Raw genomic sequence first — 72,089 nt, 5'->3', positions numbered from 1 at the left:
TGAACACATGCTCTCTTGGCCCTTCTCTCCTGCTCTCTCTTGGTTCCTCTCTCCAGCCTCCTCCTCTGGTCTCTTGGCTCTCGGTTCTTCTCTCTTAGCTCCCCTCTCCTGCTCTCTGCTCTCTTCTGTCCTCGCTAGCTCCTCTCCTCTGGCTCTCTTTCTTATACTTTTGCTCTTTTTCCTTCGCCGCCCCTCACTCCGGTCTGTAGGGTGTTCCCCAATAAACCCTTTCCCTTACTCCGGTGTCCAGTGTGCTTTGCGATGGCTAACATTAAGATATAACACGGGCCTTCTAGATATTCTTCTGCGAGGATCACTGTTGAGCTAACTTGCAACCATTTGCCTTTTTCTTTCTTGCACGGCCACTCTGCACAAGCAGCATTGATGACTTTACCAGAGCAGCTTTAGCCGTGGATAAGACACAGCAAAGCAGAGGGAACTGAGAACGCTGAGCCGTCAGCGAGACTCACGTCCCAGCCACGTAACTCCCCTTGCATCACCCTCACTTGGCAGCTCACCAACAGTCCTCAGCAGGAGTGGAGTCGGGCAATGCCCTGAGTTTGCCGAGTCTGACTGGCTACCTGGTGTGGAGGACAGTGGCCCCAAGGCATGTTGGGAGGTTCGCAGAATTACTCATCACTTACCTCTTACATTTATTTAACTGTTCTTATAGGAAACATTTAAAGATACATGCAGTTCAATCTATACTTTTTGCTCAGTGGTTTCCTTAGGAGCTCTTCATTTGCTTATTCTTCAGTATTTACTGTCAAAAGTCCTTTTGTAGCCAGAAAAGCGTCCCTGTATGTTCCTCCATCTGCCTCGTGGTTTCCGTTCCGGCTTAGAGGGTCAGAGGCCATTCTGAGTCCAGGGAAGCTTCTGCCCTTTGCTGCCTGTAACACTTCCCTTCCCTTCTGCTTCCTCCCAGGCACCCAGCAACCCAGTGAGAGATTCACATCCCCACTATGTAGAGGGGAGCACTGGTCTTCCCAGAGGGGAACTCGGGGAGGTGTGAGATTGTGGGCCTGTCTGCAGAGCCCACATTCTCACCAATCCCACGCCCATGGCACTGATCACACGGGGCCTTGCCTGTCCTGTAGAGTGTGTTTTGCCGGCATTTTCCTGGGGACGCTTGCATCTGTAGCCAAAAGGGAGGTTGCAGGGCTCTGGGCCTCACAGAATCATTTTCCAACCTTGGTGTTCAAATTGCCTCATGGCTCTGGCTGCCGTTCAGTCCCTCTGAAGTCATATGAGGCCTCAGTTATCGAATTTGGCCTGTCTTGAAGGCCACGCTGGTCTCAATGCCCGGGCTTGGCACACAGGCCCCTGGCAAGACGTTCAGAGGACGGCGCTGGGCAGGGAACAGAGCAGATGGGGATCGTCAGCAGCACCGAGGACTTTGCAGTGCTGGGAATGGCAGGTCTGCCGTGTAAACAGGAATCAGAGCAACAGCAAGGCCTGGCGGGAGACAGTGCGGGGTCCATGCAGCGCGTGTCCCCGAGCTGTCATCCAGCTCGATTAGAAACAGCTGGGAAGTCAGAAGCTTGATTCATCTCTCCCCGATGACATAGAAGGAAAGAATGTTCACCACGTCGGAACCAGGAGTTAGCATCCCAGCTTGTGTCCGCCAGGACTCCCTTGTGCTAATCCAGCGAGACGCCTCCCACGTACGGGCCTTTTGCTGCCTAGATAGTATTGTCCCCTTGCTGTTGACTACGCAAAATACTCCACAGCCCACAATCCTTTGTGTAGTTACCAACGGATTCAAAAAGGTATTCCTATCCATGTAAGGTCCCGAGCAATCAAAAGCAGCTCTTTTTACTAGTAAGTCATGGGCAGGCAGATGGAGGGAAATTTCTCTAGATTTCTCTAGAGAGATGGAAGAGGCCAACGTTGACCCAGTCCTGCAGATGTGGTGAGAAACATGCATCTGTGGAGTGGGAGCCCGGCCCAACGCTGCTGTCCCCAGGCCAGCGCCACCTGTGCCCCGCAGCCCCTTCTCCCAGGCCTGCTGGGCAGATGTCCCCACTGTGGCCTCAGCTCCTGGGCTGGGTCTAGTACTAGTTTCATAGAGAATTAGATAAAGTCGTATTTATTGTATTTGAAAGGCAGAATTAGAGAGAGAGAGAGAGAGAGAGACAGAGAGAGAGAGATCTCATTCCCAAATGGCTCCAACAGCCAGGGCTAGACCAGGTCAAACCAGGAACCATAAACTCCATTGAGTCTCCTATGTGGGTGCAGGGGCCCAAGCACTGCAATCATCTCCCTCTGCTTTCCCACGTGCATTAGTAGGAAGCTGGATCCGAAGCAGAACAGCCGGGGCTTGAACCGGCGCTCATATGGGATGCTGGCATTGCAGGCAGTGGCTTAACCCACTATGCCACAACCTCAACCCCAGAGACTTAAGAGCTAAACTTCTGATTTATGCCTCAAAGAAAACAAGTTGCCTTTACGTGATAAAACTCATGCTGCTTAATTTTCAAACACAACAAATGCAGAAGAGAAGAGAGGAGGGAAAGCGAGGCCAGAGGTAATGCCAGGCCCCCTGCCTCCATAGCACCACAGTCCACCCGCACCGCGATTTACCTAGGCTGGCTCACGCGGCCTCTGTCCAGCACAGGTCCCCTGGCTGCTTTTCCTTCTCAGGTCAGGAAGGTGAAACGGGAAGGGAGTGCCCTCCAGGGAAGTCGCCGAGCTGACCTTGCCTTGGCCTTGGCACCCTACACTGAGCCTCCCCATCCCCACCAGACCTGGCATCTTCATCAGCTCACTTTTTAATGATCACAACTCGAACACAGGTGAGTTGACAATCACCCATGAGCAGCAAGGAGAGCAAGAGAAGCAACACGTGGAAAGACATTTTTACCAAGGTCACTGAATTTTCCATGGTTGTGGGTGTGGAGCCTGACCCCTTTCCACGAGCCCAGGGCTCTTCCGCTGCCCACAACTTTACGGTTCAGTGTCTGCTGACACGGCAGAGACCCTCGGGGCTCACCAGGCTGTTCAGTGCTGTCCTGCTTTTCTGCGGTTGGTCAAGGCCCACCTTGTCCCTTGTGGGTGAGAGACCTGCGTTCCATCCAGATGGTACAGCCACAAGAAAGGGACCCAGTGCTGACTCACATGGGACAGGGAGTGTGAGGGAGAAACAAGCAAGCCTTACGCTTTCCAGGTTTGGGCTTTGTTTATTACTGCAGCATGATGTAGCAAATGCTCAGTTAATGCAACTGAAGAGTCTCTCGGTCACCACTATATACTGATCTTTTTCTACCCTTAACTAAAGGATTGGATCACATTATTTCCTGGTTCAAAAACCATCAAGGTGGGGTGGACCCTTGGCCTAGCAGTTACATACCCACTTCCCATGTAAGAGTACCTGGGTTCAAGTCCCAGCTCTGGCTCCTGAGTACAGCTTCCTACTAATGCAGACCCCAGGAGGCAGCAAATGATGGCTCAGGTTGATGAGTTCCTGACATGCACATGGGAGACCTGGACTGAGTTCCTGGATCTTGGCTTTGATGTGGTCCAGCTGCAGCAGTGAAGGGCTCCGAATACCTTGCAGACAATCTGGTCCAGTCTACCACTCTGGGTTGATCTCCTGGTGATCTGCCCTTAACCTACAGCCTGCGGTGCAGCTGCATGGACTCCTGGGCATTCCCCTCAATATCGCCTGAATATCCTAGGCCTTTCGATGCTCCCAGGCCTTGTTCCGGCTGTTCTCTCTGCTGAGATGGGCCCTGGCTGTGTTCCTCTGCCTGACAAGAGTCTTACATACCCAACAAGACCCAGCTCACAGGTGGTGTCTGTGACGTCATGCCCAATCCACAACGAGACACTAGCTCTGTCTTGTGTGTTACCACGTGCTAAGTAATGTCTCTGTTAGAGATATTTATTTACCTGTCCACCTTTCCAACTATGTGGTTGCTTTCTAAAGGGTGGGGCCATGCAGATCCTTTTCAACCACAGTGCTTGGCATCTCAAACATACAGGTATTCCCCAGAGAGCCCACACCTGCAGCCAAGGGGTGGTTTAGACGGGGTCCTGGTCCCTCTGTGGTTCCCATCAGGCTGCCCTCACTAGTCTTTGGGACACACAGCTGATGTCACTCAAGTAGAATGTCACGAGTCCTCTGCCTGCTCTTGTCCCCACCACCAAAATGTTAATCTTGAATCTTTCCTGTATCAAAATTTCAGAGTTGACACTGCGTGCCAGTAACAATGCCAGACATGAAAGGTACTCAACAGAAGTGTGTTAATAATAAAAATAATAATAGTCAATGGCTACAGAGCCAGAAATCAATGAAGCATTTATATCCACTATTTTATTGAGTTTATGAAAACCCTGTGAAGTGGATATTATTAAAACACTCATTCTATGGCTGAAAAACTAAGGCTCAGGACGGTTGAATAGACTTAGGTTGGTGTGGTTGGTAAATGACACAGTTAAGAATGATGTCAGGGGGCTGGCACTGTGGAGTAGCTGCTTAAGCCATATGGGTGCTGGTGCATGTCCCAGCTGCTCCACTTCTGATCCAGCTCCCTGCTAATGGCCCAAGAAAAGCAGCAGAAGATGACCCAGGTGTTTGGACCCCTTGCCACCCAGGTGAGAGAGTGGGATGGAGCTCCTGGCTCCTGGCTTTGCTCTGGCTACTAGTCCTTGTGGCCATCTGGGGAGTGACCCAGCATATGGACGATCTGTCTGTCTTTCTCTCCCTCTCTCTCTGTTACTCTGCCTTTCTTTCCTTTTTTTTTCAAGATTTTATTTATTTATTTGAGAGGTGGAGTTGCAGACAGTGAGAGAGAGAGAGAGAGACAGGGAGAAAGGTCTCCCAACTGCTGGTTCGCTCTGCAAATGGACCCAATGGCCAGAGCTGGGATGATCCCAAGCTAGGAGCCAGAAGCTTCTTCTGGGTCTCCCACGTGGGTGCAGGGGCCCAAGGACTTGGGCCATCTTTCCCTGCTTTCCCAGGCTATAGCAGAGAGCTGGGTCAGAAGAGGAACTGGCGCCACAGGCGGAGGATTAACCTACTGTACCACAGTGCCTGCACTATTCTGCCTTTCAAAATAAATAAATACATGCATCTTAAAAAAAAAAAAAAAGAATGGAAGCCAGGCTCTCCAGCTCCAGAGCTGTTATACTGAACAAGGAATGCTCCAAATTGATTCTTATTATCCCAAACAGTAACACTCACCTCCTAGGGAAAAAAAATTCTTCTTGTGAGGCAGGTGTCCAAAGATGGTAGGATGGGCCTGAGACAGGTAGTTTTCTTTAATATACACAGTTGTCATTTTTTTTTGACAGGCAGAGTGGACAGTGAGAGAGAGAGAGACAGAGAGAAAGGTCTTCCTTTTGCCGTTGGTTCACCCTCCAATGGCCACCGCGGCCGGCACGCTGCAGCCGGCACACCGCACTGATCCAATGGCAGGAGCCAGGTGCTTCTCCTGGTCTCCCATGGGGTGCAGGGCCCAAGCACTTGGGCCATCCTCCACTGCACTCCCTGGCTACAGCAGAGAGCTGGCCTGGAAGAGGGGCAACCGGGAAAGAATCCAGTGCCCCGACCAGGGCTAGAACCTTGTGTGCCGGCGCCGCAAGGCGGAGGATTAGCCTAGTGAGCCGCAGAACCAGCCTACAGTTGTCATTTTGAAATGACACAGACGTGTCACTGTGTGCTTGCCTATGCTCTCATTGGAACCACACAGCGGTTAAAGCTTCCTTATCCACAGGAGTGGATATGGGCCCACTTCCGCTACCCAGCAGTTGAGTTCACTCGGCTGAGTTGTTCGGCCTTTCTCTCCCCCACATCCTGGAGACCTGGAGCAAAGGGTGTGTGTGAGGATGGAGTGGGACTCCTCCTGGGGCCTGGAGCCCTGTTACTGCTCAGTAAAAGTGGACTCTGCTCACCACCACCATCGTCACGACAGGGCGAACTCCTGCCCTGCAATCAGCCATGCTCACTGAGCCCTGTGAGCCCAGCGTTCCCAAGAATCCTGCCATGCTGGGTGGCAGCCACTCACATTAGGAGTAAAAGCCGAGTCAGCACAAGCCTGGGCTGGTAGATCAGGAGAGGCCGTGAGCACAGCAGCAGTGACGTCAGCACCAGCTTGGTGGCCAAGCTAGCAAGGTCTGGCTTCATTTTTAAATCAGATGTATAAAAAACACAGGGGCGGGAGCTGTTTGCTTACGTGCAATTTGGGAGGCAGAGGAAAAGCGTCACCATGTGGAGTCTATTGAGCAAAATTAACCATGAGTGAGCTTCCTTCAGAAAGTTCGTGGGGAGGCCTTGGCTAAGTCACCAGTTAGGACACTCCCATTCCACACTGAGGCACCTGGGCTCAATTCCTGGATCCGGCTCCTGAGTCCAGCTTCCTGCTGGTGCAGACCCTTGGAGGCAGCAGTGGTGGCTCAAGCAGTCAAGTTCCTGCCATTCACATGGGAGAGCCGGATCGAGTACCTGACTTCTGGGTTGGACACCCCCTCCCAATCTGTTGCTGGCATTCGAGGGGGAACAAGCAGATGGGAGCTCTCTGTAGGTGGTCTGCTTCTGCCTCTGTCATCTATTCCTCTGTGTGTGTGTGTGTGTGTGTGTGCCTCAAATAAATAATTTTCTAAGTCAGTGAAAAAATGGAATTAAAGATCATTTTATTTGGGTGCAGAAAGTTTTGAAATCCATGCATAGCTTTTTTTTCACAATGTGCATTTTCCATGAACTTTCTGAAATCCCCTTGTATGGACAGATTTCATATTTTTGCATCAAAATAAGTTGTCTTCTAATTCAGTTTCCACAAACTTTGGGCTACAATGATAAATTATAATGATGTTCCAAGAAACACCAATGTTTAATATTGATTAAATATCAATGAATAATATTACATATGTTATAACAGATGATATAATAATATGAATATTAACAATAAGGAAAATGCTTAAACTCCTGAGAAACTGAAATGCCTGGAGGAGACAATCAGCTTTGACTTGGAGGCTGTCGGTTCAAGGGTTCAAGATCAGGTTCCGATTCAGGTTCATCTGCTTTTTTTTTTTTTTTTTTTTTTTTTTTTTTTACAGGCAGAGTGGACAGTGAGAGAGAGAGAGAGACAGAGAGAAAGGTCTTCCTTTTTCCCGTTGGTTCACCCAATAATGGCCATCGCGGCCGGTGCACTGCGGCTGGCGCCCTGCGTGCTGATCCGAAGCCAGGAGCCAGGTGCTTCTCCTGGTCTCCCATGGGGTGCAGGGCCCAAGCACTTGGGCCATCCTCCACTGTACTCCCGGGCCACAGCAGAGAGCTGGCCTGGAAGAGGGGCAACCGGGACAGAATCCGGCGCCCCGACCAGGACTAGAACCTGGTGTGCTGGGGCCATAGCACCGGCTATCTGCTTTCAATCTCTCTTCTCTAGGAGCATTTTCCAGTGTAAGGGTCGTCCCCGGAGAGGAAGAAGAAAGGTGAGACGATGCACCAGCCACATGATTTTTCAGAAGAGCTCTCCAAAACAGAGTGTGAGGGGAGCAAGAGTCATACCAGCTCAAAGAGAATTAGAAATACTGCCCAGTGTAGGTGGTCCCCGCCCTTGTGACGCGACATGTTTCTAGAAACCAGATTGTGGGAGGGGTTGTCCTTCTCTGTACCTGGCCATGATCAAGAGCACAGGAGTAACAAAAACAAGACCCTCACTTTCCAGGCAAAGCCAGATTTGGGGACATGCCGATCTGGGCACGGGAGTGACGGTCATGTTTTTGATCGGCACCCTCGATGGGAAACCATTCTCGCTGAAAGGGCCAACAGGGCACAGCGTGTGGCACATGCAGGCTCCGCGATAACACAGCCCTTGCCTGATTCCGGGCCCACTCCTTACAGCGAAAGGTTGGCCGGCTGCTCGCCTCTGGCAGCCGCACCACAAGTGAGGGTGCTGACCCTGACCTGTGGCTGGCTCGGAGGCTCCAGGAGCCCTTGCGACTGAGCAGGGCATCCAGTGGGCCCTGGAGCACCCCTGTGGGCATGCAGTGAAGTTACAGGTTTCCCAGCAGCCCCTCTCTCCCCTGACCTGCCCGCATCTCCCCAGTGGCCCTGAGACTTTGATGCAGGATACCCCCTTGGACACCTGTGGCTCAGCTGCTGGGTCACCAGCTGTCACTGGTGTCCCCTGTGTGGCTGTCCTTGTGCCAGCACTCCTTCAGGGACACCACTGACCTTTCACTTGAGGCTTCTCAAGCGACCTGGGAGAGGCTCAGGCCCAGGCCTCTTGGTCGGCCTTTGCAGTGAGTTTAGCTCACTACTTGCTCGAACCCCTGCTGCAAGGTTTGGTCAGCTTGGCAATGGGCAAAGTGTTTCATGGCACCCACATGCATTCCAGAAAAACCAAGTTGGAATGGGTACTTAAACCCCACTGCCTTCTAGTCCCTGCACTCTGCACTCTGGTGACCACTGGCCACATGTGAATGCTGAACTCTTAAGATACCTGGAACCCATATTGGAGTGCCTGGGGTCAAATTCTCGCTCTGCTTCCCATTCTTGCTTCCTGCTAATGCACGCCCCAAAAGCACCAGACGACAGCTCTGGCAACTGGGGCCCTGCCACCCACATGGGAGACCCGAATTGAGTGTTCCTGGCTCCTGGTTTCATCTCTATCTCTCAAATAAAATTTTTACATATTTTTAAAAACCCAAAATATCGTCAGTGAGAATTGATGTGCATGAAGCAAAATGCATGCTTTTTTTTAAATATTTAAATATCTTTTTCTTGATAACATAAAATTTCACATTAATTTCAACAGTTCTTTTTCCCTGCTCTAACGTGACTACCGAAGATTTTGGCGAGGTCCAAAGTAGAAAAGCAAACGCATTCAGAAATACCGTGGTGACTGACAGTGTCAGCCCTGGCCCTGGAAGAGACTGGGCGATGTCATTACTCATGTTCAGAAAGAGCGCTTGCAAACTTCGTACTCTCTTCTCCTAACAGCTGTGTGGCCATATGATTGGCTACTTGCTTCACTTCGTTGAATAAAGTCACACATAGATGGCTTTCAGTTGGCAAAAGAGTTTTAAAAAAAGTCACACCCGGAATGTTTTGTTGTGAGTACTGCAGAATAATCACTCACTTTTGGGTGTTTGTTGCATCCAAGTTAGAATTTACAGTGATGGATCAGTTTCAGATTTACACATTCGATGGTCTAACACATTGGTGTACTTCTCCCAATTACTTGGGTTCTCTGTTATAAGGTATTATTTTAATTTATAAAATAAGGAAGTCACTTCATTTCAGAATTCAAAAACGAATCAAATTCAGCAAGTAGCTCAATGATTCCCATGAAATTTCTGTTGTTGGAAAAAAGCCACTCGTCACTGTGACATTGGGAAGATAAATATTCCAGTAAAACAGATTAATAAACGCAATTCTTTTAGCAATCAACACTCCTTTGGTTTTCAGACATTTTAATTTGATCACCATGAGGTCTTCCAAGGATGTGGGCGTGATCAGCTGACCTAAAAGCTGACCCGACAGAAGGAACGGCTGCCTCCCAGAGAACAGCTTCGAAACAAGACCATGCGGACAGAACAGGCATGGGCCAGCTGGAACCTCATGACCATTAAATTTTTTGTCCAGAATATATACTTTTAAAACATCTAAAAAATGGCTGTATTATGTCTTATTTTTTATAAATGTTTTTGGGATAATAGTCTTGGGAAAATCCCCAGTACGGGTTCATTGATGCAAAACCCTGTAAGGAGAGACCACAGCATATCCAGGACAGGGAAGCCCCCGCTGGCCTCTGTGCACAGCCAGCTGCACAAACTGTGCTTCTTTGTTTTATTTTAAGATTTCTGTATTTATTTTGAAAGTCAAAGTTCCAGAGAGAGAAGGAGAGACAGAGACAGAGAGATCTTGAAACTTGGAACTCCACCCCGGTCTCCCACGCGGGTGCAGGGGCCCAAGCACTTGGGCCTTCTTCCACTGCCTCCCCAGGCCACAGCAGGAGCTGGATGGGAAACTTCATCTTCATTTACTACTCCTTCCGCTTTTCTTCCTTTCCCTTTCCAGAGTGCCCTGATCTTCATTATCTTTTTAAATTCTGTGTCATTTTCATCATTTATGATTTTTTGGCACTCTTAATGTCTTCCCCATACCTTCATGAATTTTAACCATCAGGGCTGTTTTTTTTTTTCTTTTTTGGTAAGTTTCTGCTGTGATATACAAAGAGATGATTTTTTTGACATTTTAAGCTCTGCCAATCTTCTTCCTTTCCGCTTAGAGCTTGGGCTTCCACAAGACTACTTAACCCTTGCTGGGTGTGAATTTTTCTATAGGCAATAACTTTTTCATTTTCTAAAGTTTATTTTATTTTATTTGAAAGTCAGAGTTAACAGGAGAGGAGAGAGAGACAGAGAGAGAGAGATCTTCCATCTGCTGGTTCACTCCCCAAATGTCCACAACAGCCAGGGTTGGGCCAGGCCAAAGCCAGAAGCCAGGAGCCTCCTCTGGGTCTCCTACATGGGTGCAGGGGCCCAAGCACTTGGTCCATCTTCTGCTGCTTTCCCAGGCCCATTAGCAGGGACCTGGGTGGGAAGTAGAACAGCCAAGATTCGAACTGGTGTCATAGGCAGCGGCTTTACCCGATACACCACATCATTGGCACCATGAACAATAACTCTTTTTTTTTTTTAATTTTTTAATTTTTATTTTCTGACAGGCAGGATGGACAGTGAGAGAGAGAGACAGAGAGAAAGGTCTTCCTTTGCCATTGGTTCACCCTCCAATGGCCGCCGCGGCTGGCGTGCTGCGGCCGGCACACAGCGCTGATCCGAAGCCAGGAGCCAGGTGCTTCTCCTGGTCTCCCATGGGGTGCAGGGCCCAAGGACTTGGGCCATCCTCCACTGCACTCCCTGGCCACAGGCAGAGAGCTGACCTGGAAGAGGGGCAACCGGGACAGAATCCGGTGCCCCGACCGGGACTAGAACCCCGTGTGCCGGCGCCGCAAGGCGGAGGATTAGCCTATTGAGCTGAAGAGCCGGCGAGCAATAACTCTTAAGAAATACACAAAATGAATTAAAATTATGGTGTTCATGGGAGCCATTTGTATACATTTTGTGAATGGTCGCAATACTGCTTTGTTATACTTGACTGCATTTTTTTAAAGATTTATTTTTTATTTATTTGCATGTCAGAGTTACACAGAGAGAGGAGAGGCAGAGAGAGAGAGAGAGAGAGATCCTCCATCCGATGGTTTACTCCCCAATCAGCTGCAAAGGCTGGAGCTGCGCCAGTCCGAGGCTAGGAGCTTCCTCAGGGTCTCCCACGAGGGCACAGGGGCCCAAGGACCCGGGCCATCTTCCACTGTCTTCCCAGGCCACAGCAGAGAGCTGGAGCAGCTGGGTCTCGAACCAGTGCCCACATGGGATGCCGGTTCCAGGCCCGGGTGTTAACCCGTTGTGCCACAGCGCTGGCCCCTTGACTGCATATTTTAAAAGATTTATTTTATTTATAGGATAGACAGAATTACAGAGAGAGAGGGAGAGACAGAGAGATCTTCCATCTACTGGTTCACTCCCCTCCCCCCCAGTGGCCACAACAGTCAGGGCTGGGCCAGGCTGAAACCAGGAGCCTGGAACTCCATCCAGATCTCCTACACACGTGGTAGGAACCCAAGGACTTGGGCCATCTTCTGCTGCCTCCCAGGTGCATTAACAGGGAGCTGGATCAGAAGTGAAGCAGCTGGGTCTTTAACTGGTGCTCATATCAGATGCCGATGTTGTAGGCGGTGGCTTAACCTGATATACTACAATGCTACTCTTCTTCTTTTTCTTCGTTAAAAAAATAATTACTTATTTATTTTCATTTTTTTTTTAAGGTTGAGAGACAGAAACACATAGTCCACCTGCTGAGTCACTCCCCAAATGCCTACAACAGTCAGGGCAGGCTGGGCCAGGCAGAAGCCAGTAGCCCAGGAGTCCATCCAGGACTCCTATGTGGGTTTCAGGGACCCAAGAACTTGAATCATCACCTGCTGCCTTCCAGGGTATCCATTGGCAGGAAGCTGGAATAGGAAGCAGGGCCAGGACTCGACACCAGGTGCTGCCACACAATATGCAATGGAGCAGCCTCTTAACCACTGCACCAGAGACCCGCCCTACATTACTGTGCAATCAATCACTCTGCTGCTGCATTCACTGGCTAGTGATTAACGACTGAGCCCAGGGGTCTCAGTTACTGCATCTCTTCTGTGAGTGGCTATTTTGTACTTTGTCTCCTCGGAACCACCAGACTGTGTTAGGATGAGATACACGAAGCTCTTCTGAGACACAGGGCACACTCGTGTGGCTTCACACAGACACTCCATGCTTGTGCTACTGCTGGTATAGCTCTGTGCCTTGCACACACAAGAAGCCTGACCAGTTCACTCCACGGATATCCATCAACAGAAGACTATTCCATGCAACTTGTATTTATTTTGTACACGGAACTATTTACGCTGCTCCTGACAGAAGAGCATTTCCGGTTGGACCAGATGTCACTGAAAATAGAATCCTTTACCTCCCATTCTGCCTGCCTGGTAGTAGGATGGATCGTCCAGAGCCGGGTTTCTGGCTGCGCATGCCTCCAGCACCCACCTGTACCTGTGCTGGTCTACAGGATACTCCCTCTGCCACATGACTGTGGCCCTGCTCTGTGATGTCACAGTAAGGCACATTGGCTCCACGGGACCTGGAACCATCCCTAGAATCTACCTCCACACTGGACAGACTCACTATCAATCACTCTACACAAAAGTGACTGAACCTCATACATACATCTCCCCCCATCCCAACTCCCACTTGGATGGAGCCTCCAAATTCCTGTGGGTGCCTGGAACACAGTGGTGGGGGGGAGGGGAGTTGGGCAGGCAGGAGGAAGTTGGCAGAGACAGAGAGCCTGACCCATCGTGCTCAAAATATCTTTAAATATGTCTTCATATTTTCTAAGAACATCTGACCACGTGAAGTGCTGCTGTGGCCCCTCCCAGAGTGTGAAGGACCCCAGGTACCTCAGTTCTCTCCCAGGGCAAGGCACGTCCCATGCCCACTCACAGGGCTCCTGGCCCACAGGTGCGCACCTGTACCTCCCCTTGTTCAGGAGCGCTCTTCTGACCTCTGTGGCCGTGTGATCAGGTCCTTTTGCAGTGCAGTTTCTCCCAGGTGGTCTGCTCCACCCTACAGAAGGTGCGCCCCCTCCTGACCTGTTCTGACAACCCAGCCTGCGTCCTCTGCGCCCCCTGCTTCAGCCCTGCTCTGACAAGGCTGGGAACGAACACCTTACAGCATGAACGACCTCAGAGTGGACAGAACCACAAAACATTAAACACTAGTTTTATCAAGCAAGATTTAGAGTGAAAAAGAAAGGAACTGAAGAACCCACACACACTGTTGGAGGGAATGCAACTTGGGACATTATGGAGATTCCTCAGAAGATCACAAATGGATTTGTCATACGACCCACCTATCCCACTCTAGGGAATATAGGAAGTCAAGTCAGCATATGAAAGAGTTACACAGGGCCAGTGTTGTGATGTAGAACATAAAGCCTTGGCCTGAGGCTCCAGCATCTCATACGTGTGCTGCTTCAAGTCCCCACTGCTCCACTTCCAATTCAGCTCCCTGCTAATGGCCTAGGAAAAGCAGAGGAAGATGGCCCAAGTGTTTGGGCCCCTGCACCCACATGGGAGACCCAGATGAAGCTTCTGGCTCCTAGATTCAGCCTGGTCCAGCCCTGGCTGCTATAGCCATCTGGGGAGTGAACCAGCGGGTGGAAGATCTGTGTGTGTGTGTGTGTGTGTGCATGTGTCTCCCTCTTTCTGTAACTCTTTCAAAATAAATAAATTAATTAAAAAATAGATACCTGCACTCCCATATTTATAACAACCCAACTCACAATAGCAAAGATATGGAATCAAACTAGATGTCCATCATTGATGATTAGATAAAGAAAATGTGTTATATATCCACGATAGGATATTACTCAGCCATCAGAAAAGACGAAGTCCTGACATTTACATTGAAATAGATGGAAGAGTAGATCACTATGATAAGTGAAATAAACCAGGCCCAGAAAGACAAATTTCATGTTTTCTCTTATTTTGGAAGTTAATATAGAGCATAATTGTGGGGCTGTCATATCATTAGGTATATAGCTATAAATATTGCTTCACTGAATTATATCATATAGATGACAGTATATCCTTCTTTCCCCATGGTATGATCATTGTCATAGGTCCTTCATTTTGTGACACTAGCATCCTACTTTCAAGAAAAAGTATGTGTATGTAAATAATATCTACATATGAAGTGCATGTGGCAAAATATTAAAAATTGCTGGGTTTTAATCGTGGAAAAGTAAAATTGAAAAAAATCCCTATACAAATTTATATGTTGACAAGGACCAAAAAAAGTCCACCAGTATGGAGACTTATGGTTCGTGTAGTGTAGGTAACTTGGAAACAAATCTGGGAAGGATGTGGCGATATCAGAGTAGATGACATGATGCAAGCCCAGAAGAATTCTCAGCCCAGCTTGGGAGGGGCCATGACAGCTACCTTTTAATAACTGCCCTGGGTACTTACAAGGAAGAGGGGAAACAACTAGGCTTGGTGCCAAGCCATCTCAATCAAACTAGATGAGTTAGATGAAGTAAGGATAATTCAGTTCAAATGCTGTAAAATTCCATGATACTACGGAGCTCTTCCAAAGGAGTGATGGGTGACACCACTGTTCAGTATTCTCCTGCCCATGCTCTGAGCACCGTGCTGTGTCTGCTCAGGGGACCCAGGGATGCCCACACACAAGTCCCTGGCTCTTCTCTCCCAACTCCAAGACTCTGTGGCAACTGCATCTTTGTTTATCCAGGGCTACATTTTGAAAAAAAAATTCATTAAAATAATATTCAATGTAATACTTAAATGCCTAAAGAGCTCAATTACTTAAAGCCCTCATTAAAGTATGGTCATCTCATTTTATATAATAGCTGAATTACAAAGCAAATTAATTTTGATGCTATGTGATGAAGAATGTCAAACTGGAAAGAGAGAGTTGAGAGCACGGATGCCTTTCATCCACTCTAATTTATTAACAGAGGTTTCTTGGAGCTCATGGTGGAAGAGGTTTTTGAGAAAAATTGTGTCATGATCCATTAGTGATGTCTGCCATGGTATGGGATAAGCCAGCACTGCTTGTCCGTCATCTGTCAGAGGTCAACTCTCCACAGCCTTCTCAGAACCGAGATGGCACAGGCTCTCTGTTCCTCCCTTAAAAGATGCCACCATCAGCAGCAGCAGCAAGACAGGGACCCTTGCTTTAGGTGCCACTACCTTAGGCTCTGGGGCCGATGACTGCACAATCGAGCTGTGCTTCTAAGGCTGGCTTCAGGGAATGTCCTCAGAGGTCATTTTTGCGCACCGGCGTGATTTTCATTTTGATGACGCTGAGACCAAAGTTCCTTCTCCTGTGCCCATAAGAAAGCTTAAGTGGCTGAGTTAGGAACAGAACCCAGGTTGCCTGGCACCAGACCGTGACCTGAAGTTCAGCGGGAAGTGAAGGTTCCATTCACGGGGGCCAGCCCCAGGGCCTAGGCAGCCAGGTGGCATGAGTCTTAAGTCCTTCAATCTGTGACTGCTGGCCTGTTGCATTTGCAGACCTGCTCTTGCCTCCTTGTGGAACTGCAGGTCAACCTTCTGTTCTTCAGGATCCACTGGCTCCCCCAACCCTTGATTCAGTGGCGACGACAATAACCTTGGCTCCCACATGCCCCATCTAACGCTTAGGCTGCAAAGAGGTGTCCTTCATATGCAAGCCAGGGAACTGGGTGTCCTTGCCCCTTGTAGAGAACCCTGGGCAAGCGGTATCATGGCTCTCAGGTCTGCTAATCGTGAGAGCCGGCCAAGGGGCAGGCAGCACTGACTCAGACTCTGGTGTCAGGCTACACCGCAGACTGACCTTGAACCTGCCCTGCCTGGCAGAGGCCAGAGTCGGCCAGGAGACACGGCCCCTGTCCTGCTGCAGGCATTGCCACTTTGCTGAGGATATTCCAACCCATTTCAACTTGACTCCTTTTCCTTCGCACTTTCTTTTTTCCTCTTGCTGTCAAGGCGCCCAGTGAGATCTGACACCCAAAGGCTCGGCAAGACACAGACGGGACAGGGAGAGACAGCACTGTCTGGCCACAGAGAGTTGGCCACTTTCTGCCTCCTCCTCTCCAGGACCGACTTGGGTTCCTTCACTTGCCCCTCTCAGCTGTCTTTTCTGTTTGCCTTACTTCCCAGGCATGTCCCTGAGCCATGGACAGGGGACAGCGTGGGCAGGCTGCCAGGTGTGTGTGTGTGTGTGTGTATGGGGTGGAGCTTGCCATCCTGGGTGCTGGACTTCCGGCAGGAGTCTCCTTTACGCATGAGATGGCTTTGGCTTGTTCACAAAGCAGGCATTGCTCCGGCCCGGGTGGCTGGGATTGTGTTGGGTGCGTGTGAAATTCCATACGGCAGCATCACCTCCTACATCCTCAGACCTTCTTCTTTTCCAAGGCCCTGAGCAGACAGCCTCTGGGCTGGGTGTAGACACCCACTCAGGTCTCTGTGAGGGACTCCATGTTTTGGTGTCACCACCCAAAATTATAGAGGCAGGATCTGATTCCTTATGCAAAGCGTGAACAAACAGACGTGGACACAGAGTGCTTACTTAGCACAGATAACTGTTAATATGATTTGATTGCGCCAGGCTGTAGTATTGAAAATGGCATGTCTTAATAAGAACTGGCATTTACAGCTTTCCAATAACTTTCAGCCATAATTTCATTTGAAACACAGAAAAGCAGCTTAAACTCCACTTCCACACACACTGTTCTCCATTGGTTTCGATCTCGCCCTGCTCATTGTCCCCTGCCCTCCTCAACACACACACGGCCTTGGGGGACCACATATGTCCTCCTCTGCACTGTCCTGGGCCCCAGAGGTGGCCTCACCAGGGCTCCCCTGCTGGCTGGGCTGTGTTGAGCTGGGCTGGGAGGGGCCAACAGGAGATCAGAGGGTATGGTAGTCCGGGTTCTCCAGAGAAACAGAACTGATCCCATCTGAGGGCCAGCAGGCTAAAGACAGGGGAAACGCTGATATTCCAGTTCAAGTCCAAAGACAAGAAAAAGAGGAAAAAGTTCCAGTATGAAGGCCAACAGGCAAGAGGACTATCACCTGGGGAGGATCGGATTTTTTTTTCTCAGTTCCTCAACTGATTGGAGGAAGCCCAAGCACATCAAGAAGCGAGTTTACCCGGTTTTACTCTGTTACTTAGATAAATGGTGACTGCACGTTATAATACCTAGGTTTGAGTCCTGATTCCATCTTCCTGCTGGTGTGCACTCTGGGAGGCAGCAGGTAATCCCAGTATTTGGGTCCCTGCCACCCACGTGGGACACCAGATTGAGTTCCAGGTTGCTAACATCAGCTTGATCCAGCCCCCGGCTGTGGTGGGCATTTGGGGAGTGAACCAGTTGGATAGGGGAGTTCTCTCTGTCTGTGTCTCTGCCTTTCAAATAAAATTTTTAAAAAATAATAATTTTAAAAATAGGGCCGGAGCCGCGGCTCACTAGGCTAATCCTCTGCCTTGCGGCGCCGGCATACCGGGTTCTATTCCCGGTCAGGGCGCTGGATTCTGTCCTGGTTGCCCCTCTTCCAGGCCAGCTCTCTGCTGTGGCCCGGGAAGGCAGTGGAGGATGGCCCAAGTCCTTGGGCCCTGCACCCCATGGGAGACCAGGAGAAGCACCTGACTCCTGCCTTTGGATCAGCGCGGTGCGCTGGCCACAGTGCACTGGCTGCGGCGGCCATTGGAGGGTGAACCAACGGCAAAGGAAGACCTTTCTCTCTGTCTCTCTCTCTCACTGTCCACTCTGCCTGTCAAAAAAAAAATAATAATTTTAAAAATATTAATCACATCCAACACACTCTCACAGAAGTATCCCGAGTATTTGACTAAACACCCAGGTACTCCATGGCCCGAGCTGACACATAAACTTCAGGATCACAGAAGGTAGAGGAGGGATGCCAGAGCGTGTGCCCCGTCCTGTCTCTGAGAGCAGCTGTGGTTCTCTGACCACCGCGCCCGTGCTCGAGGCCCCCTCCAGGACCCAACTATCTCCTCTGCTGACCTGGACCTCCACTGAAGATGCTAATGGCTCCTCTGTCTGTCTGGGATCAGATCATTTTGGGTTTCGGAATATTTGCACGTATGCGACATAGATTGCGGAGGGCATCCAGGTTTAAACACAAAATTCATTTGTGTTTCATAAGCACTTCGTACACACAGCCTGAAGATAACTGCACACAATGGTTTGCGGGCACCTGTGTTTTGATTAGGACCTGTTAGGAGAATGTGGAATTCTCCATTCGTAGGGTCATGTTGGCATTCCAGAAGTTTCCGACTTTGGATGTGTGGATTAGGATTCTCAACCTCTATATGTTGCTGTGAGAGTTTGAGGAAATATGGTACATGGAAAGAAAAAAGTAAGAGCCAACCAGAATCCCACGGAAAGAGATAAAGAGCTACATCATTAATGTCTCCTAGTGAGGTATAGCTCCTGTTGTAGCGCGTGTCCTGTTGGTGTTTACGAGGAGAGGAGCATTTTTCAAACAGTTTGCTGATTCTGGAAGTTTCCTGTTCTCTAAACACTCCTCAAGAATGTAATTTTAAATAGGATTTTCTGATCTCCTTTTAAAAGTGTTTAATTTACTCATTTGATGGGGAGTGGGGTGGGGGGAAGGAGAGAAAGGTGCTCCCATCTGCTGATTCACTCCCCAAATGCCTGCAATGGCCACAGCTGAAGCCAGGAGCCAGGGACCCAATCCAGGACCCCCAAGTGGGTGGCAGGAACCCAGTCACTGGGCCATTACCTGCTGCTTTGCAAGATCTACATTAGCAGGAAGCCAGAGTGGGGAGCCAGAGCCAGGCACCCCAGTGCGGAATGTGAGTGTCTTCAATGCTGGGCCGAACACTTGCCCCGAGAATGCGATGTTTAAGGGCTGCCTATTAACTGGCAGTATTTATAGCCCTCTTGCCGCACTTGCATTACAAATTTTCTGCCCTTTGAAGAAACTCCTGGGGGTCAGTTCACCCTGCCATTCAACTAGCCTGACACCTTGAACAGTAGCACTATTCATTCCCAGCCACATTTTCCCCACCCTGTCAAAGGCCTCAAGTGGTTTACAGACATAAGTAAAACAGAGCGAGAGAATGTGCAACGTAAAATGCACAGTCAAATAAGGACCCAGGAGTGTGGTTAGCATCCAGCCGTGTGGGCCAAGAAGCCTATACTTGTGCTAGAAGCTGCCCTTCAGCTTGGCTCGAAGCTTTCTAGCAGTCCAAACAGGAGAACATGAGTGGCTCCTCCATCAGAGTTTCCATCAAGTGAAAGGGGCCGTCCCTGGGCGCAGTCTTGAGAGAAAGGCACAGTGTGTTCCGCAGCACGGCGCTGGCAGGGAGGCCAGAGGCAGATGTCAAAGTGTTGTCTCTCAGAGCGTCTGCCCACACCAACCAAGGCCACAGTGCCAGCCTGCTGCGGTTCTGGCGGAGGCCTGAGGGGACGCCCTGGTACACGGCCCCTGATCTGGCTTCACCCGTGAGTGGAATGCAGAGGATCCAGAGAAAGGAGACTGTGCATTCCTTCTTCAGGAGAGTCCCCAGGCCGCTGTCCTTGCAGAAGCTGCAGGTCTGCGTCCACCCACACCAAGGGGCAGAGCGCTGGTCCCAGCAGTGGGTCCTTTGAATGAGTGAGACAGCCCCCCACCCCTCGCCCAACCACCCCTTCTACAAACATTTAATGCCCATCTGCAGGTCTCAGCAGCAGCAGAAATGGAGTAGTAGGCTAACATGCTGCCTCTGGTATCCCTAGAGGACACTGGCTCTCAAAAGGTGAGTTTTTTGGTTGTTATTTGTTTGTTTTTAATGCTTTTAGAAGGATATTTTGCTGTGATCTTAGGCCTCTGCAAGGTAGGGAGCTGACTGGGGACTGCTGTATTCAGCCAGGTCCCTGGGAAGGACTAGAAAAATTCTCTCAGGCTGTGTCTCATTGGGGCTCTGGCTTAAAAGTAAAAATCAGTCAAATGAACAAAAAAATCAACCTATAATAAATGATACTCTTGGGGCCAGCACTGTGGCACAGCAGGTTAAGCCATGACCTGCAGTGCCGGTATCTAATATGGGCACAGGTTCAAATCCCTGCTGCTCCACTTCTGATCCAGTTCCCTGCTAATGCTCCTGGGAAGGCATCGAAGATGGCCCAAGTACTTGGGCCCCTGCACCCATGTAGGAGTCCTGGAAGAAAATCCTGGCTGCTGGCTTCAGCCTGGCACAGTTCTGGCTGTTGCAGCCATGTGGGGATTAAACCAGCAGATGGAAGCCCTCTCTCTCTCTGTCTCTCTTTCTCTCTCTCTAGGTGACTCTACCTTTTGAATAATCAATCTTTTTAAAAACAAGAAAGAAAGAAAGAAAGGAAGGAAGAAAGAAAGAAATGAAGCCCAAATCCTAAGCCAATCTTGAAGAAGAGAGTCCCAATTCTTGGAGTTATCACCGCAAAATTAACATAAAAATAGTTCCCAGGCCAGTGAAACCCACAGAACACTTGGCAAAAGGAAGTGCATAACAAATCTGCAGGGACATGGCCTTCCCAAGGCTCCTGGGACTCCCACAGCAGCAACAGCTTGGAGAGGAACTCACAGGGAAAAGTACAAATCACCACCAAAAAAAAAAAAAAAAAAATCACATAAGGGAAAGTCAGCAGATATAAATATACAGGAAAATATGTGCCCCAAGATGCTGGAATCCGAGAGGGGCCTGGAGAGAATGATGTTTAAGTAATTAGAGAGCAAAAAGAGGAAATGGAAACCATATGGAAGACCATGACACCAAAGAGAGGAGAATCTAGGCAGAATTGAAGAGAGATCTACAGTTTCTGAGGAAGCAGCCCGCGATGGCCCAAGTGTTTGGGCCCCAGCACTCATGTGGAAGACTCAGCTGGATGAAGACTCACTGGGTGGGTTAAAATGGCAGATTCAGATCAGATAAAGAGAAGAAAGACCAGAATTCAGCTTGAGATAAAAGTGAGGCTGGGCGTTTGGTGTAGCAATTAAGATGCGGCTTGCGATACCAGCATCCCATATTGGAACGCCTGGGTTCAAGCCCCAGCTCTGCTCCCAAATCCAGCTTCCTGCTAATGTGAATCCTTGGAGCCACCTGTGATGGCTCAAGAAGTTGGGCCACCCATATGGGAGACTTACAGGAAGTTTCCAGCTCCTGGATCCAAACTGGCCCTGGCTGTAGCTGGCACTTGGGAAGTGAACCACCAAATGGGAAACCTCTCTCTCTCATTCTCTCTCTCTCTCCTCTTTCAAATAAAATAAGGGGTAAAATGATGAAAATGATTCTATGATACTAAATGACAGAGAGTTCAAGATCGCATGTAACTTTGCACTTAGTGCTTGCTGTAGGCAGGCACTGCTCTATGTCCTTTGTAAATACCATCTGAGCACATCCTCTTAACAGTCCTAGTTTTCCAACATAACCGAGGTACAAAATCACATGGCTGGTTGGTGGCAGCCCGTGGGATTGTCCCCATGTGACCTGTGCTTTCTGACTAGAGTATAACTGTCCCAGGCCACCAGGGTGTATGCAGTCCCTCTGCACAATCATTCCTACCAGCAGAGGGTGATGCTCCTTTCTCTCTCTCTCTCTCTCTCTCCTTTAATTTTTATTTGACAGATAGAGTTAAACAGTGAGAGAGACAGAGAGAAAGGTCTTCCTTCCGTTGGTTCACCCCACAAATGGCCACTATGGCCAGCGCTGCTCCAATCTGAAGCCAGGAGCCAGGTGCTTCCTCCTGGTCTCCCATGCGGGTGCAGGGCCCAAGCACTTGGGCCATCCTCCACTGCCTTCCTGGGCCACAGCAGAGAGCTGGACTGGAAGAGGAGCAACCGGGACTAGAACCCGGCGCCCATATGGGATGCTGGTGCTGCAGGCAGAGGATTAATCTGTGCGCCACGGCGCCGGCCCCTGATGCTCCTTTTCCTCCCTCCCTCCCTCCTTTTTCTTTCTCCTCTCTCTCTCCCTCCCTTCCTCCCTCCCTGTCTTGTTCCCTTTTTTTCTTGTGTAGCCAGCATGCTAGCCTAGTTTAACAAAGAGAGTACAGCTGAGAGAAGAGCTGAGAAGCACTTAGAGCCCAGCCTGCATTCAGACTGGAGTTTTTGTGGATTTGGGAACGGGCACTCCATTTCTCCTCCTCCCATACCCTTTCTGGGGTATTGCTGGGTGGTGGGCTTCCTGGACACAGAATGCCAAAAACTGCTCCCAAGACTTCGTAATGGGCCTGATAGCCCCCTTGGTGCAGGCTGGGGAAGAGTCCCCTAAGCTGTACCTTCCCCTCCCCAGAGAGTTTGGGACTCACCCAACCAGGTTATTGAGCCATGGCAAGACTTTTGACATGTAAATGCTGGTTTGCTCTAAGGCTCCCTTCTGCATTGCTTCCCTCATTCAACCCCAGGAAAAATATTTCCCAACATTAAAAAACCCTTTCCTGGCCTTATGTCTCAGTCAGCTACCAGTCCAATCATTTATCACAATCAAAATTTGTAAAAGAGTTCTATAGACTGTCTTGACTTCCTGACATACTATTTTCTTTTCAACTCCCTCTGGCATCTGTAGGATAGCAACCCCGTTGGAACACTTTTCTGAACTTCATCGCTTCTTTGAATTCCTAAACTCTTGTTCTCTATCTTCCCTATTTATGTAGTAAAAATGTAAAAATTATACAGAAGTAAGGTGTCTCCCCACAAGTATTAATAACAAAGACAAAAGGCAATCTTACTGGCATAAATACTCTTAGTCATGTGAGATTGATCACCAATAATATGACAAATAGATATTATGTGGATCTTGGTATGGTACACAGAGGACACATTATCACTTCTGTGCTGCTACCAAAAATGGACAACCTGAAGCAAGTCAAAAGGAAATACCAGGCATCGGTGTTGTGGCACCGAGGGTTTAGTTGCTGCCGCTTGTAGATCCCCGTGTCCCCTATCAGAGGGCTCATTCCAGTCCTCACTACTCTGCTTCCAATCCAGCTTCCTGCTGATGTGGGAGGCAGCAGATGATGGCTCAAGTACTTGGGCCACTGCCACCCATGTGGGAGACCCCGATGGAGCACCAGGCTCCTGGCTTTGGCCTGGCCAAGCAGTAACTATTGTAGGTATTTGGGGAATGAACCTGTGGATGATAGATTTCTTTCTCTTCATCTCAATCTTTAGCCTCTGCCTTTCAAGAAGATGAAAATAAGTTTTAAAAAAATAAGCATTTAAAAACAAAACCATAAGCAACCTAAATTGAAGGGTATTTTAAAAAATAACTGGCCTATAATTTTAAAATTTTTACTTTTTAAAAAAGATTCACTTTATTTATTTGAAAGGCAGAGTGACACACAGAGAGAGAGATATCTTCCATCCACTGGTTCATTCCCCAAATGGCCACAATGACCAGCTCTGGTTCAGGCCAAAGCCAAGAGCCCATAGTTCCATCCGGGTCTCCCACGTGGGTGCCAGGGCCCAAGTACTTGAGCCATCATCTGCTGCCATCCCACATGCATTAGCAGGGAGTTGGATGGCAGGTAGAGCAGCTGGGACTTGAACCTCTGATAAGGGACACCAACACTGCAGGTGGCAACTTAGCTCACTGTGACAGAACACTGCCCCCTATAATTTTTTTAAGGTAAGATCATATAAAATAAAGAAAGACTTGAGAATTGTTACAGATTTGAGAAAACTAACGAGGTCAAATAACTAATAATTGTGTAGTCCCGAATTGGAACATGGACCAGAATTTTTTTCTTTAGCATATTACTGTGACATTTGGTTACATTTGAATAAAATGTGTAGATTAGAGAATATTACCGCATCAATATTAATTTCCTGATTTTGATGATTATGTTATGGATATGCATGAGAATGAGTTTCTTTGTAGGTAATATACCATGCTGGGGTAAATACACAAGTACACACACACATATACAGAATATTATAAGCAGAAAGGATATGGTACTGGTCATTTTTTAAAAAAGGTTTATTTATTTATTTGAAAAGATACAATTACAGAGAGAGAGAGAGAATCCTCCATTCATTGGTCACTCCCCAGATGGCTGCAATGGCTAGGCTGGCCAGCCTGAAGCCAGGAGCCAACAGCTTCATCCAGAGCTCTCATGTGGGTGCAGGGGTCCGAGGACTTAGGCCATCTTCCTCTGCTTTTCCTAGCTATATTAGCAAGAAGCTGGATTGGAAGTGGGAGACTGAGATGCTGGTGGATTGTGGCCTTCTTTTCAGCACTAAACGGTGCGTTGATATCACTGCAGGTGTTTGTAAATGCCCTCCCACAGACTCTCAAGGCCTCATGCTCCTCTCATTTTTCTGCTGAAAAACACATGGTGCATAGGAAAGTCCTTCAGAAAGCTGTTGGGAAACAGAACTAAAAGAAAACTGTTTTTTTTTTTTTTTTTGGTGAAAAAAAAAAAGAGAGAGAGAAAAAAAAAGAAAAAGCATCCAGGCATATAAGGGTTCTTCAAAATGTTCATGGACAAAAGTATATTACAGGCCGTCGCCGCGGCTCACTAGGCTAATCCTCCGCCTGCGGCGCCGGCACCCTGGGTTCTTGTCTCAGTCGGGGCGCCGGATTCTGTCCCGGTTGCCCCTCTTCCAGGCCAGCCCTCTGCTGTGGCCCGGGAGGGCAGTGGAGGATGGCCCAAGTGCTTGGGCCCTGCACCCCATGGGAGACCAGGAGAAGCACCTGGCTCCTGGCTTTGGATTGGCACAGCGCTGGCTGTAGCAGCCATTTGGGGAGTGAACCAACGGAAGGAAGACCTTTCTCTCTGTCTCTCTGTCTCTCTATCTCTCTGTCTCTCACTGTCTAACTCTGCCTGTCAAAAAAAAAAAAAAAGTGTATTACGAGAAAACTACACACAAGGTTCAAAATTGTTTGCACCACAATAAATCTATCTTTTCATTCCATGCTTTGAATTTATAAAATTTTTAATTGTTTTTGATTTAGTGAGAGGGAGGGAGAGAGAGAAAGGGAAAGAGAGAGAGAGAGAGAGAGAGAGAGAAAGATTGACACTGACAATGAGAGAGGTCCTATATGCTGATTCGGTTCCCACGTACATGGCCCATGGGTTGGGCCAGGTCAAATCTGGGAGCCAGGAACACAATCCAGGTTTCCTATGCATGTTGCAAGAACTCAATTACTTGTGCCAGCACTGCTGCAGCCTTGAATCCAGGTGTACTCTCATAAGGCAAAACTTAAATGTAAATTATGTGCAAATAACACAGAGAGAAGCCAATAAGTATGCATAATCTTTCATAACATTTGTGGTTTTAAATGTTGAGTGGCTTGTGTTCACAACAAGTAACATAGAATATCGCCTTGTGTTTTTAGTAGGCAATAAAATATTGATTGGTGTCCTGCTCCTGCTAGTTTAATGATGCAAAAACTGAAAGAGTGGGGGTGTATTTTCACACTTGCTCTCAACTCAGTGCTTTATTTAGTCAACCACATTGCAGCAGAATTTCTTGAGCTTGGTGAAAGGTTAAATTGGAAGCCCCTAGTGCTACAGGTTTATGGCTATTTTGTTATTTTAAAACAACATCCTTGGGACTACCAAGACAAGAGGAGTAAACAAATCACGTTGAAAGCAGACATAAACCCGGACGCCATCTATGAATATGCAATTAATGAGGAGGCAACAGCCACCAGCTCTTGTACACGTGCTTGTGCTACCAAGGCTGAGACGTGGGATCCTCTTTCTTCCTTCCTGCCCTTACAGTTGGAGCCACATAAACATCCCATCACAAATTCAGCTTGACTCGGAAGAAGGACTTGCTCATGAAGGAGGCTTGCCGTGAGCTCTCTCCTGTTCTGGGAATGGATGAGAACACGAACTGTTGGGCAGAATGGGCCCTCTGTGCCACAGCACTGGCCCCAGCCTCAGTTTTCAACAACAGTGTCCATTTAGTAGATGATGGTTCATAAGGACTGCGCTCTTGTTTCTATAAAACGATACAACGTTCAGTTCAGCACACTCTCACTCAGGGTGGGTGGCCCTTGACTTCTTCTTTGAGGTCCCTCTAAGCAATCTTCCTAGTCTTTTTTTTTTTTCCTCATTATCTCGCACCCACCCTCTCCTGTCCATGAACTTTTAAGACTACAGGTAGATTTTCTACCTACTGCTGTCCCATGGCCTTCTGAGAGCCTCAGAAACCATTGTAAGTGTTTTCACCCTAGAGAAACGATTTTTGCCAACATGGGGACAAGGTCTAGCCTTGTCTGAGAAAGCATGTTGCTGAATACTGACACAGAAAGATGTTGAAATCCTGTCATTTGCGACAAAATGGCTGCAACTGGAAACCATTATACTTAGTGAAATAAGCCAGTCCCCAAAAGACAGATATGTGTTTTTCCTGATCAGGGGTAATGAATAGAGTACCTAAAATGTAATGTATTGGAGTGAAATGGACATTTTGAGATTCAATGATTATTGACAGCCCTTGTCTCTTGTTGAGGAATGGTGTTTTTTTTTTTTTTTCCATACTATTTGTTGAACTCTTTTACTTAGAGTAGGGTTAACCGTATGATCATTAAGTAAACTGGAAGTAGATCACTGTAAAAATTAAGAGTGAGGATGGGAGGGAGAAGGAAGAAAGACAGGAGGAGTGAGCAGGAGGAATGGAAATATTACTGTGTTCCTAAGTCTGTATATATGACACACAGGAAACTTGTAAAATCTATATAAAATTTAAAAAAACATGCTTGTAATATTTTGGAAAGTAAAAAAAAAATGGAGAGATGCACAATATGACCTAGATTTACTTACTTCTTTGAAAATAGATAAAAAAAAAAAAAAACACTGGGAAGCATTACACGAAGGCATTGATCCAGGCTGTCTCTGGGTGGCAATCAGATCTCATATTTGTTGGCTTTCTGTTATGTGTGGCACTTTTCATTTAACCCCTGTGATAATTCTGGGAGCCACTGGGGGAATCTGGGGAGAATGGTGTTGGGCAATAAGCACGGTGACTTGCACAAGTTGACAGTAAATGGTCACTGATTTTATTATCATTTCATTTTGAGGCTATCTGAGAGACACAGGATCGTCTTTAAATTAATCAGCATAACTGAAATGGTACCACGAGTCATGGAGCTAGACTAACCAAGTTTAAATCTTTGCTCTGCTAGCTGGGCAGCCCTGGCTGGGCCCCTTGCCCTCGGACATCCTCACTCAGTAAGCAATCACAATGACAGTGATCACACCTACTCATGGGGTTGCTGTGAATCCACACAACACGCTTGGTGTATGTATGAGCTCCACACATGTCAGCTTTCATTCTTCATCCTTCCAAGGAGCTCATGAAGGGAATGTGAATATTTCTTTTTCCACATGAGAAGACTTAAGCTCAGAAGAAGTTAGATGATGGAAGGGGACAGGGCATCTAGAAAGAGGGGGGACCTGGGGTGGGTGCCCAGGAATGGGGCAAAGTGCCCAGCAGGCAGTTATAAGAAAGAACTTGAAAGGCCCATCAGTGTGGGGAGCAACTCGGACTAGACTAAGTTACTCGAATTAAGACTTATTCTATGCATCTGCTCTCCCACAATATGGCTGGGAGAGGAGGAAACAGCTTCTACACAGCTGCCTCCAGTTCAACCAATAAACAGCAGGACCTGCTCCTGATTGGAGGAGAGCAGCGTACTCGGCGTGTGGGTAGCAGAGTTGGGATTGGTGGAAGAGGACTATAAAGGAGGAGAGAGACAACATGCACCAGGAACATCTATCTGAAGGAACACCTGAGCAGCCCCCGAGAGAGCCGGCCGGCGGTGTGCTGCTCCCCCGCGGAAGTGGGGAATGTGGCAGGGGGAACCGCCCTTCCACGGAGGTGGAAGGGTCGGTAGCCAACCCGGGAAGAACCAGCAGCAAACCCGGGGAGGGCCGAGCAGACAAAAGAACAGCGCAGGGTCCTGTGTCGCTCCTCCGTGAAGAGGGGGAGCGACACATCAGTGTTTTTGTGTCCTACCCATGTCTAGTGACTACTGCCTACATCTGTGCATCATGTATGTTTCACCTACACACGTGCACTCCTGCCCTGTGCTCCCCATGGCCATGTCTGGAGACCACAGTGGAGCAATAGGGTCAGGAAAAGCACATGGCCCATGTGTGAATCCTGGCTCCAACACTCACCAGTTAGGTGGCCCTGATGTATAGGCCTCCTCTCTGAGCCAACGTTTTTGACCTGTCAAAGAGGAGTCATTCCATCCACCTCCTGAAGTCAGTAAAAATTCAACAAGAAAATGAAACCGCCTACTATGTAACAAGTGCCAGGCAGGCAAGAGGCACCATCCACACCACAGGAAGCCTTCAGAAATGCTGCTTGGGCTTCCCACAGCCCTTCCTTCTCCCAGCCACGACACCCATCATCACATGGGTGACAGAGGACTCTTTCCCAGAGCTCATCAAGGGGACATTTCATTCCTCCCCTGCTCACTCAGCAGGTTGTCTCCAGGTCTGCTGCCGGGCCAGGTTCTGGGAGGGTGGGAGGAGCAACCCCTTGTCCCTGCTCTGGAGTGCACTTGGTCAGTGAAAGGGGCAGCACATCAACAAGCCACACGTGTGCAGTGCCTTAGGATGGGCATTTCATAGTTTTAAAGGGCCTCATGGTATTGAATTTCAGCTACAGCCCTTCCTTCAACACGCCTCTTCTTCTTCTGCCTTTATTGGCAAAGACTGGCCTGAGTGGTGTGGCTGTCCCCAAGGGTCATTCACACTGTGTCGCCCTCCAGGAAGCTCTTCTGCCTCTGACCTCTCAGGAACAATGTCATCTATCTTCTGTCAGTGGCTCCCTTTCTGTGCTTTGACATCCCTCTCAAGGCCCAGAAACTACTGAAACCGAGACTGGGCCAAAGCTTTCCAGAACACCACACTTACAAGGCTGAGAAAGTGCCACCCCATAAATCTCATTGTGTTTGTAGAACATCCAGGCTCCCGGGGTGACTACAAGGGTTGCCAATTAATTAGGTAAAAAAAAGAGCTAATATGTATGATTGAAGGCCGTAGACAATGGGGATGGTTGGCTTTCCTGTAGAAATTTCTGGAATGAGGTAGAAAGAGGACTTGTGCAACCTAACTTTTTCAAGACCCTCTCCTCCTCATTCCCTACTCAATGGACAGGCATCAACTGGTAACATTCAGTTCCTACAACAAGTAGTTATTGAGTTTCTCTTCTGAATCTGAGGCCAGCCCCTGAGACACATCAGTAAAACAAAATAGTTAAAACCCAGATCTCACTGAGCTTAAGTTTCTAGTTAGAGGAGGCATACATAAATATAATAAGGAGTAAAGCATATCTTAGAATCAATTAGCTACTATGACAAAAATAGAGCTTATTAGGACACAGGGCTAGCTAGCCCAGGTGGTGATGGAGTTGGGGAAACTGTAATTTAAAATAGTGTAGTCAAGGTGGGTTTCACTAGGTATTGTTTAAGCAAAGACTTGTGGTAGAGGAGGGAGAGAGTCCTGTCAACAGCCAACAGGTTCCAAGCAGATAAAGAACCAGCACGAAAGCCCTTAGGCAGGACCACATCTGGTGGGTTTGAGAGACAGCAAGGGACGAGACGGGAGGAGCTGAGGTCAGAGAGACAATGGCAGAGAAGGTAGGATGAGGTAGGGTCTGTAGGCCACTCACCCCCAGGACTTCAGTTTTTACTCTGAGTGAAACCAGGAGCCACTGGAGTTCCGTGCAGCACAGCAATGTGGCCTGACTTCTGCTTTGAACGGGTCATTGTGCTGCCTTGCTGAAGGCAAACAGGGAGGGAGCCCTTGGGGAAGCCGAGACCACTCGGGCAGTTCTTGCACCAGGCCAGGTGAGCTTGGACCACTGGCTTGGATATTTTTGAAGGCAAAGCTGACCAGACTTCCTGAAGGACTGAACGTGGGGTGTGGAGAAAAAAAAAACTTGAGGGTGACCATGAAGCTTTGGGGAGGATGAGGATGCCATTAATGGGGGAAAAGTGCAGGTGGAGAGAATTTAGGGGAGAGACCTGGACCCGTGGAGTCCGACATCTGTGTTGATGGTGGGCTGTGACAATCTGGCTAAGATGGAACCATGTTTCCCAGAGTCCTCTGTCTTGGATGATTCCAGGGTGGGAGGCCGTGAAAGGCATTTTCACCAAGTTGGGAAGGTGCAGGTGCGGAAGCAGCACCACACTCTGCTGCAGTCAGCACACACTGCTGCTCGTGCTGTCCCCCTCCCTGTGGCCACGGGGCCAGAGCCCAGCCCCAGATCCTCCAGCCCCCAGCCTATCCCCTCTTTCCACTTCGCTAATTTCAGGGTAGGGGCATGAGCCGCCCACTGGCAAAGGGAGCCAGCTCCTACAGCAGGTCACCCGTCTGTTAAAGGTGGAGGCAGTGAGGAACAGGTGTGAGTTCAGTTTGTCCTGCTCTCTGTATTCAGGTTCTAGGTCTTCATCCGAATCACAAGCCCAGGAGGCCCACACCAACTTTGGGTCCACCATCAGACACTGATTCAGCAGTTTCTCTGACTTCTTCAGCCTCTCCCACAACTGCACTGACCCCTGTAATAAATCTCCCACTTCCTATCATCGTGGTTCTGATTTCCGACTGAACCATGATGGCTCCAACATCTACGTGAAATGTCAGATATAAGGGTCTCAAGTTCAAGGCAAAGCTAGATGTAACCATTGGGGAGTTGCCAAGGTAGAGCAGGTGTTTAAAGCCAGAGGCTAATTTTCTCACCCAAAGAGAGAGGAAGGCATGGTAAATAGAAGAAGGAGTCCAAGTTCATGCTGTGAACTTGTGAAGAGGTTAGGGAGGAAACAGTTCAGGAGACCCAGAGAGCCATCAATGAGATGGAAGGAAAACCAGACGAGCGCAAAAAAAATTGAAAGCAAAGCAAGAACGTGCATGAGGGAGGAGGCCGTGATCAGCTGGGTCAAATGCTGCTGACTGGTTGAGGGCGGAAAGGAAGGAGACTTGGTCCTGGCGTCTGAACTTTTCAAGAGCAGGTTGCTGAAGTGTATGCATGAAAGTCTGCTGGGAGAGGGGTTGGCTTTCCATGGAAGCACGGATACCTCAGAAAGCCGGGAATGTGGGCTCAACGTGCTTAGGGGGAGGCAGGAAAAGGTCTGAAACAGTTTTCTAGAAGAGCAAAGCTCACAGACCAGGGAAACGAAGCCTGATGACAAGCAGCAGGAAGGACCCACTTGAAGAGTGTGGTCATGGATTTAAAGTGAGGCCACATGATGTGAGTGTGGATCTGGCATGCTCCTCTGCACAGGGACAGCTCCAGAGCAGAGGAAGATGAGAGCTTGTTGAGTAAAAAGGATGAAGAGGATGAGGGTGTCTGCAAGACAAGGGTCACAGCACTTGGCCACAGGATTCTAATTGCATAAGGAGGGAATTCAGGGCGAAAGGGACAGAGAATGGATGATAAAATCATTGCAATGAAGGAACCATTGGAGGTCAGAAGATTCTTGGAATCAAGGGATTAGAAGGAACGAACCAGAAAGATGGGAGGTGGCGTTTGAAAAACGGGATGCAGGAAAGGAAGGTGATGGAGGTTTGGAGTTACTGATGTGCAGTGGGTGGCAGTGGCTGTGGGAGGGCAGAGAACAAGACGGTGGGAGAGCAGGAGTTAAAGGAACCTGCAGACCAGGATCCTGCCAGGATCCCAAGCACATATTGAAGTCAGCAGGCGGTAATGTGGTGAAAGTGATAATGAATAAGGAGCTAACAGTGATCTGAAAAGGAGGGCACATGACCGTTCTGACCACCTCCCTTCACGCTATGGGTGATGGAGGTTGAGCATAAGACAGCAGTGTAGACGGATAAGGCTGCAGCAGTTTCTTAGTCATATTTACTCACGGCTCTGGGGCGAAGGACATGGCATGCCATAGAGACCAGGGCCACTTGGGAGTTGTACTCAGGAAGGGGAGAGCCGGCAGAGACTGTGAAAGTAGGCTTTGTGGTAAGAAGAGCATGGGGCTGACCCTGGTTCCCACGGGAGGCTGGGATTGGCTTGCCTGAGTGACTTCTCAGGATGGCGGGCGCGTGAAACCCCTAAGGTGGAGGACCAAGCAGAGGGCAGCTGGCTCAGCTGACACAGGAACTCTTTGGAAGGAACCCTTTCCTGTAGGGTAGGGGACACACAAGTGGGAGCAGGCAGCTCATGGTTGGGCTTCTGGGGCCCCATGAAGCTCCAATGTGTCCAGGGAGCACCTGAAACTTCATGCTTTATAATACATTTAATCCAAGTTGATCAATGAGGGGTAAGTGGGTGAGATAGTCTGATAGCATGGAATTCAAAGCTGGGAGACCTTGGGATAAGGCAGAAAGGCTGTGCAAGGATAAGGAAAAACACAAAGGGTATGTTCCCTACCCACCACGTGAGAGAGCCGCAGCAGAAGCAAGGCCTTCACAGGAGACTCAGGTGTCCCTGAGGTGGGCACAGCAACGTTCAGCAAGGAAGGGTGAGGAGGAGACGGGGAAAGCAGCTGGTGAGGGCCCACGCGTTCCCAAGGGCGTGGTGGCAGGAGTCCATGACACGAGGGAAGGCGTGATGTGAGGAACTGCCTGGTGAACAGAGGAGCTCACTGGTGACCCAGGGGTCAGGGGTCTGTGGGGACAGACAGCAGCAAGGACAAAGGTTACCACGCCATTGCACACCGAGGTCTCCAGGCAGACGACGGCGCTGAAGCTACTCAGTGAGCTAGAGGAGGCAGGCGGTTTCTGTGTGGCTCTGCACTTGACACAATCTTGAATTACCCTCTCCACTTCACCTCCCCCAGTTATGGGATGAGGGAGCTGGAACAGTTGATTCTTAGGTCATCTTCTGCACATCGTTTGAGATCTGGGGCAGAGCTTGCTCAGCCCTGGTATCAGGCAAATGATTTTCCCAGTCTGGAGCAGCACCCAAGGCCTCCCTGGCCATGCAGAGCTCTCCCAGGACCACGAGGCACACTCCTGGCACAAAAACCAGTTTGGAATCACTCATCACCGGCCCTTCCTCTCAACCTGCCCCATTCTGCTTCTGATTCCCAGTGCCAATTTTACCTCTACCTTATCTAACTTCTTCCCTTGTCTTGACCCTCAGGTCCTGCATGTGTCTCTCCCTTACGATCTCCATGCTCTGGGTCCCAATCCTCCACTTGAGTCAGCATCTCACTCCTGCTGGACCCAACTCAGAGCCACTCCAGCCAGCCTCAGTTTCTCTCAGGGCCAAGGCCCTTGCTGCCACTGGCTGGCCAAGACTAGCCCAATTACAGCATTCTTTCCTATCCTGGCTGCCCTGCATTCGTCCACAGAGGGCAGGAAGGCCTTTCTCATCCTGCTCTCTGCACACAGACAGACTTTATAAAGTGCAGGGTCTTGAATGGCCCTTCCTTTCAGGAATAGCATGAGATACAGCATGTAGGTGCTACACAGTGCTGGCTGACATGCGATGGATGTCTGGAGTTACTGATGTGAGCCTTAGTTCAAAGATTTGTCTGTCTTCTTTTAAGTGCTTTTCCTTCAAGCATCCTATTTATGCAAAGGAGCAATTCCTCAACTAGCAATTAAAATCACAGGGCGTTCTCAGTCCGTCTTTGGCCAACGCAAGGATAGACCCTCTAGAATCCCATCAGCCCCCTTGGGATTTCCCTAATTTGCTTGATTCCTTCCTGGGAATTGCATTTCCTCCTTTGCAAAGAGAAAACAAGTGACCAGAAGAGGCTCAGAAGGCTCCCCTCCTGCCTTCACCTCAGACGAATGAAATTCCCAGGACAGAGACCAGGAGAAGCTTGCTGCTTGCGTGCATGTCCACAAAAACCCATCAGACACTGCCACACACTGCTGCTGCCCTCACCTCACCCCAACAACCGCATGTACCCTTTAAATCCCACTCCTGTCTTACACCCTGCACATTCACCTAGAAAACTGTGACTATGAATTGCATCTGTGTTCCACAATCCAGTCATTGTTATCAACGTGGCACTAGCCATCGCATTTATTCTCCTTAGGAACACAGAGCATAACACGAGGTTGCGGGCACTCAAAGGTTTTGTTCTAACCATTTGTAAACTCGCACACTCTGTGTGATCATCAGTTGTCTTCAAGGGAACACTGATATTTCCTTTGTCAGCAGTCGCTCTGCACAGCAATTGGTTATCTGATACAGCCGAGAACAGGTTTCTCTCCGGCATTTAATAAACTACAACTCTTTCCCTCCCACTTACTCATTCAGGGCAGGGCCATATAAAATGTAATTTAAGGGGTTCGATTACAAAAATAAGGGGAATTGTCAGAGATACACAGAAAGGAAAAGACGCTGGTGTAAAATCCGTGTTTTGAAGTATAGAGGTGTAGCTTGTCCTTGGCAGTGCAGGACATGGGAGTCTAACAATCTTACACTTTACAACTTTCTTTGTAATTTGCTTGTCATCAGCTCTGATTCATCTCTCTTTCACACTCCAGATACTGTCACGCAAAGGGCAAAAAGCCAAATTTCTACTCCATTTTAAAAAACGGACCAGGTCTCCTGAGTCAGCGTAGGTGTACATGTTCTCGTTTACAAGATCCCCCCGCTTGTGAAAAGTCTCCACATGCAAACAGACCACAGCTCAGAGCACGACAGGAACCCACACCTCGCACTCACTGGCCCGGCTCGGTCCTCAAACACCACACCACCGGCAATCCAATTTCATGAGGCTTAAGTGCTAACACAGAAAATATTTTTCTATTCTTCTTCGAAAGGAAGAAACCAGCCAGGCATGACACCCCAAGCCACCTCTCCCACCGTTTACACAATCACAGATCCAGAAAGGACAGACTTTTTAAGGGCCCCAACCTTGCGAGTGCTCTGCTTTAGAGGAAAGTTTAAAACCTCAACACCCACTTACCAGGCTCACATTTGCTGCTCCTGCGAAGGCTCCTCTTGGGTTCTGGCGCTGTGTCTGGAATTGAAAATATAAAAGCCCTTCAGGGAAGGTGACTGAGCCCAGTGATTTCTTCTATTCCGAGTGGAGTCCACCACCGAGTGAAGTCCCCATCTCGTTCCTCCACAAAATCTTCACACTCTTTTCGCCTTCATCTCCCTTCTCTCCAACACGTGAAGTCAGGGATGAAACACACGGGATGTGCTCTCTTGTCAAGGAAACAGTGTAAAATGCAGGTGCCATCGAGTGAACTGGGCGTCACCCATTGCACCACGTTGAGAACTTGCTTCAGAGACGCAGCTGAGCTGGTTACTCCCCTGTTTGGACAGGTGAGGGGACAGAGGAAGGTCCTTCACTGCGGTAAGTGCGGGAAGCCACACTTCTGCCAGCCAGCCAGCCAGAAAGGAGCAGATTCTAAAAGGAGCCGGGGTAATCGGACCCCGAGGCTCTGAAAGTTAATCCCAAGCACTCAGGAAGTGCACCGTTAGCTGAAGTTAGAGAAACAGTGGCCTCTGCTCAGGGCCCAGATGTCACAGCGATTACACACGGTGTGCTAACTTGCAGTGGACTCTGTCCGTCGCTCCAGTTCAAATGCGAGAGGAGAGGGCTGCAAGAGCTAGGTCATCTTACTATTTCATGTCAGTAAATGAGGTCAGAAAGGTCCTGTTCTGCCTGTAGCCTCCCTCCTGCCTTCCAGCAACTTTGATTCCTCCTCTTAGATAACTTCACCATGCAAACACACTCCAAGGAGGTTCGTCTTATAGAAAATTAGCTTCAGTGAAGCGTGTACGTTTGTTTTCCTCATGTTTCTGACTTCCTCTACGGTGAGAAGGAGCCGAGAACTTTACCGTGTTGACTGCGATGGCCTACACTGAAAAAGAACTTTAGCCACTGAGAGGAATCCTCTGTGTCTACGAGGAGCAGTGTCACCTGCCTGATACATCAGAGACCAGAGAGAAATTCAGATTCCTCCACCACTTTCTGTGTCCACTTATTTCCTTTGTCCACAAATGCGAGTGCAGCAAAGGAGATCAGAGTAGCACCAAGCCAATGCTAAAGAAAGCCACACAGAGGCTACGGCCTGACTCTAGATCTGATGTGGACAGGGGTTTCAGGGGCCTTGGTTGGCTGTGTGCAGTGACACCTGGAGCAGACGGTGACGTGAACATGAGCAAGCCCGATTCGAACGGTCGGGAGGAGAATGAACAGCAGAGAAGGACAGGTATTTGGTGGGAAAATAGCAGTACTAGAAGAGTGAAAGTAAAATCAAAACAAGGGCTGGCGCTGTGGCGCAGCGGGTTAAAGCCCTAGCCTGAAACGCCGGCATCCCATATGGGCACAGGTTTGAAACCTGGCTGCTCCTCTTCCTATCCAGCTCTTGGCTATGGCCTGGGAAAGCAGTGGAAGATAGCTCAACGCCTTGGGGCCCTGCACCCACATGGCTCCCGGCTTTGGATTGGCGCAGCTCTGGCCATTGCGGCCATCTGGGGAGTGAACCAGCAGATGGAAGACCTCTCTCTCTGTGTTTATACCTCTCTCTGTAATTCTGTCTTTCATATAAATAATGTAAATCTTTAAAAAAAATCAAATCTAAGGGAAATCAAAAGAAAGGCTCCATGCATCCCACCATCTTCATTTTAAATGCTAGGATGAGATTATGGCCAGTAACACCTTCATGCAGGAAACACTGAGTCAAAGGTAGTTGCTTTATTCCACATTCCTTGAAAAGAGCAGCCTTCTCGTGTCATATTATTTGTTTACGAAGTACAAAAAGAGGCAACTCCGTGAATCCATATCACAATTCTGAGCTCACTAACTATTCTATTAATTATTGTTTTCCTCAATGGAACTTCTGTGGACTTATTTCCCAGAAATATTTGAGCTAGTTACATACACATTCATAGGACATTCTCTACACTTAGAGCTCTCATAATATCACTGGGGGCAGAGGGGTTGCTTTTCATTTATGCCTGAACACATCTTCATTAAAACATCTTGCTGCCCTGATGGACAAGGACGTGAGGTTGGCGTGGCTAATGACATACTTTATACAACAAAGCACCACTTACAACTGAGACACGACCGTGTTCCTAGCTACTTCCGGAGTTGGTTTTGCATTTATCTGAGCTGTAAACAGTGCCCAAATGTCAACTATGTCCCCAGCAAGCGCTCTGGTTTCCTTCAGTTAAGGCACAGGGGTGCACCTCAGCTCTGTTACCGCAGTATTCGACCCTCTGTAGCTCTGTTCTCCTCCCACTGAGGTCACTATCCCTTTTTGCTACAGTTCAGGGTCCATGACACTGAACTCATATTTTTCTCAGAGAGAGGGATGCTTCCTCTCCATCCACTGCGGGAGATGTATTTTGAGACAGTTAGAGGGACACGACACAGCTAGAGAGTTTGAACAGTAGTATGGCTCTCACTTTTTTCTTTTTATTACTAAACCTTTTCTTCTCATTCTAAAAGTAATCTAGGTTCACTGTACAGAAAAATATAAACATGGTAATGCAAACCAATCACATTACCACCAGCCAGAGATAACCAGTCTTAACCAGTCCATTTCCCCTTCAAAGATCCATTTTTTTAGCAATGTTTGGACAGTACTGTATCATGGTTCCTCTATCTTTCATGATATTATGAGCATTAATGTCCCCTTGTTCTTCAAATATGATTTTAATTTCTACACAATACTCATAATGCTTTTAATTCTTAAGCTGTTGTAGAACATTGGGATGTTTTCCAGTTTTCCATTGCTCTAAGTAATGTTATTGAGATCAGCTTTTTGCTATTTTAAAGTTGTCCCTCTTCATTAAAGGAACAATCCAATAGTTCTGTACACATAGCAGGTGTCACCCCGCACACACACAAGGTGACAGCTGCCATCACATTTGCTTCCCACATGGGAGACCTAGAGAAAGAGAGTTTATGACTTGCTTGAGGCCACGGAGCAACTTATTCAAAATTCAGAATGCTTGGATTTATTTTTACTTCTGTCTCTCATGCTATATCAAACACTGGCCTATTCTTTTTACTGGCCATTTTTGGGGTCCATTTGGTTCCATTTATATTAACTCCTGCCAGTCCATTCTGGTCCCTTCCAAAAACCACCTAGCTGGCCTCCAGCACCTGCTTGTGCCAACTCCATCTGCACACCACTACCAGATTGGTTTTTTCTCTATGCCACCATCCAGTCCAAGAATTTCATTGACTTCTCAGTGAACCCTACCTGAAATGCAAGCAACTTGTCTGTTCTCAATGACCCTGCTCCATCCAATCTTTTTTGTGTGTGTGTGTGTGTGTATTCTCACTGTTAGACCCTCTGAGTAAGGATGCTAACACGTCGAGAGGCACACCCCAAAGACTCAGAGTCCAGACCAGCTGATGCAAAAGCAAGAGGATTTATTCAGCGTCTGTGCAGACAGGCCTCCTGAACTCGGGAGTCCAGAGAGCGCCCCCAGCACAGAGCCACACGGTTTATATACCCACAGCAACCAATCAGAAGCACTATAGTGTCCATGCACACAGCAGTCCAATCCGTGAGCTGATCATGTGAAAGGCATGTGTCCTCTATCCAATCAGCTACGGGGTCACATGGGAGGCATGCACACAGCAGTCCAATCCGTGAGCTGATCATGTGAAAGGCATGCGTCTTCTATCCAGTCAGCTATGGGGTCACATGGGAGGCATGCACCTCGTCGCCATTTTGTTGTTTATTTCTTCAGCAGTTCCTTCCCCTGTCAGCGTCATCTTGTTTACCCTGAGGGAGACTGCGTCTCGCTCCCTTCGTTCCCCTGGAGGGAGAGCAGCGTCCCGCTTCCCGCACCATTATTTGAGTATTAGGAGGCATACAAACTGGGTTAGGTCTTAGCACAGCCAGGCGCAAGTGTCTCAGCTAGCTAAGCATAGGGTCCCTTATTTTTATAGCTGCACCTAATGTTAGCTTTGGGGGAAAAAGTTTAGGGCTATAATTTTTAAACTTTAATTTTATTTGGGGCAAAGGTGACTTCTTGTTTTTAATAGTGTTAGCTTAAGTCACTCCATCTTGGTTTGATTTTTAAGGTTCTTCATCACCTCTCTCTCTGCTCACTCCCTGGTGCCCAACTTCCTTCCTCTCCTTTGTGACTTACCCCATTCCAAATATGCCTTTGTTCCTCCTCATCTCTGCAACTTTAACTCAGTCCTCTGAGGTCCCACTCAAGATTCATTTATTCCATGAAATAGGATGGGACCACCAATATGTTTGAAATCATTCAATCTGAATACATTTCTCTGCTTCATCACTTTTGCTTAGGGCTTGGGAACAAACTGCCAGCTCCATTGACCCTATTTCTGCACACACAGAAAAGAATAATTATGCTACACTAACACCTGCCCCATCCACCCCCCAGACTCCTAGAAAGGGTGGAATACGTGCTACGAAGTTTCAGTAAGCTGCTAAGTGCTGTGTCTTCCCTCTCTGCCACTCTGAATTCATTCCAATGCCCAGGTCTGTGCCACCTGAGTAGACTGGATTGCATTCTGTCCCATTGTATTCTCTTGGTGCCTTATGTGTGTTCATAAATTTCATTCCGCTTGACTATGAAGTCTTTGAATAGGGGCTTAGGGCATTTCAAAATGCTTGTATAAAACGGAATTAAAAGATAATTTTGGTGCAAAAAAATTTTTGAAATCCATGCATACCATGAGTCTTCACAAAGCTCATGGAATATACATATTATGAAAAAAGTGCATGGATTTCAAAATGTTTCTACACCAAAATAAACTTAGCTTTTAATTCTATTTTCCATGAACTTTTGAAGTACCCTTGTTGGTATCTTATATGACTTCCATAGCCCCCAGAGCCTAACACTCACTACACACTATCTAATGATGGCTAGTCTCACTAGGTAAGTCCTAACTGGTGAGGTCTGAATGGGGTCACTTTGACATTTAGTTAGAAATGGAAGAGCTGGTGAGGCCAGTTTTTCAGAAGTCTTCTGGGGGCCAGTGCTGTGGAGTAGAGGGTGAGGGCGCTGATTCAAGTCTCGCTACTCCTCTTCCAATCCATCTCTCTACTATGGCCTGGGAGGGGAGTGGAGGATGGCCCAATTCCTTGGGCCCTTGCACCCTCGTGGGAGATCCAGAGGAGTCTCCTGGCTCCTGGCTCCTGGCTCTTGGCTTCAGATCAGCACAGCTCCGGCCACTGGGGCCATCTGGGGAGTGAAGCATCAGATGGGAGACCTGTTTCTCTCTCTTACTGCCTCTGCCTCTTTGTGACTCTGTCTTTCAAATACATGAATGAATCTTTAAAGAAAAAAAAAAAAGTCTTCTGCAGTTCCTAGAAGGCTTTGGGTAACATTAGGGTACACCTTATGGAATCTCTGAAGCTGTTCTCTCCCACTGTCCCATCCTCTTGTAAAAATATTAACCTCTCCAACCCCTCTCTTCTGCTCTCGAGTCAGCCCTTACTTTCTCTTACCTGAACCACTGGACATGAACCATTTGCCTGCCTTTAAGCTCTGCTTTGTCACATGGTGTCGCCAGAATGTGACATCTTTGTTATGTCATCCACCAGTGGGTAACCTCTCCTGGATCCCATTATAGGGTCTTTTTTTAAAGAAGCTTCTCACTTGTTTGTTCCCCGAGCATTCTCCAGGCCCTCCCTTGCGCCCTCCCGTACCTTACAAATCTGTGGACAGACTTACCACGTTTTATTACACTTGTCTCCGGTGAGTAGACCATAAACTTCTCAAAGCTGACATCTCTTGTTCATCCCTGTGTCGCCTCTTCACTGAACAGTGCCTAGTGCGTAGTGAGTGCCAGACCGTACTAGGACAACAGCGTGCGGGACAGAGTAACTCCCAGATTCTGTTCATAGATGAGTGTGTCTGGTCTCAAAATAAACTTACACTGTGTGAGGTTTCTTTAAAAAGCAAGGCCTGCATCTTGACAGGAAGTTACGGATTAATAAACAGCTGACGGCACAAACCCTACAGTGTCCAGTGAATCACCAGTGGATCCTTCTGTGAACTGGGTGCTGGGAGAGAGAGATGTCTTCACTGATGGGAGATCTTGCAAAACACTGCAAAGTTCTGGGTACGGGCATCGCCTACTTCCAGAACTATACCATGGTGAAAATGCCGGAGCATAGAAAGGCGGTAACATACATGAATCTTGGGAGGTCTGTGACTTCAGAGATGGAATCAATAACAAACATGTGGACACAGAATGTCCACCAAGCTCCACCTCCCGCCCTGTGTAACACAGCCTGGCCAGCGGTATCCTCTCAGCCTCTAAGTCACTCTTCACGAGGACAAATGATGACTTACGCTGATGGAATCTGGCTTTCCCAAATCGACAGCTGTCTGCAGTGTGGTAGAGTTAAGGCTAGGGCAGAGGGTTTCACAGTTTTAAAATCCAAGAGTCACTTTCCTGTCTTTATTACAGAGCTGAAGGCCTAAGAGGCACAGGCTTGGGCTCAGGCTGCCCTGGAAGCCTTCCTGGTAGATACAGTGCAAAATGGAGCCACCTCTGAGGGCCGCAGCTTTCTGACGATACCCAGCAACCAGAAAGCCAAAGGGGATGACTGGCAGCTGGCCATGTAAACCCGGATCACTGCCAGACCGCAAATAACTCCAACCAAAAGGGTCGTCCCCAGCAGCAGCCGCCTTGCCTTGATTGCTGTCCGCAGATAGTGAAAAGAATTAGTGTTTACAGAGACAAAAGCAAGTTTCAATGAAGTACCTTCCAAGGGAGGAGCAGGCCAGTGGAGACAGCAGGTGGCACCCTTTCCTGCAGGTTTCGGGCCTTTGTCCTCCAGATATGAGGGCCTCAGACAGGAGATGTGGCCAGATGCTCCTGACTGGCATTTGTGATTGACATCTAGGAGTTGGGCTCCCTGTCCCTGTGGTTCCTGGCTGGGCTGAGCTTGCATTCTATCAGGATATTTTATCTACAAATTAATCTGCAAAGTGGGTGGTCTTGGATGCATAACCGAAGGCTTCTGCAATCTCCCGCACCATCCTCACAAGAGGTAACAGCATGGGGCCAGCGCTGTGGTGCAGTGCACTAAGCCCCAGCCTGCAGCCTGCAGCATTGACATCCCATATGGGCACCGGTTCAAGTCCCGGCGGCTCCACTTCCAATCCCGTTCTCTGCTATGGCCTGAGAAAACGGTGAAGAATGGTCCTGGTACTTGGGCCCCTGCACCCACATGGAAGATCAGGAAGAGGCTCCTGGATCCGGATTGGCTCAGCGCCAGCTGTTGCAGCCATCTGGGGGAATGAACCAGCGGATGGAAAATTCATTCTCTCTCTAACTCTGCCTTTGAAATAAAAAAAAAAAAAAAAAAAAAGGTGATGGCTGCCTCCCCGGAATACCTAGGCTCTTCTGGCTCTCACCCCGTGGTCTTCGGCCATTGCCACCCTGTCTCTGAAGCGCCTGGCCACTGTCTTCTCCCAGGCCCAGGAGAGGGTTCCCATAGGGTGAACCTCCGGCGGGGGACCCTCTCCCCGGAGCGCGCGCCATGCCGCTGGGCCCTGCGTGAGGTGGCGGCGCCCGCGGGCCTCGCGGTGGCCCTGCTGACCTGAGGGGCGGCCACCACAGAGCGCTTCCAAGACTGCAGCCTCTCCCAGGGCCGGGGTGGGGTGTGGTGACGAAAAGGCAAAACGTCCCAGGTCAGCGCCGCCAGGGAGGCGTGGACTCCACCGAGGCGCTCAGAGCCGCGCGGCCGCCTCCGTGACCGGCCCGTGGGGGATGCGGGCCGCAGAGGCGCCCCGTTACTGGAAAAAGCAGCCGAGGCGGGGCAGCTGCCTCAGCAAGGCTTCGGTTTGGGTTTCCTGTTTGCTTGGTGGCCTCAGAAACGCTAACGATGGAAGATAACCGCTGAGGGAGACGCGCGGGAATCATGGGAGACGCAGCCATCTTTGCTCGTTTGAGTAGGTCAGGCTTACGCGATGAGACTAACTGCAGAGCGACTCTTCCAGCTTCCTTTGGGACTACCTTGTTGACAGGTATGATTGTCAGCTGCCCTTATAATTGTAGGATAATTTGCAGAATGGGCCTTGTTCACCGGATTTCTTCTGCATTTAAAAATGGAGGAAGGAGGCCGGCGCCGCGGCTCACTAGGCTAATCCTCCGCCTTGCGGCGCCGGCACACCGGGTTCTAGTCCCGGTCGGGGCGCCGGATTCTGTCCCGGTTGCCCCTCTTCCAGGCCAGCTCTCTGCTGTGGCCAGGGAGTGCAGTGGAGGATGGCCCAGGTGCTTGGGCCCTGCACCCACATGGGAGACCAGGAAAAGCACCTGGCTCCTGCCATCAGATCAGCGTGGTGCGCAGCGGCCTTTGGAGGGTGAACCAACGGCAAAGGAAGACCTTTCTCTTTCTCTCTCTCTCTCTCTCTCTCTCTCACTCTCTCACTCTCTCACTGTCCACTCTGCCTGTCAAAAAAAAAAAAAAAAAAAAAAAAAAAGGAGGAAGAAAGGGAGAGAGGAGGGAAAGGCAGGGCGGGCAGGCCCATCACAGAGTCTTTGTGTAAAGTATGTGAGTGGACCTTGAAAAAACCCATGGAAAGTGGAATTTGAAAGATTATTTTGGTGCACAAAAAGCCTTAAACCCATGCATCGCATTTTTTGGTGGTAACATATTTTTCATGAACTTTCTGAGGATGTCTCATGTATCTTCAACTCAGAGAGAAAAATCCATGACCATCTTCAAACTGCCTGATGGAGATTTTCGGTTTTTGCCAAGAGAATTTTAGAACTATTACTTCGAAGCTGGCAAAACCTGAATGAAGAGGGAATACCTAGAAAGCTCACAGGAAGAAATTAAGCATATAGTCTCTGAAGGGTTATTGAACGAATTTTTTTTTTTTTTGGCAAAATCATGGCTAATTTCTTCTCTAATGTCTCCTTGTTTTTATAAAGGGAACAGATTTCATGTATTTCATATATACAGTTTTAAGAACATAATGATACTTTCCACCCTCCCTCTTTCCTCCTTCCTTCCTTATTTTTCTTCTAATTTTGTGATGCTATGCTTTCAATTTACTTTATAATCACAAGGTTAATCCTCTACTGAATAAAGAATTCAATGAATAGGAAGTAGAAAGACCAGAGTTCCTCAGTAATATAGACAAGGCCATATACCATAATGAAATCTCAAGATGTCAAGTTCACTCATACACATGACTTTTTTTTTTTTTGTACTTATATATGAGGTAGCACAAATCAAAGAAAACATATGATATTTGTCTTTTGGGGACTGGTTTATTGAACCAATGATTTCTCAGGGACTTAATCCTATGCCTGACATTCAGCATTTTTTCCAGATACTGGCAATGAACTTGATTGGGCACTGAAGAAAATACTAAATATTGCTCTGTAGGCATTGAAGATCCTGAAAAACCTGATATATTGGGATGCCTGTGTCCCACATCACAAGCCTGCATTTGATTCTGGCTCTGGCTGTTGACTGTAGCCCTCTCCCAATGCAGACCATGGGAAGCAACAGTGATGGCTCAAGTAATTGGGTTCTTGTCACTCATGTGGGAGATCTGGATTGGATTTATGGCTTTTGGCACTGGCAACCCTTTCATTGTGAGCACTGGGGGAATAAACCAGTAGTTAGGATCTCTCTGTCTCTCTCTGTCTTTCTGACTTTCAAATAAATACATTTTTTAAAAGAGTGACCTATTGGAATGGAAGCAAGATTGTAGCCATCACTGGTGATAGTACTAATGTCAGCCTGGTGTTAAATAGAGCAAATGTTGGATGTGCAGTGAGATTTGCAGGAACAGGCATAACCAAATAAGCTTCTGATATCATTCTCAGCAATGACAACCTTGCAAGTGTTATTAAAGCTGTCATGTGGGGTAGAAATGTTCATGACAAAATCCGGATTCTTCCCATTTCAATTGGTTGTCAGTGTTATAGATACAACTGTGGTCTTCCTGGGAGCTTGTGTAGTCTAGGATTCTTAGAGCCATGCATACCCTTCCTGTACAGCTCACAACAAACTCTTTTGCTTCTCTTGCTCTGGCAGTCAGAAAGCTTTTGGAAGCCCTGTGGTGGGAGAAAATCTCTGTTGTCCATTTCAGCTGTGAAATTGGTAAGTTTACAATATATCACTACTTTTAGTGCTATGTTTGTTGGTGAAATCATTTTCTATTTTAACAGTGGAAGGGATATTTCCCTGCATGTTCTTTCCTCTATCCATTAGATCGTGATCATTAAAATGTAATTAGATGCAACTTTTTGATGAAATTAATGCCAAGAATGTTCATAGTAAAATGTATGTATCTGAGGCTCTTCATTAGTAATATCTGTTGTTTGGCAGGCGCCCATTTGCAATATCAGAGACACATGTTCATTTGTCTAAATCTTAGTTCAGACATGTGACTATGGTACATTTTCATTGCATTAAGATATTGCTGTGGTTTTTTTTTTAATATTTATTTATTTTATTTGGAAAACAGAAGGACACAGACAGACCTCTTGTCTAGTGAGTCTCTCTCCAAAGACCCACAACGGCCAGGGCTGGGAGAGGGGAGAGGCTGAAACCACAATCCAGAACTGTGTCCAGATCTCCTGTGAGAATGATAGAGATTCGAGTACTTGAACCGTCCGTCACCTGCTGAGTGCCAGGTGTGCATTAGCCGGAGGCTAGAATTAGCTGGAACTCAAACCCAGGTAGAGGGTGTGGTGTCTCAAACAGAAGCTTAAATACTGAGCCAAACGCCTGCCCCTGCTTCTGTTCTTACCCACAGTTCTAAATGACTATATGTATCTTGCTGTTCGAGTTCATTGGAAGAAAAGATTAAACATACTAAACATGCACAAAGGTCAGAATTAAAACTAAAAATCAAAGATCCATTTTGGGAGTTGTACTCAGGTAGAATCAAAGGCCCGGATAGAACAACGGCAGATAGACTCTTCCATCCACATACTTGCTTTGTTGAGTCACCTAGTTTAAGAAAAGGAACATATTCAGAATTCACACAAATTTTACCTTAAACACTTAAAATAGTAACCCCCCCAGAAAAACCCCTCTTTTTGATTTATCCTTTTGTTTTTATAGTAAAGACATGATTTATAATTTTTTCTTAAGAAATACAACATTTTAAAGATTTATTTATTTGAAAGGCAGAGCTATACAGAGAAAGAGAGAGAGATCTTCCATCGATGGCCATAACAGCCAGGGCTGGGCCAGGCTAAAGCCAGGAGCCTGGATCTCCATCTTTTTCTCCTACATGGGTGGCAGGAGCCCAAATACTTTGGCTATCTTCTGTTGTTTTTCCAGGCATATTATCAGGGAGCTGGAGCAGAAGTAGAGCATCCAGGACTGGAACTGGTGCCCATCTGGGACGGTGCTATCAAATGTGGTGACTTAACCCATTGTGCCACACCAGTTCCAATTAGAGTTGTCTTCACCACTACATTTAAAGGTTGTTCTTTGGAAGTGGTGGATTCATAGAGATAATGTGAGAATTATAGATAAAGCACAGACAGAAGTACTTTTGTAGAGGGAGTGTGAATATACTTCCTTTCATGTTTTTCTGGTAGAATTTCAAAAGCAAAATTATTAACATATTCATATATTAATATTTACTATTAATAAGCATCAGTCATCTGCATTATTCAAGGTAAAGACTCATCTAACAGGTTGAAGACCTTCATTGAAACTGTACTGATTTATCATTCTATTCTGTAGACAAGGAAGAAATGTTACTAAGGATGAATGCTTTCTAAAAATACAGGCAGGCTTGGTCTAATGTCTTAACCTTTGAGTCAATTTGTTCTTTAATTACAGTCACTCTTATAGTTACTGAAAAACAAAACAAAAGAGTGGAAATACTCAAAGCTCCACCAAGAGTTTTTTCCTGTTGCAGCTGGGTACCAGCTGTGTCTACCAAAACTCTGGAGGCTCTACAAGGAAACCCAAGTGCAAGATGGGATTTGTGTAAACGTCCCACACAAACTCTGCTCTTTTTCTCTGTGTCATAAATGTGGCTATTGGAATCTGCTTCACGGTTTACTTTCTACACCTTGGGCTGAGTTCACTTTAAGATTAAGTTGAGAGTGTTTTGTGTTCTGGTTTCTCACCAAATCCCAGAAACTTTATTCGTTATAGCCTACAAGGGAGCTGTGGAAATGGATCCCTTTCTTAATTCCCGTTTGGTTGTTCGGCATGCCAACTTTGAAAAGATATCAAAAGCGAGGGCCTCCTTCACGGAGGTAGTGAGCCAGAGACTTTGGCCCAGTGTTGCATTCATCTCTCTCTCTCTCTCTCTCTTTCTCTCTCTCTCTCCTTTTCATATAGTCCACTTTTCTGGAAAGCCCTGCGTGGCCAGTATTTTAGAATGTTCTGGATAACAGGGATGGTCACCTGTCTTCCAGCAGCTTGTTGGATAGTAAACTTGACAGAGCAAGAATATGCTTGAGTTAAAGTAAAACTCAGAATTTTACTGGCAGATAATTGCTGATTTTTAACGAGAGACGGTCTTCCCTCATGACAGTTGCGATTTGTATTGATGGGGACATCATAATGATAAGTATGGTAACCTGACCATATGCTGCTCCAAGAGTCTTAAGAAAATGCTCCCTTTTCTTCTTCTTCTCCTTCTCCTTCTCCTTCTCCTTCTCCTTCTCCTTCTCCTTCTCCTTCTCCTTCTCCTTCTTCTTCTTTTTGACAGGCAGAGTGGACAGTGAGAGAGAGAGACAGAGAGAAAGGTCTTTCTTTGCCATTGGTTCACCTTCCAATGGCCGCCGCAGCCAGCGCGCTGCAGCCGGCACACCGTGCCTATCTGATGGCAGGAGCCAGGTGCTTCTCCTGGTCTCCCATGGGGTGCAGGGCCCAAGGACTTGGGCCATCCTCCACTGCACTCCCTGGCCACAGCAGAGAGCTGGCCTGGAAGAGGGGCAACCAGGACAGAATCCGGCGCCCCGACTGGGACTAGAACCTGGTGTGCCGGCGCCGCAAGGCGGAGGATTAGCCTATTGAGCCGCGGCGCTGGCCTTCCCTTTTCTTCTAACACCTGGAAGAAAGGAAACACTTTCTTTGTGGATTATATGAATGTCTCCAGATGGGCTCAGTGGGTTTTTAATTTTTTCATTTGCTAGTTTGTATGATCAATACATTTGAAATAATTAGTGATTAAAAAAAAACCCAAACCAATCAAGTTGTAATAGAGCCTATGTTTTAGTGTCTTGGAGAATTGTTGACTCTCAGATATCATGAGGTGGAATATGATTTATCTTTTTTAAAGATTTATTTATTTACTTGAAAGTCAGAGTTACACAGAGAGAAAAGGAGAAGCAGAGAGAGAGAGAGAGAGAGGTCTTCCAGTCTGCTGGTTCACTCCTCAGTTGGCCACAACGGCCGGAATTGTGCCAATCTGAAGCCAGAGCCAGGAGCTTCCTCCAGGTCTCCCACACAGGTGCAGGGGCCTAACGACTTGATCCATTTTCTGCTGCTTTCTCAGGCCATACCAGAGAGCTGGGTTGGAAGTGGAGCAGCTGGGACTCGAACCAGCACTTATATGGGATGCCAGCACTGCAGTTAGCTGCTTTACCCGCTATACCACAGCACCAGCTCCTGGAATATGCTTTAGTAAACGAAGACCTTAAATCCAATCTGTTTTTGCTTTTTGTACAATTATGTTTAGTTCTGTACATTTGAGTTTGAGGAAATTATTGACTTACGAAATAAATTTTTAGCATATAATGTCAGGGCTGTTAACATTCTGAAGAACTAAAGATATTCAAGCTTCTTAGCTTTCCTTCTTGTGTCCAAAGGGGGCGCTAGCAGGACGTCCTCCTGAGAGAGGGGAAGGTCTTCACACCCTGACCTCTTGGCTATCAGGTCTTTGCTTCTCTCTGAGTCTCCAGAGAGCGAAAGAACTTAGAGGCATGACTTTGAATACGCTGTAGCCTAGTCTTTACCCACAAGGTTGGGAAGGTGAACCCCAGAGACACCCTCGCTGTCCACAGCCCTACCGAGCCTGGGTGTTAACCTGCTTGTCTATAGCCTTTAGGGTCCTGTGTCCGCTCCTTCTCCTCACCTGCCAGGTACAGCGATCAGATCTCCAGCGCCTGGCAATAGCTCAAAGGAGCTAGTTCTGCCGGAAAAGAATCTCCTTTGGCCCTAAAAGAAGGCCTAACACTCACATCCCAGTGATGGCAACACTTGTGGTCACAAAGAGACAGGGGCTTGCCTCCCACGCTCTTCCTGGACGTCTTGTCTACTTCAGGATTGCCCTAGGTGGTGATTTAAAAGGGTTCATTTCGCTGGCATACAACAGTCCTGGGGAGCGGTCTCACTCAGATCACCAGGCCTCGTGCAAGATCTTCCTTACCCTGGACTCATCCCCTCCAGTCTTCCAGAGAAGCTCTGCCGATTGTCACCGGAAAAAAAGAATCTTGCTGGTGTCACTCTTAGCACCCTGTGGTCAAATCTTGGCCCACAAGGTTAGGACAACAGAAAAGAGAATCCCAGAAACACTGTCCCTAGCCCAGTTCCTTTAGATAGAGCCTCTGGAATTGTTCTGGTGCCAAGAGGAGTTCCATGGCCCGACTTGCTCAGCCTTTGAGTCCAGCCAGCGTTCCCATCGGGTGGCAGGAGTGGCATCAGGCAGTGAGTCCCCATCAGCACCAGACAGACCATGGTAGGGTGGGCTCTGGTCCTGATCCCAGGCTGCGCTGGTCTCCATGGGCTCTGGGTGTGATCCAACACTGTGGCATTGGTGGCTACTGGGCCTGTGACAGACTACGCACTTCTGGACACTTCCCAAATCCAATGTGAACAACACACCAACTACAGATTTGGGGCAAATCTGAGCCTGGGGATTATTTTAGGACTGGAAGAATGACAACACATCAACAACAGAACCGCACAAACCTCGACTCTGGGCGCCATCTAGTGTTGCAATAGCAGAAGTATCCACAAGCACAGAGAAAATAGACTGCTTAGAATTTCTGGAAGGACAGTCACAAAGGAAGCTAAATTACTGTACCTAACCCTCCAATATGCTGATGATGTTGTACACTACCAAGCATTATAAACTTCCAGGAAAACACGGCCTCACCTAAGGAACAAAATAAGGTGCCAGAAACCAACTGTGTAGACACTGAAATTTTCAAATGCTTAAACAGTAGCAAAAAGACTGGTTTAAGGAAACTCAATGAACTTCAAGAGAACAAGCAAAAAAAAAAAAAAAAAAAAAAAAAAAAAAAAAAAAATTAGTGCTATATCAGAGCCTAAACTGAGACTTGGAAGTAATTGAAATAAATCAGAAATCTTCCGACTAGAAAGTGTACTAAATGAAACTAATACTGCAATAGAAGGTGTCAAGAGCAGACTAGATCAAACAGAAGAATCAAGGGGCTTGAAAGCAGGTTACTAGGGGCTGGCACTGTGGTGTAGTAGGTTAAGCCTCTGCTGCAGTACTGGCATCGTGTATGAGTGCTGGTTCGAGTCCCAGTTGCTCTGTTCCTGATCCAGCTCCCTGATGATGGTCTGGAAAAGCAGTGGAAGATGGCCCAAGGGCTTAGGCCTTTGCACCCAAGTGTGGGATCCGGAAGAAGCTCCTGGTTTTGGATTGGCCCTGCTATGGCCGTTTTGGCCATTTGGAGAGTGAACCAGCGGTTGGAAGATCTCTCTCTCTCTGCAAACCCCCCCCTCCCCTTAACTCTGCCTCTCAGATAAATCAATCTTTTTTAAAAAAGAAAGAAAACAGGTTACTTGAAAATAATTGGAGTTAGAGGAAAAAAATCAAAAGGAATGAAGAAAGCTTATAGGAACTTTGAGACAGTAGGAAAAGAGGAAATATCTTAATTATTGGGGTTCAAGAGGGACTTGACAATGCCAAAAGGGTAGAAAGCATATTTAAAGAGATAATGACAGAAAACTTTCCACACTAAGAAAAAGGTACAACTTCCCAGGCCAAAAGTCACCAGTCAGATTCAACCCAACCAAGTCTACCCCCCAGGTGTATTATAATCAACTTATTCAAGGTTAAAGATAAAGAGAGTTTTCACAAAGCTGCAAAAGAAAACAAAGAACATATAAGAGAGTCCAGATTCACCTGACTTAGACTGCTCAGCAGAAATTTTACAGGCCAGGAGAGAGTGAGATGAGACTTTCACAGTATTGAAAAAAAAATTGACAGCCAAGAATATTGTACCCAGCAAAGGGATCCTTCATATATGAGGGGAAAAGCTACACAAACAAAAGCTGAGGGAATGTGTTACCACTAAAATCCACGGGGTACAGCAAAAGCAGTGCAAGAGGGAAGTTTAGAGCAGTCAATGCTTGCATCAACAAAGAAATACCTCAAATAAATAACTTATTGTTGCACCTGGAAGAACTAGAAAAACAAGAACAAAATCAAGCCCAAAAGTTGTAGAAGGAAAAAAATAATGAAACTCAGGGCACAAACAAATGACTTAGTGACTAAAAAGTTAAAAAAAAAAAAATGAAATGAAGACCTGGTCTTAGAAAAGAAAAACAAAACCAAAAAAATTTTAGCAGACTAAGGAAAAAAATGGAGAAAATTTAAAAATTCAAATCAGAGATGAAAAGGGAGAGATTATAACATAAACTTCAGAAATAGAAAATTTTAAGAGATTATGATAAACAATTATATGGTCACAATTTGTTAACAAAAAAAAAAAGAATAAATTTCTTGACACATACACATTACCAGATTGAAACATGAGAAATATAATACCTAAACAGACCAATAATTAGTAGTGAGATTGAATCCGTAATATAAAATGTCTCCAATCAAAGAAAAGCCAGGATCAGATGGCTTCACTGCTGAATGTTAGCAAACATTTAAGAAAGAATTAACAGCAATCCTCTCTACTTCCTTAAAAAAAAATAGAAGAAGAGGAAATTCTTCTAAACTCATTCTGTGAGATCACCATCATCGTGATACCAAAGCCAGACATACCAACAAAAGCAAGCTGCAGGCCAGTATCCTTAATAAGCATAAATGCAAAAATCCTTGAAAATACACTAACAAAAGGAATCCAACTGCACATTAACAATAGTATTCACTGGGATCAAGTGGGTTTCAACCCAAGATACAAGGATGCGAATCAATACATTTGATACACCATATCAACAGAATGAAGGACAGAAGTCATATGACCATCTCAATAGATGCAGAAGAGGCAATTAATGAAAATCAACATCCCTTCATGATAAAACCTCCGAACAAATTAGATATAGAAGTAATATACTCACCATGATAAAGCCCATGTATACCAAGCTAATAAGCAACATCAAACGGAATGAGGCTTCCCTCATTGAACTTGAAAGCTTTCCCTCTAAGATCCAGAACAAAACAAGGATGCCCATTTTTAACACTTTTCTTTACCATCATACTGGAAGATGAAACCAGAGACATTAGGCAAGACAAAGAAATAAAGTGTATCTAAACTGGAAAGGAGGAAGTCGGATTGTCATTGTTTGAAGATTTTAGTTATGGAAAATCTTACAGAGGCCACCAAAAAGCAATTAGAGCTAAGTAACTGATTCAGTAAAGTTGCAGGATACGAAATTGATATGTAAAAATTAGTAGCATTGCTATACACAGTAGCAATTATCTGATGAAGAAATTAAGAAAGTGATCCCATTTCCAACACCTACAAAAAAACCCTAGGAATAAATTTAACAAAAAAGGTGAAACATCTCTACAATGAAAAATACATATCATTAATGAAAGAAATTGATGAAGCCACAAAGAAAAGGAAAGACATTCTGCATTCTTGGATAAAAAGACCTACATTACTCAAATGTCCATATTCCCTAAAGCTATTTACATATTCAGTATAATCCCTATTGGGGTCTGCGCTGTGGCACAGGGGTTAAAGCCCTGGCCTGAAGCACCGAGATCCCATATGGGTGCCGGTTCTAGTCCTAGCTGCTTCACTTCCCATCCAGCTCTCTGCTATGGCCTAGGGAAGCAGTGGAAGATGGCCCAAGTCCTTGGGCCCCTGCACCCACGTGGGAGACCCAGAAGAAGCTCCTGGCTCCTGGCTTCGGATTGGCGCATCTCTGGCTGTTGTGGCCATCTGGAGAGTGAACCATCAGATGGAAGACCTCTCTCTCTGTCTCTACCTCTCTCTATAACTCTGTCTTTCAAATAAAAAAAATGTAATCTTCAATGTAATCCCTATTGAAGTAACAATGTCTTTTTTTTTTTTTAGCAAGAGAAAATGCTACCAAAATTTGTATAGAACCACAAAAGACCTCAAATAGCTAAAGCAGTCTTGGGTGGGGTGGGGTTGGGAGAGCAGGAGCATTATACTCCTTGACTTTAATACATATTGCAGAGCTATAGCGACAAAACAGCATAGTATAGTCATAAAAACATAACATAGAGCAGTGGAACAGAGCCAAGTGCCTAGAAGTAAACCCACATATCTATAGTCAACTGCTCTTTGACAGAGATACTAAAAAATGGATTGAAAAAAGGACAGTCTTGCCGGCACCATGGCTCAACTAGGCTAATCCTCCGCCTGCGGCGCCGGCACCCTGGGTTCTAGTCCCAGTTGGGGCGCCAGATTCTGTCCTGGTTGCTCATCTTCCAGTCCAGCTCTCTGCTGTGGCCTGGGAAGGCAGTGGAGGATGGCCCAAGTGCTTGGGCCCTGCACCCCATGGGAGACCAGGAGGAAGCACCTGGCTCCTGGCTTCAGATCGGCGCAACGCGCTGGCCACAACACACCAGCCGTAGCAGCCACTTGGGGGGTGAACCAATGGAAAAAGGAAGAGCTTTCTCTCTTTCTCTCTCTCTGTCTCACTGTCTAACTCTGCCTGTCCAATAAAAAAAAAAAAAAAAAAAAGGCCAGTCTTGACAATATGTGATGCTGGGAGACTGGGTATCTACATGAAAAAGATTGAAACTATATCCACTATATCCGTTTCTCTTACCACACTTATATACAAAACTCAACTCAAGGTGGATTGAAGATCTAGATGTTTGAATCTGCTTGAAGAGATCATGGGAGAAACCCTTCAGGACACTGGAATGGGTAAGGATGTTGTTAGATATATATCCCAAAAGCACAAGAAACAAAAGCAAATTGACAAGTGGAGTCTCATTAAACTGAAGAGCTTCTGCATTGCAAAGGAAGTGATCAACAGAATGAAGTGGGGACCCAAGGGTGTAGAGGGTTAAGCCACCACACTGATGCTGGCATGTCACATGGCTGCCAGTTCATGTTACTGCTGTTCCACTTTCCCAACTGTCTGCTCATGGCCTAGGAAGAGCATCAGAAGATGACCCAAGTGCTTGTGCCCCTGCCACCCACATAGGAGACTCAGATGAAGCTCCTCAGTTCTGGCTTCAGCCTGGTCCAGCCCTGGCTTTTACAGTCATTTGAGGAGTGAACCAGTGGATGGAAGATTTTCTCTCTCTCTCTCTCTCTTTGTATCTCTCTTCCTCCCTCCCTCCCTCCCTCCCTCCCTCCCTCTCTGTAACTCTGACTTTCAATAAATAAATCTTTAAAAAAGCCACACAACAGAGTGAAGGGATAACCTACGGAAAGGAAGACAAGGGTTAATAACTAGAATATATAGGAACTTAATTGAATGTAAAAAAACACAAATAATACAACTTTAGAATGGCCAGTAGATCTAAAAAGACATTTATCTTTTTTTTTTTTTTTGACAGGTAGAGTTAGACAGTGAGAGAGAGAGACAGAGAGGAAGGTCTTCCTTTTCCGTTGGTTCACCCCCCCCCCCAAATGGCTGCTATGGCTGGCACACTGCGCCAATCCGAAGCCAGGAGCCAGGAGCTTCCTCCTGGTCTCCCATGGGGTGCAGGGCCCAAGCACTTGGGCCATCCTCCACTGCCTTCCCAGGCCACAGCAGAGAGCTGGACTGGAAGAGGAGCAACCGGGACAGAATCTGGCACCCCAACCGGGACTAGAACCCAGCGTGCCAGCGCTGCAGGCGGAGGATTAGCCTAGTGAGCCATGGTGCCAGCCTAAAAAGACATTTATCAAATTAAGACATACACAATGACCAACAGGTACGTGGGGAAAAAAAAACCAGTATCACTAATCATCAGAGAAATGTGAGTCAAAAGCACAGTGAAGCATCACCTCACTCAGTCTAGTTAGATTGGCTATTATTGAAAAAGCCATCAAATGATGGCATGGATATAGAGAAGGAACATCTGCCCATGGTTGATGAGAATGTAAATTAGAAATAATTTTGGAAAAACCTATGGGACATATTTTTAAAAAACCTGAAAATGAAAGCATGTGATACAGTAGTCCAATAATTGGGTATATATCCAAGGAAAATGAAATCGGTCTGTCAGAGATATCTGCAATGCTCATGTTTATTGCAGCATTGTTCATGATAGCAGATAAATGGAAACAACTAAAGTATCCACCCACTGATGATGGGTAAAGAAAATGGGGTAGATATATACAATGGAATACCACTCAGCCATAACAAAGGATAACATAAAACTAGAGGATGCCATTCACAAAACCATGGCTGGAACTGGAGGTCATTATGTTAAGTGAAATAAACCATGTCCAGAAAGACAAGTATCATGGGATCTCATTCAGATGTGGAGTCTGAGCAAAGGTGAACTCAGAGGCTGGGAACAGAAGAGAGAAGGGAGGGAAAGGGAAGGGTTGATTAATGAGTGCTAAGTTACAGTTAGAGAGGAGTAAGAAGTTTTGGGGTTCTACTGCACAGAAGAGTGACTATACATAATCTTTATGTGCTGTATATGTGTTTGTTTTTAAAACACTACAAAAATATTTGACTATGTTGACCATATGGAAGTGTTAATCTTTAGGGCGATAGATTGGATATTGTATGCTGTATATGGACTTCAAGACACCACATACCATATGACATACCCTGTAGATACACATGATTTTTTAAAAAAAGATTTATTGATTTATTTATTTTAAAGTCAGAGTTACACAGACAGAGGAGAGGCAGAGAGAGAGAGAGAGAGAGAGAGAGAGATCTTCCATCCACTGGTTCACTCCCAAATTGGCCGCAAATGCCAGAGCTGCGCCAATCCGAAGCCAGGAGCCAGGAGCTTCTTCTGGGTCCCCCACGCAGGTGCAGGGGCCCAAGGACTTGGGCCATCTTCTACTGCATTCCCAGACCATAGCAGAGAGCTGGATCGGAAGTGGAGCAGCTGGGTCTTAAACTGGCGCCCATATGAGATGCAGGCACTTCAGACCAGGGTGTTAACCTGCTGCACCACAGTGCCGGCCCCAATACACATGATTTTTATGTTTCTGTTAAAAAAAACTTTTTAAATAAATAGGAATAAGACATATATGGAAGCAGGAGTTTCATTGGCAACTCAGAACAACCATAACACATGGTTTTGTTTGGAAGTGTCCGATAGCATTTACACAAAGCCAAGGATAGTGTATAAACATCATCCAACAGAGATGATCTATTAAGTATACAGCTTCCTAAATTCAGAATCTTCTGATATGGAGATTTTGAGTTAAGTCTAGAAAATGAGGGTTGTTTGGGGCCATGATGTTGTCATCCCATATTGAAACTGGTTCGTGTCTTGGATGCTGCATTTCCAATCCAGTTCCCTTCTAGTGCACCTGGTAAAGCAGTAGAAGATATCCCAAGTACTGGGGCCCCTGCCACCCACATGGGAGACCAAGAAGAAACTCCTGGCTTCAGCCTGGCTCAGCCCTGGCTATTGCGGCCATCTGGGGAGTGAACCAGAGGATAGAAGATTCTCTCTCTCTCTCTGTGTAACTCTGCCTTTGAAGTAAATAAATATTTTTTTTTAAAAGCTGGAAAATGAGTTTTTCTAGTCTTGGAAGCATGATGAAGGCATTCAAGGATGAGAGCCAGCATGTGGTGTGTTTTAGTGTGGTTTCTCCTGTATTTGTGTGTGAGGAGGCAGGGATGCAGGGAAAGTCAGTTGGTGACCCAAGTCCTGCTGAGCCCCTGCTCTGTGGCAAGTTCTGGAGGATAATAGTGAATAGGACCCAGCCTTTATCCTCAAGGAGCTTTTAAGCTGTGAATGTAGGGACAGGGTAGGAAGTGAGACACTAAAGATGAAGCAAACAAATAAGCCATTTCCTATGAGTGATGATAGTCTGATGAAGAAAGGATTGGGTTGGGGCTGCTTTAGCTGGGACTTTCAGGAGACAGCCATGTTATCCATTGAAGTACTTTCTCAGATGCAGAGAGGAACAAAGGGTGAAGGCAGGAGACAGAGGTGGATTTTATTCTAAGCACAATGCAGGGTCCCAGCCAGGAAGTTGAAACCAGGATGTTTACATTCTAGGCTACCCTGGCTAGAATGCAGAGGATGGACTAGGTGGACATGGGCAGAGAAGAGAGCTGGAGGACTCCCAGCTGGGAGAGACTTGAGGAGTCTGGTCAACATGGTGGGAGTTTGCACTAGAGTTGTATGTATGTATCTCAAAATGAAGCAAATTTGAGGTGTGGATGTGTTGCTGTGGATTCGTTCTGAGAGGAGGAGCACAGTGGGAGAAAGAGTCACCACACAGACACCGGGAGTTGGATAAAAGTGGGCCAAAGGTGAGCAGCCCACAGACTCGTTTATTTCAGTTGGTGCAGCAGCTTATATAGATGAGGCAGCCACTCTGGTCAAGTTTATGCCATAACCAATCACTGCCTGTTGCCAGGCAGGCTCCTTTGCCATGTGGGTTCTGAAGCCATTTCCTGAGTTACTGACACTTGCTTGCCAGCGCCGTCTTGTCATGGCCTTCTCATTCCACCACATGGATGCGTCAAAGTGACTCATAAGTTGTGTTACCAAAACAAATAGGTGCGCTCTGTGCCATTTTCTGAGCTAGGAAAGGCACAGAAATAAGTAGCTGTATTTTGTCACTCGTGAAAAGACTAACTGAGGTTCATGTGGTGGAGACCAAATTGTAAATTAAGGACCTGAAAGAAAGTATGACACAATGCATGTTTTCCATTTCCTCTGATTTGGATAGTCCACTGATTTGGACATCTTCAGAGCCTACACAGGAAAGTGTTGAGCTGAAAAGACCATTGGAAGACTATAGAAGGGGTGAAGATAGCAAAATAGACTGAAAGGGTATAGGGGGTGGGAAAGGAAGAAACGTAGATAGGATGGAAAGTTTCAATATTGATGGGGTGGGGAAGGTTTGGCCTAGTGGTTGAGGTGTCTTTGACACTTATTGGAGTGCCTGGGGTTGGATCCTTGGCTCTGACTCATGATTCCAGCTTCCTGCTAATACAGACCCAGGGAGACATAAGTGATGGCTCAAGTAATTGAATCCCTGTCACCCATGGGGGATCCAGATTGAGCTTCTGGTTCCCAGCTTCAGTCCTGGGATGTGTGTGAGGGGGAGCATTGTGGGCACTTGAGGAGTGACTCAGCGTAATAGGAGCTCTCTTGTGTCTGTCTCTGTCTCTCAAATAATTTTTTTTAATATAAACCTCTATAAGGTTGACCAGTGAAACAAGTGCAAAGCCAGAGGCTCTCAAGAAGGAGGATATAGTCAATCAATGTGAAATAGGAAAAGAGAACTGACCACTGGTTTTAGAAAGATGTGGGTCACTGGTGATTGTTGATTGGGATTTTGGGGGGAGTGGTGAGGACAAAACCCAACTGGTGTGGGTGGAGGAAAAACTGGGAGCTGAAGAGGTGGAGACAGTAAATAGCACAGCTCTTCCAGGGAGGAGACAGGAGGGAAACTTGAGATCAGAGAGGATCTTTTTATTTCTTTGATGATGGGCAATATTAAATCATGGGTACACAGAGATCAGAATGACCCAGTAAACAGAAACGGTTGATGCGAAGAAAGCAGCATGTGCAGGAGCTTGGTCAATGGGGAGAGACAGAAGGAATACCGTTCTGAAGGAGAGGTTGGGCTTAGAGAGAAGCAAGGGCACTTCTTGCACTGTAACAGGAGAGAAAGTAGAGTGGGCAGATTTGGCTGCAAGAAGGTTTGGTGATGAGAACAGGAATTAGTTATCATTTGCATAATTTTAATGTAAGATAAAAGGTCATCAACTAAGAATAATGAAAAGAGGAGATGATAGAGGGGCCAGCGTTGTGGTGTGGTGTGTAAAACTGTGACACCGGCATCCCATATGAGCACCTGTTCAATCCTGGCTGTTTCACTTCCAATCCAGCTCCCTGCTAATGTGACTGGGAAGGCAGCAGAAGATGGCCCAAGTCCTTGGGCCCCTGCCATCCATCTGGCTCCTGGCTTCAGAGTGGCCAGTTGAGCTGCTGTAGCCATTTGTTGTGGATGGAAGATCTCTTTCTCTTCCTCTCTCTCTGTGTAACACTGCCTTTCAAATAAATAAGTAAATCATTTTTTAAAAGAGGAGATGATAGAGACCTAAAGAGGGGAAGTTATCCGATAATCATCTTGATGTACATAAAAGCAAATTTACCACAGTGAAGGAGGAAGATTTTTGGCAGTGTGGAATTTTTTTTTCTCAAAAAGCATTATTTCTTTCTTTCTTTCTTTCTTTCTTTTTTTTTTTTTTTTTTTGAGAGACAGAGTGACCGACAGACAGAAAGAGCTCCCATCTGCTTGTTCGCTCCTTAAATGTCAATAACAGCCAGGATGGACATGAGGCAAAGCTAGGAGGTGGGAAATCAGTTCAGATCTTCCACGTGAGTGATGAGGAACCCAAGCACTTGAGCCATCACCATTGCCTCCCAGCGTCAGGATTAGCTGGATGCTGGAATCTGTTAACAGAGCCAGGACTCAAACCCAGGCACTCCAACATAGGATTCAGGCATCTGAGTCGGCCTCTTTACCACTAGGGCACGTATCTATCTGGAATGTTCCTTTTGATATGTGCTGATTTAAATGAGAAACAATTGAGATATTAAAGTTTTTTTCATTATTTCAGTCACTTGCTCTTCACTTCGGTTACTCACATTTCCCCCAGTACCACTCCTCTGAGCACTGTGTTTCCTATTCCAGTTTTGATTCATTTGCTACCACTACACCGTGATCCAATGTCACCATGAACTTGGCATCTGAATCTTCTTGATCTGTTGGGTCTCATTAATGCTTCCACTCTCTTCTGTGTGTTGCCTGGATTCCAATGTCCCATTATTTCAGTCATTTTCTGTTGAAAATTTTCAGCCCTATTGTTCCTAGCCAGCCTGTGATTCATTTGTTGTACATATTCTGTAAAGTTCAAGATCAGTCTACTGATCTGCCTTTTCTATCCTTTCATCTAAGCCACAGAACAAAGCCGGGAGAAGAGGGGAAAAAATGAAAAATGGAATGAATGCTGCCAGACACACGCCCCTGGTTTCTCAGTACTTATGGCATCTCGTTGGGCACTGCAATGGGTTCCTTCTCATATTCCCCCTTGATGGCTCCATTTTCATCACACTTCTGCAGTTTTATCACCCCCTCCATCACAATTCGAAGGCAACAAGGTCTTATTTATGGCACAGGAAATAGAAGTCAGCAGAAGAAAACTCCCATAGATGAGTGCTCCCCTACATCAACTGTGCTGTATTGCTTACTTGTTTCCTGCCCCAGTACAAGTGACATCATGACTCCGGTGCTATTTTCATCCCTCTGCTGCATGCGGTACTTCCCCTGTCTTAGACCTGATGGGTTTGGTCCTGACAAACATCCAATTTTAATTAACTTAAGCAAGTGAACCCCAAGGATAGGGCTGGCTTTAACCACAGCTACTTCCAAGAGTTCTGATTAACTTTTCAGGACTCTGTTCTTTCCTGGAATGTCCAAGTTCTTTCCTTCATTCGTCAGCCCATGGAAGGTTATCTCCATGTGAGTGATGGAAAACGCCATCAACAATTCTAAATTTCATTGTTCTTACAAATTGTGACAACACAACAAAGAAAATTTCACTTTCTTGGTAACTTAAACCACAGTCCCAGGAGGGACTCTGATTTTCCAAACTGAGTCGCACTCCATTTCTTTCTTTTTTTAAGATTTATTTGGGCAGAGTTACAGAGAGAGGAGGAGAGACAGAAAGAGAGAGATTTTTCATCTGCTGGTTCACTCCCTAAATCGTTGCAAAAGCTTGGACTGGACCAGGCTAAAGGCAGGAGTCTAGAACTCCATCCAGGTCTCCCACATGGGTGACAGGAACCCAAGCACCCAGGCCATCTTCTGTTGGTTTCCTAGGTGCATTGGCAGGGAGCTGCATCAGAAGTAGAGCACCAGCATTCAAACTGGCCCTCCTCTGGAATGCCAACATCACAGGCCATGGCTTAACACGCTGTGCCACAATGTGCCCTCCTCCCTAACCTCTCACCCCCACTCCTGACAATTTCTGAACCAAGGGAATGATCAGTCACTCTGGGTCAAGGGCTCACTCCAGTGTCGGGGGTGTGGGGAGGGCCAGGAAATGGAGATGTGATCGACAGCCGCACCAAGAGGGAAAGTGGCATTTCTTGAACAAAAATATTCTTAACAGTCAAAAATTATCAGACAGACACTCCATATGCTATTCTGGTCTCTCAGAAAGTCAAATCTCCTCTTTCCCATATCTTTTAAGTCCTCTGGTGACACGCCGCCATTCATTATACAATAATTATGAAAACACTTGAGTCAAGTGCCTGGCACACAGTCAGCATCTAATAATCAGCAATCAGAGGATTAATAACACCACTACCAACTGTCCCATCTTGAGCTCAAGTCTCAGCACCTGCCCCTGGCTTCCCTCTCCTTCCCTCCCCACTTGCCCTAGCTAAGCATCCCATCTTGGTCCATTTGTGCTGCTTTAACAACAGAATCCTCAGACTGGGTGTCAGCAACAGGAATGTTTCCCTCACAGTTCTGGAGAATGGGAAAATCCAAGACCAAGGTGCTAGCAGGGCCGGTGTCTGGTGTGGGCCTGGTCTCCACTACCAAGATGGTGCCTTATCTCTGTGCCCTCCAGCGGGGTCAACATTGTATCTTCATGTGGCAGCCGGGACAGAAAGTGAAAAGGAGACTGAACTCCCTCCCTCAAGCCTCTTTACAAGAGGGTTAACCCCATCTGTAGCCAGAACATCTCCCAGAGGTCTCTCCTCTTAGTACTCTTGCACTGGGGATTAAGTTGCCCCATGAATTTCAGGGGACAGAGAAATGTTCATCGCGACATTACTCTCTGTGTGTCCTCGCTTACCCCTTTCCTGCACTTGGTATCATCTGTCTTGCAGCTGCACCACTTCACAGTGCCCGTCAGATGGATGCTTTCCCACTTTCGTGTCACTCAGGATCGTGACTACTTGATGCTGTTAGCCATTTATCTTCCCTGTGACTCTTCTCCCTTCATTTCGTAATTCTTCCCAGAGGGTTATCCACCCTAGCCTTGTTCTTCTCTTCTTTAACGTCCACCTTTTGACTCCCACTATTAACCTGATTCCTAAGGTTTCCAAGACTGGTCGCAACCTCTTTACTGATATGGAGGTCTCTGTTCTACAACTCCCTGTTGAAAAGTTTCAGTTGGATGTGCCACAGGCACCTGAAGCAAAGAAGTTGAATCATTTCCCACAGCTTATAAAAATAAATAAGTTCTCCTAACTGTATTTCCTTATTTCAATGACTGACTTCTTCAAGCAGCTAACTGCTAAAGCCAAACACTCGGGCAATTACCTTACCCTTCTTCTCTCTCATATTCAGTATCCAGATCCAAATTTAGGACATTTTCTCTTCTAAGTATCAAATCCACGTACCTCAATGGCCTTTGCTTCATTCAACTCACATCTTCTCTTGCCTGAAACAGTGTAAAGACTAGTAACTGCTTCTACCTCTCCTGCAAACCACCCTCTAGATCTTTTCCCAAGCAAGTGTTTTTACTGAAAGCGAACCTGATTTTGTGATTCCTCATCGCCTCCCCATGACTTTCAAGACCCCACTGGTTCTGTTTTTCAGTGGAGTAGGAGACCACACGTTCTGGCTGCTCAGAATCAAGAGTGTGTTTGTCTCTGTCCCCTAGAATGAAGGCTGCCATGTCTTCAAGCTGTCTGCTTTCGCCAGTGACCAAGAGATCCTGCAAGTCTGACATGGACTGGCTCAGAGGGAAGGGACATTAGAGCTTTCTTTTAAAAAAAAAAATGAGTTTGTTTATTTATTTAAGAAGTGGAAACAGAGATAGGGAGAGACAGAAAGATCTTCTATCCATTGGTTCAGTCCCCAGATGGCCACAACAGCCAAAGCTGGGCTGATCAAAGCCAGGAGCCATAAGCATAAAGCATGATTTTTTTAATTTAAAAGGTCATGAGGAATTAAAACAAATGCGACTGTGGTAAGAATTAAATGAATGTACACAATACAAAAAGGGACACATAACACCCTCACAGCACTGAGCAAAGGCAAACAAATGAAGAATTACAACTACAGAGGAAACAGTAGGACAGTTGGCAGACAAACCTAGGAAAGCTGTCATTCAAGTAATAAGATTTTCAGTAGAAAACTGAACAGGTAGGAAAGTGAGCATAAACAGAAAAATAAAGAATTTTCAATGATAAAATGCTATAATAGTTAACTTAAAATAGAACAGAATCTCAAATAGAATCAAGTAAAAAAGTATTTATCTAGATATATTCTGTAATATTTATGAACTTTAGGGATAAAGGAAAAATCATATAAGCTCCCAACCAGAAAGATTAGTATACTTTAATGGAAAGTGGATTCAATGTCTCCTCTGCAGTATTGGGAGCTAAAAGATACTGGACAATCATTTTAGGCCTCAGGGATCAGGGATAACAGGGTAACAGGGAATAGGGATAACCCCTAAAGTCCTATATCCAGTGAAGATGTCATTTAAAAAATTTGAAAGGCAGAGTGACAGAGAGAGAGAGAGAGACTCCCATCCACTGGCTCACTCCTTAAACCCTACAGTGGCTATGTGTGGTCAGGCCAACACTAGGGGCTGTGAACTCAATCTGGATCTCCCACATAGTGGGCAGAAACCCAGCTACCTGAGCCGTCACCTACTCCCAGAGTCCATATTAGCAGGAAGCTGGATAAGCAACGAGCCAGTGCTCAAGCCCAGGCCCTGCACTATGCACTGCGGTGTCCTAACCCAAACGCTCACCCTGGATGTCATCCTTGACACTGACACTTCTGCAAGGCCTCAGAAAGCATGCTGTCTGCATATCCTTTTCAAGGAAACCACCCCAGTAAGTAACTTAGCCAACGGAAAAATAACTCAGGGAAAAAAAGACCATAAGATATAAGATAGAGACGCTAAAGAATAAAAGAAATAATGATGAGCCACGGATTTTATCACACCTGGGGTTCAATCTAAAGGAATATCTGTGATGTCCTTGACAGGAAATACATGTAATAGAGTAAGAACAGCTTTCAGAAGTGGACCTGCAGATAGATCATCAATGACAGAAGGCAGAGTGGTGCGAAAGAAGGTGGGGAGTGCTGTAGTACAGGGGTTAAGTCACCACTTGGGGCACTAACATATCAGAGTGCCTGGGTTAGAGTACCAACCACACTTCTTTCTGTTTTAAGATTTTATTTATTTTTATTTGAGAGGCAGAGTTACAGAGAGAGAGAGAGAGAAAAAGAGAGAGAGAGAGAGAAAGGTCTTCCATCCACTGGTTTACTCCCCAAATAGCCTCAACAGCTGGAGCTGGACTGGTCTGAAACCAGGTACCAGGAGTCTCCTCTGGGTCTCCCACTTGGTGCAGGGCCCCAGGCATGTGGGACATTCTCCGCTTCTTTCCCAAGCGATAGGGAGAGTTGGATTGGAGGAGGAGCTGCCAGGATGTGAGCCAGTGCCCTTCTGGGATGCTGGCACCACAGGCAGAGGCTTAGCCTACTACGCACAGGGCCGGTCCCCCAGCAGCACTTCTGATTCCAGCTTCCTGCTAAGTGCACACTTTGGGAGGCCAAAGATGTTGGCTTAGGTGCTTGGGTTCCTGCCACCCACATGAGAGACCTGGATTGAGTTCTGGGCTCCTGGCTTTGGCCTAGTTCAGCCTCTTATGTTGTAGGCCTTTGGTGACTGAACAGCAGATGGGGACTCTGTCTCTTCTGTGTTTCTCTATCTTTCTGCTTTCCAAGTAAGATGAAAATAAATACATAAAAATTTAAGAATAGAAGACTGCCAGTTTCCAGTCAAGCCAGCAGCGAGCATGGAGGGCATCACTCACCCTAACACGTCAAAAGGCAAACACATTGCAAAAACAACAGCTCCTCTTAGATCTGTCAGAAAAGTGAGAGCCCAGGGATCACTGCTGCCTCCAAAATTGGAGAGAGACAGGCAGATGAGTGACTCAGGCTCCTACCTTAGTGATGCAGAAACCCATGGGCACAGCCGTCCACTGGGACCAGGGCTGCGGGAGGGAAGCCTGGGCTGTGGTTGAATGGAGGCTCAGGCAGGACCATCTCTGAGTTTAGCTTTAGGGGACCTGGCCATGGGAAGGGCACCCACACAGTTGTGGGTCTTCCTGCAGGAGCTCTACAGGTCCCCTAAGGGACGATCAGAGAAGAATCCCTCATGGAGAGGGGGGAAGGAAGCATTTTGAAATCCATGGCAGCATCTGTGCTTCAAGAGAAGCTGTTTTACTAGAGCCTCGCCTAATGACGGAACTGCAAGAAGTGGACAAATGCACACCGAAATTTGGAGATTTCAGCCCCTCACTCAGAAATATACCCAAGGGGTGGGAAGGCAGCACAGACGTGGTTGGCCTCAACAGCATCGTCCATTAACTGGATATGATTGACATCTATCAACTACTGCATCCAGTGACAACAGGATGCACACATTCTCTGAAACTCACATGGAACCTTCAGCATGGTAGATCTCTTCTTGGTCATAAAACACAAATCAATAGGAATAAAAACAGGAATTTCATAGAAAATCCACAAACTCAAACACTGGTTCTTTAAAAAGACCAATAAAGCTGATGAGCCTGTAGCCAGGGCAACTAGAAAGACAGAGGATACACAAATTTCTGTATCATAAACAGAAGAGGAGACAAAACACTGTAGATCCTATAAACATTAAGAGAATAATAAGGGGCCGGGGCTGTGGCATAGTGGGTAAAGCTGCTGCCTGCAGTGCTGGCATCCCATATGGGCTCCGATTCATGTCTTGGCTGGTCCACTTCTGATCCAGCTCTCTGCTATGGCCTGGGAGAGCAGTGGAGGATGGCCCAAGTCCTTGGGCCCCTGCACCCATGTGGGAGACCTGAAAGAAGCTCCTAGCTCCTGGCTTCGGATCAGCTCAGCTCCAGCCATTGTGGCCATTTGGGAGTGAACCAGCCAGGAGCTTCTTCTGGGCCACAGCAGAAAGCTGGACTGGAAGAGGAGCAGCCAGGACTAGAACCGGTGCCCATATGGGATGCTGGCGCCACAGGTGGAGGATTAACCAAGTGAGCCACGGTGCCAGCTCTAGAATCAGATTAAAGCAGGCTGATATGGGATGCAGGTACTCCAACGGCCACTTAGCCACTGCTCCAAAAGCCTAGCCCCTGGTGCTTATCCTTAACCATGAATGGGCAACAAGGGTGCTTCAGGAAATCCCCCACATGGAGGACGAAAACAAAGCAAGTAACCCAGAGCAAAGAATCTGGAGGAAAAACCCAATGAAAAGAACCAAAGGATAATAAAAATAAAGCAAAGATTAGCATTCCATGGCACAGAGAAAATGTTGCATGCATGACATAAGAGCAGATGCCGTCACGGTGACTCCAGTGCCATTTATTGGCACAGGGCTCACGGAGGGCATCTAGCTGACAGGAAGGGATGGGCTGAGATGAGGCCTGTTGGGGACACACTGAGGTTGAGGTGTCTGGGTCACATCCAAGAAAAGTTGGTGTCTAGAATGGCGCCAAGCCTTGGATGGCCTCATTCTATAAGTGCCATGGTGGCTGCAGTTCACAGAGCTCCACAGGAGAAACCCACCCACAGGCAACACCCTCAGCAGGTACACTGGAAGCCCATGGCCACCGTGACATCAGTTGGTCATGCAGAGGCAGATGACAGAGTGTTTGCTGAGCTAGTCCTGGCTCTGCGAGCAAGAAGACAAACATGAAAAGAAAACACTTCTGCTCTCAGATTTCCTAGCAACCATGCTTCACACCTGGGTTCGGGGCCAGACATGAGGAAAGGAAGTCCTAGTTTGACAGGTGCCTGTCGCCAACACGCTTTCTTTTACTTTTTTTTTTTTTTTTTAAATATTTATCTACTGTGCCAATCCAAAGCCGGGAGCCAGGAGCTTCTTCAGGGCCTCACCCGCATGTGCAGTGACCCATATAGTTGGCCATACTATACTGCTTTCCCAGGCCACAGCAGAGAGCTGGATGGGAAGTGGAACAGCTGGGACTCGAATTGGTGGCCAAATGGGTGCAGGGGCCCAAGCTGCTCCCATATGGGAGGAGGGTGTTGGCACTCACAGCCTGGGAGAAAGGTGTTGGTGACTCACAGCCTAGGAGAAGGGTGTTTGCGACCCACAGCCAGGGAGGAGGGTGTTGGAGACCCACAGCCGGGGAGGAGGGTGTTGGCCACCCACAGCCAGGGAGGAGGATGTTGGCAGCCACAGCCTGGGCGGAGGGTGTTGGCCACCCACAGCCTGGGACAAGTGTTGAAGGAGGGCACTTTCTGGTAATCCCATCGTCTGTGTTGCATAGGAGGATATTTCAGTAAATTTAGGGAGAAGTGAGATACAACGGTGAGTTTATTTTGGTGCAGATAGTTTTGAAACCCATGAAGTAACACCTGGACAGTAGGGACTCCATTTTAGAGCACCTGAGATTCCATCTTGAGAAAGCACCCCCTGACACACACACCATGAGACTGTGGTCTGAAACTATGACCTAAAACACTCAGACAATAGCAGTCCCCTGCATCACACTTGGCAGAGAATAGAAACCTCCTAGCATGATCTCTCAAGCTTAAAAATAGGCTATACCCAGATTAATGATAAGATTGCAATTTGCCTATGTCCCACATAGGATTTAGGCCAATACCTGGATTCATGTCAAGATTATAATTGAAACTGTTAAGATTGTAATTTGTATTGTTAAGATTATGATTGATATTAGTTTCACACAGACTTTAGGTCAGCTTGACCCCAGTAGCCATGTATTCCCCCCGATCCTAACACTATGTATTCTCCCCTCCTGTTTTTGTGGTTTTTTGCCTTTATAAACCCTGTTGCTTTTGGCTTTAGGGTCGAGAGTTCTTTAGGGCAGGAGCCCTCTCTCCATGGCTGGCAATAAAGGACCATCAAATTTTATCAATGTGTGGTGCTCCTCTGTTTGCACTCACTCAGGTACATCACCCATTCACATCCAGGGCATTCAAAAATTCATGGAAATAAATCTATCCAAGATTTCAAAAGTTTTTTCTGGGGGGGGGGGGCACCAAAACAAATTCTCTTTCATTAAAATTCTTTAAAAGATTTTGTGGGGAGCAACTGGGAGCAACTCGGACTAGACTAAGTTACTGGAATTAAGACTTATTCTATGCATCTGCTTTCCCACAATATGGCACTGAGAAGGGAAACAGCTTCTACACAGCTGCCTCCAGTTCAACCAATAAACTGTAGGACTTGCTCCTGATTGGAGGAGAGCAGCGTACTCGGCGTGTGGGCAGCCGAGTTGGGATTGGCAGAGGAGGACTATAAAGGAGGAGAGAGACGGCATGCACCGGGAACATCTAAGGGGAACATCTAAGGGGAACACCTGTGCAGCCCCCGAGAGAGCCGGCCGGCGGTGTGCCACTCCCCTGCGGAAGTGGGGAATGCGGCCAGGGGGAACTGCCCTTCCACGGAGGTGGAAGGGTCAGTAGCCAACCCGGGAAGAACCAGCAGCAAACCCGGGGAGGGCCGAGCAGACGAAAGAACAGCGCAGGGTCCTGTGTCGTTCCTCCACGAAGAGGGGGAGCGACATAATGGTGCCGTGACTCGGATATGAAGCCTAGGCAGAGCTTAGTGTCGTTCCTCCACGAAGAGGGGGAGCGACATAATGGTGCCGTGACTTGGATATGAAGCCTAGGCAGGGTTTAGTGTCGTTCCTCCACGAAGAGGGGGAGCGACATAATGGTGCCGTGACTCGGATATGAAGCCTAGGCAGGGTTCAGTGTCGTTCCTCCACGAAGAGGGGGAGCGACATAATGGTGCCGTGACTCGGATATGAAGCCTAGGCAGGGCTTAGTGTCGTTCCTCCACGAAGAGGGGGAGCGACAGATTTCTTTTTATGAATTTTGTATAAGGCAGATTGATAGAGAAAGAGGGAGAGACAGAGAGCTCATCCATCCACTGGTTCATTCCCCCAAATTGCTACAATGGCCAGAACTGGGCTAAGCTGAAGCCAGGAGCCTAGAACTCCATCCAAGTCTCCCATGCGGTGTCAGGGGCCCAAGCACTTGGCCCATCTTCCACTGCTTCCCCAGGTGCATCAGCAAGGAGCTGGATCTGAAGTGGAGCAGCCAGGACTCCAACCAGCACTCATGTGGGAAGCCGGTACTGTAGCCGGTACTGCAGCTTAACCCACTAAGGCACAACACGGGGGCCTTTTATTACATTTTTTTTTTTTCATGAACATTTTCAAATACCCTCATGTAACTGGAACAAAACCCAGCTGTACGTAAGTGCATGAAATGAAAGGCAGCCCACCCCTCCCCCAGGATGGTCACTGAGCCCTCATCCTACGGTCTGTCCCAAGTCTAGGCAGATCCGCATGTCTGGGCTGCAGTGGTGGGAAGCCTGCCTCCAGGTCCAGCTCTGTTTGAAGCCACCTGTGTGCCTTCGAGGAAGATCACTGACTTCCCCGGGTCCAGTCTTCTCCTTTGGGAATGAAGGCGCTCAGGGAGACCCTGAGAGGTAGCATGACCAAGCCTGCAGTCTGGGTTTTTTTTGTCGTTTGGATGGTCAGTTTCTCTCTCTGAAAGTGCACTCTGCTTAATTACAAGGAAAGTTGCTGGCATTAAAAAGGGTTTCAAAGAAGAATGGTCAGGCTGCCTCCAAGGTCCTTTGAACACCTTCAGATCCTGTACTCTTAGCTCTATAAACAGGCCTGATGACCCGTACGGGTAGCCTCCAAATCTGCTGTGTGTCAGAACCCCCTGCCAGTAGCCTGTCAAGAACCCAAGTCCATGTCAAAAAGCACAGTTCACTCGTTAGGGACAGAGAGCCCTGGCGGGTTCTGGGGTGCAGCCAGCAGAGTGCTGGGAAGGCTCTGGGGCTGAGGGACATGGCCTCACCACGGGCTCAAGGGCACTGGTGGGGCTGCTGCCCACATAGATTGCACAGTCATCACACCGACCTTGGCCGCGATCCTTTCCCTTCCCCGGAAAGGAAGGCTTACGGTCTCTTCCAGCTCGGATGTTCTGCCCATTCCTCACCCAGCTGTAGGGGCGTGCCTTTGCCCAGGGCGTGTCCTCTGCAGAAGGTGAGGTGACATAGGCTGTCCCACCCTGTGCATGAGCCATCCCGAACCCTCCCTGTCTGGGAAGAAAAAATGTGGTCAACACACTTACTCCGAAAGCAAGGGTCCACCCTTCCTGGGGATGTTTATGTTTTCCAAGAGGCCCTTGTTCAAGTTGAAGAAATAGGAATTGGGGGTAAAGTTAATATTTGCTTGGCTACCGCAGGGGCTCCTGGGAGGCGGGAGGTGCTGTGAGATGTAGCCCTTGAAGGGCCGGTGGATAAGGAGCGTTGCCCTGGCACATTATCTTGCATCAACAACTGATTCATTCAGAAGTCCATGCTGCTCTGGGTGACTCAGAGTCCCCCCCCCCCCCCCCAAGGCCCAAGTCCAAGGGCGGGACAGACGCAGGAACAGTGGGATCAAAAGGCTCTGCAGGAGCTGACCTTTGACCTTCCTGGGGCGTGGGGAGGAGAGTGTGGAGTGGTGGCGGGGACCACAGGGTAGCAGTTTCAGCAGAGGGGCTGGGCGAGGGGCTCTGCAGAAGCCCCCGGGGTGGTGTGTAAGGGGGTCTTTCGTCTGGTCTCTTCCTTTACTCACCTGTAGTCGAATCACTAATGTCCGAATATGACTTTCCGCCCGCGGTGACCAGATGCAATTGCTCCTTTGAGGGGTCTCTGATTGCCAAGTCGTTAAATAATTAGTGATCTGGATCAAAGACTCATTTGCTGCTTCTTAGACGATAAAACCAAAGAGGCTCAACTTCCCAGGATGGACAACTTCAGAGGAAGGACAGGGAGTAAGTTAATCCTGCTGGGGACTACACGGTGTTGTCCTGATGGCCTGGGAAAGCAAGGATCTTACTGCTGGTGATGTCTCTGCTCAGCACAGCCACGGCATGGTGCTGCTGGGAGTGGATGAGGGGCAGTGAAGGGGTCTGGCATCTGCTAGGGGGAACAGGCCGGGTTCCGGGTTCGAGACCCTCTCTGCAGCTTGGCCCATTTCACAGATTGGCAAACTGATTCAGCAGCGTGAAAGCGCACATAAACAGGACCTGCTGCTCTTGTCCCACAAGCCGGGGGTGGAGAGACGCAGGAGTCGGCACCCGAATCATCCGTGGCACAGACCCCCAGACACTCCATCAGAAAATTATGGAGCAGATGGGAGTGTGTTTTCCCGTTGTCAGGTGAATCTGATTCCCGTCTCTGACTAGGAGCCCCTGCGTGGTCACGGGGCTCTACCCACGCTCAAGCTGTGTGGTTGCCTGGGTGTGCTGGTCTAGTGTTAACAGCGCTTATCTGAAGCCAGCGTCTAGGGCTTCCCCAGGGTTCCTCGCCATGCAAACACTGGCTCCTCCGCCCTCGTTTCTTAGGATTGCAGGTTGTAGTCACCAATTTCCCGCACGGCCTCACTTGACATCTTGTCCTGTGACACCTGGGCCTGCAAGCATGTCCTGGAATCATCGGAGGACCAGTGGTTCCTTTCTGATGGACTGGCCTGGGATCCTGCAGCCGCGGCTGCCCGAGGCACCAGAAGCCTCCAGCGCCGCCTGCTGGTGGAACAAGGCGTTTCAGCCAACTTCAGTACACTGCACAGGGCCAAGTCTGGGAATCTTAGAAACTCCCACAAACATGTGAAAGTCCTCAGGGACCCCATTTGTACCCACGTATTGGCGCCAAAAGGGCTTAGGTTATATAGGGGGCATCTGGCGAAATGGGGAATGGATGGGAGGGGTGGAGGGGAGGTAGGGAGGAAGGAGAGGTTGATGGT

The sequence above is a fragment of the Oryctolagus cuniculus genome, chromosome 8 (genome assembly GCF_964237555.1).
Source record: "Oryctolagus cuniculus chromosome 8, mOryCun1.1, whole genome shotgun sequence".
In the NCBI taxonomy this organism is placed as follows: Eukaryota; Metazoa; Chordata; class Mammalia; order Lagomorpha; family Leporidae; genus Oryctolagus; species Oryctolagus cuniculus.
This window is presented reverse-complemented; position numbering follows the sequence as displayed.